General features: G+C 38.8%; 2 protein-coding genes and 1 non-coding gene across 5 annotated transcripts; 1 reads left to right on the forward strand and 2 right to left on the reverse strand.

The window, feature by feature from the left end:
- Positions 1 to 3,474: 3,474 nt before the first annotated feature.
- On the forward strand, positions 3,475 to 44,892 carry RPP30 (ribonuclease P/MRP subunit p30). Of its 3 annotated transcripts, XM_077946747.1 has the most exons (13): positions 3,475 to 3,569; positions 6,361 to 6,416; positions 7,056 to 7,112; positions 7,521 to 7,595; positions 10,575 to 10,646; positions 17,994 to 18,083; positions 27,244 to 27,360; positions 27,934 to 27,963; positions 28,359 to 28,396; positions 28,789 to 28,868; positions 33,048 to 33,146; positions 34,431 to 34,526; positions 35,355 to 44,892. In XM_077946747.1, exons 1-13 carry the CDS (start codon positions 3,488 to 3,490, stop codon positions 35,375 to 35,377), a joined length of 915 nt encoding a protein of 304 aa, XP_077802873.1. In that variant the 5' UTR covers positions 3,475 to 3,487; the 3' UTR covers positions 35,378 to 44,892. The 3 variants fall into 3 exon arrangements, with proteins under 3 accessions (XP_077802873.1, XP_001087609.1, XP_015003154.1); XM_001087609.5 differs by lacking the exons at positions 34,431 to 34,526; positions 35,355 to 44,892 and having other exon boundaries at positions 33,048 to 33,252; XM_015147668.3 differs by lacking the exons at positions 17,994 to 18,083; positions 34,431 to 34,526; positions 35,355 to 44,892 and having other exon boundaries at positions 33,048 to 33,252.
- Positions 44,305 to 53,532, reverse strand: ANKRD1 (ankyrin repeat domain 1). Its single transcript, XM_001087855.5, has 9 exons — positions 53,204 to 53,532; positions 52,366 to 52,545; positions 51,329 to 51,466; positions 51,077 to 51,184; positions 49,940 to 50,038; positions 48,375 to 48,473; positions 47,998 to 48,096; positions 47,759 to 47,857; positions 44,305 to 45,185 (listed from the first exon to the last, which is right to left on the reverse strand). The coding sequence occupies exons 1-9, from the start codon at positions 53,228 to 53,230 to the stop codon at positions 45,075 to 45,077; spliced, it is 960 nt and encodes a 319-aa protein (XP_001087855.1). The 5' UTR covers positions 53,231 to 53,532; the 3' UTR covers positions 44,305 to 45,074.
- Positions 53,533 to 55,030: 1,498 nt separating this feature from the next.
- On the reverse strand, positions 55,031 to 55,132 carry LOC114670184 (U6 spliceosomal RNA). The gene has a single exon (XR_003719668.1). It is a non-coding gene; the product is annotated as a U6 spliceosomal RNA (small nuclear RNA).
- Positions 55,133 to 60,014: the final 4,882 nt, after the last annotated feature.

Genomic DNA, 60,014 nt, shown 5'->3' on the forward strand with positions numbered 1-60,014 from the left:
TGGGAGAAAATTTTTGCAGTCTATTCATCTGACAAAGGTCTGATACCCAGAATCCACAAGGAACTTAAACAAATTTATTAGAAAAAACCCCATTAAAAAGTGAGCAAAGGACATGAACAGACACTTCTCAATAGAAGACATTCATGCAGCCAACAAATGTATGGAAAAAAGTTCAACATCATGGATCATTAGAGAAATGCAAATCAAAACCACAGTGAGATACCATCTCATGACAGTCAGAATGGTAATTACTAAAAAGTCAGGAAACAACAGAGGCTGGTGAGGCTGAGGAGAAATAGGAAGGCTTTTACACTGTTGGTGGAGTGTAAATTAGTTCAACCATTGTGGAAGACAATGTGGCGATTCCTCAAAGACCTAGAAGCAGAAATACCATTTGACCCAGCAATCCCATTACTGGATATAAACCCAAAGGAATATAAATCATTCTGTTATAAAGATACATGCACACAAATGTTCATTGCAGCACTCTTCACAATAGCAAAGCCTGAAATCAACCCAAATGCCCATCAATGATAAACTGGATAAATAAAATGTGGTACATATACACCACAGGATACTATGCAGCCATAAAATGTAATGAGATCATGTTCTTTGCAGGGACATGGATGGAGCTGCAAGCTATTATCCTCAGCAAACTAACACAGGAACAGAAAACTAAATACTGTGTGTTCTCACTTGTAAGTGGGAGCTAAGCAATGATAACACATGGACCAGGGAGGGAAACAACACACACTGGGACCTGTTGGGGTTGCAGGGGGAGGAAGAGCATCAGGATAAATAGCTAATGCATGCTGGGCTTAATACCTAAGTGATGGGTTGATAAGACTTTAATAGGCATTTCTCAAAAGAAGTCATACAAATGGCCAACAGGTATATGAAAAAATCAAAAAATCATCAGCCTCACTAATCATAAAGGAAATGCAAATCAAAACCACAATGAGATACCACCTCACTCCAGTTACAATGACTATTATCAAAACAATAAATGAAAATACGTGGTGGTGAGGATGTAGAGAAAAAGGAACACTTACTGTTGGTGGAAATGTAAACTAGTATAGCCATTATGAAAAACAGTAGATGTTCCTAAAAAAATTAAAAATAGAACTCTCATATAACCTGAAAGTTGCACTACTGGGTGTATAATCCAAAGAGAGTGAAATCAGTATGTCAAAGAGATATCTGCACTCCATGTTTACTGCAACGCTATTCACAATAGCCAATATTTGGAATCAACCTCCATGTCTGACAACGAACGAATGGATAAAGAAAATGTAGTATACACATAATGACATACTATTAAGCCATTTAAAAAGTATGAAATCCTGTCATTTGGGATAACATGGATGATACTATCTTCAGTGAAATAAGCTAGACACAGAAGGACAAATACTGTGTAATCCCACTCGTATGTGAAATCTGAAAAAAAATTAATTTGATAGAAGTCTAGAAAGTAAATAGTAGAACAATGGTTAACAGACTAGGGAGGGATTGGGGGAGGGAGGATGGGGAGAGGTTGCTCAACAGGTACAAAGGTAGATAGGACGAATAAGTTCTGATGTTGTATTGCACAGAAGGTGACAATGGTTAACAGTAAGGTATTGTTTATATATCACAAAACAGCTAGAAGAGAGTTTTTTTAATGTTATCACCAAAAATACATGAGGTGATGACTATGCTAATTACCTTGATTTGTTCATTATACAACATATACATATATCAGAACATGAAATTGTACCCTATAAATACGTATAATTACAATGTATCAACTAAAAATGAAAAAATAATTGAACTATCACCTTATTCACCTTCACCACACATTGGTCATATTTCTGACCAATCTAGATTGTTATGGTCATAGGTGAAGATGCCTGTGTGACCCTGCAAAATTAACATTCGACATTCTCATGAAAAACAAAGGGTTTGTTTCATATGACCTTATTCTATTTGCAGAAGTAATACTCTCTTCTACTCCTACTTAGGAAATATCAAGTACTGGAAAAGGCAAAATATCTCTTCTTTACAAAAGTTAACCAAGAGGAGAATTGCATGCTACTGCATGGAGCAGATCCCTCCTGCCTTCTGAGAACGACAAGAAAATCGCATAAAGGAGTACTAATTAAGGTGTGGTCCATAGACGAGAGACTGTCTGTGAACTGTCTGTGATCAATAAATAGAGAAATTGATGGGTGGGGCACGGGAGTGGGCGCGTGTGAATCACAGCTAGGAGAGAGGACTGCTTGCGTTAGAGTCCATCCTGGTCAATAACGAGGTGCTCTCTCTAAAAACAAAACAAAACAACGAAACGAAAACTCAGCAGGCCACCAACCGGGACACTCCCCAGGTCAAATGACCGAGCCTCTAATTCTGTGATTGTTGTTGCTGTGCTCACGTTATTAAAACAAACAAACAGAAAGTGAAGATGTTTAGAACGTTTACAGTACTTTGGCATTGTCCTGATATCCGAGCTCCTGATCAGCAGACTCTATTCAGCCAGGTATAGGGCAGTTCGAGTGCTGTCAAATTTGTGATTCCCATGAGGCCAGGCTGCTTACCGGTGATGCATAAAGGACCACATCCTGGTTCGTGAAGAATTTGGAGGTAGGGGAGAAGGAGGGAGAAACTGGTCCTTTATCACAGGTGGTTTGAGAGCACTGATGTAAACTATCGTCACACTTTTGTAGTATAATTTGCTATTAATCCTCAATAGATCATTTACACTAAGTCGGAAAAAAGTGGAAACATCAGATATGTGGGATATGCGTCACCTTGTACATTTCTCAGCTGGAAAAGTGTAAAACATCTCAATTTTGCACCTCCCTTTTCAAACGTGTCTTTGGCTAAATCAATGTTGGCTGTAACCGCTCGTCCTCGAGCGAGCCCTGCCATCTTGTGGTTGAAGGTGTTGACTGCAACAGAGATTAGCGGTCTTTGACATCAACAGTTCTGATTGGGTAAAAGTACCCTCGTCTTGGGGTAGTTCTCTTTTGATGTCCTAGAGTCAGTCATACACAAATGCCTTCTTCCCGGAAAGTCCATTGTAAACAACGGAATGGACTTTAGGGAAAGGAAAGGAAAACGTGTTCTTTAGGACTCTTTAAATAGCATTCACCTATTAGAAGAATTCTCTGATTCATGAGCAGCGCTACATAGATACCGTGGGCGTGAATGTTGAACGAATTCATTTCTACACTATTTTATAGGAGTACTGAATAGTGGGGAATTGGAACCCCTCCAGGGGGAACCGAACATTGTCATTCAGAAGAAGACAAAGAGGGACTGAAATGAAGCTGTTGATTTCAACACACAAATTCTGGTGGTAGTTGAAGGCAAAGTAAGTTTCTCCGAATCCCTAGTCAACTGGAGGTAGAGACGGACTGCGCAGGTTAACTACAGCTCCCAGCATGCCTGAGGGGCGGGCTCAGCGGCTGCGCAGACTGGCGCGCGCGGGTGGTCATGGGACTTCAGCATGGCGGTGTTTGCAGACTTGGACGTGCGAGCGGGTTCTGACCTGAAGGCTCTGCGCGGACTTGTGGAGACAGCGGCTCACCGTGAGTTGCCCCGGCTTCGCGGGCCGCAGCGCCTGCCCAACCTCATGCCACCCTGACCATCGGGACCCTCTTGGGAGGAACTGTTTCCTGATGAGTCTCTGTCAGGTCTTCCAGAGTCTCTGGGATGTCCCTGGAATGTCCCTGGAGGCTGATGCCCGCCGAGGTGTAGGTCTGATTCCTGGCGCGGAAAACTGAACAAGGTTGTTACCTTGTTCAGCTCCTTTCCTGCAATGAGGGAACGGAGACACCCAACGAGGGCGAGGGATTCGCGTAGGGACCTACAGCTGATAGATGACTGAAACCGGAGCTGGACTCCAAGTGTACAATCTTCTAAGCTTCTAAGTTACTATCAGCCCTTCCTAACTCTCACGACAGTATCTAAACAAATGCTGGAATTTGGGGCACGGACAGGAAGCGCCGTGGAGGCTCAGAGAAGGAGGAGGATGCGGGAGTGTTGGAACAATATTATCCAGACAGAGAGAGGGTAGGTGGGGACATACACGGTGGAGTGGAGGTGGAGGAGGACAGCATGGCCCGAATCGAAGGGAAGCGAAAGCCTTGAGAGACTAGAACCTGTTTTAACTATTGGAGTTAGTCGTGGGTTCTGTATTCCTTAGACTACTGTAAAGTGTGGGGATAGAGATATTAAAAAGAATCAAGAGGTTCGTGCAGTAACATCTGCTCCTCAGAGACAGTTTTCAGCTCATTGTGAGTTCTGATTACTGATACTGTTCAGAGGTGGTGCTAGAAATGACAACCACTTCTTGGCAAAATGAATCACACCATTTTTTAAATTGTCCTCTTTATGAAGTACCCTTGGCGAAATGACTTTGCCTTTCCACTGCTGCCACTAAATGAATGTTATCTCTGTGGTACTTTGCTCATCAGCACGAAGAGGAAAGTAGACAAGATGATCTGGGCCATTTAGCGCTAATGTTCTTTGCTCCTGTAAAATAAATTTTCCTGGGTGTAGCTCGTCGCAATTATTACCTCCTCAATAGGCTTTTCCTGATGCCATCCCATTTTTAAATAAATCATGAGCTTCTTAAGAGAATTGCCATGTCTTATCCTTTTATTTACTGTGCTTAACATATTCACTTTGCAAGCACTAATGCATGGCAGTTACTCAGTTAATGCTTGTGGAATAAACTGAACACATTAAAAAAAATACAAAAAAGAAAAGTTATAATGATTTCTTTAGAGAATTTCCCACAGTTTAAAATACACTTGAAAGAGATGTGGTAATTATGTACATTGTTAGTGGTTATTTTTTTATAAATTAAATGGAATTCATGGCATATGACAAAGTTGCCTCAACTTACAAGTCAGACAAAGGACTGCTATTTGATGAGTCTGGAAATAAATAGTGGACATTTTCAAAGAATAGGGAAGACAGAGCCCTGGTTCTTAGTTTCTGATGTGATATAAGAAACCAATAATAAGCTTCAGAAATACACTGCGTAAATTAAAATACCTTAAAGCCTGATTAGGGAAGTAAGTACTCCTAAGCTGCCAGATGAGGAGTAGTCTAGGAAAAAGTTTTGTGGAGAAACAGATCCTAGTTGACATTTCTGTAGAATGGTAGGGACATTGTTTAGTAGCCAAAAGGATATCCCAAATGGGTATAACAAGGAAGTTTAGAGCAGATTTGGGAGTGTGGTAAAGAAGAATAGGGAGAAGGTGTGACTGGTTGATTTGACTAACTGGGTGCAAGGTGAAGCCCAAGGTACAGGCATACATGTGATTTTTTTGTTTTTAAGGGTGACTTTCTCCAGGGAGGCTTTGTGACCCCTACACCAGGTTTCATTGTGCTATATACTTCCATAGAAAACTTACTTATAAAAAAATGTATTTATATACAATGACTCGCTTAATTGCCTTATTTGCCTTAGTTCTCCAACAGACTGGGCTGTAAATTTCTTGTGGAGAAGGATTGTATTATTTATCCTGTATGCTCAACACCAGTTTAGGGCTTGTCAAGTAATGGATGCTCAGTAAATACTTGAGGGAGGAAGGGAAGAAGGAAGTTGGACAAACTGTTGAGAGTTTGGCATTGATATGTATTTTAATATTAATATCCTTTCATCCCCATTGGTATTTTTAAAAATTAAAGATGAGAATCATGATTTTTAGATTTTTTTTTGGTAGCCCAAAGGTCCAGAACAGTGCTAACTGATGAGGGTAATAAAGCAAGCCCTTGACCTCAAGGAGCTCCCAGTCTGTCGATGGTGTGCAGCTTCAAACGGGAAGTGGGCGGCAGTGGTGTGAGGGAGTTATCACTCCATTTCTCTCTAGGAAAGGAGTCTCTGAAGGAAGTAAAAGGACAAAAAGCAAAAGAATGAGAATAAAAGTGACAGTGATAAAGTAGGAACTTCATGGGATGAAAATGAATACAGGGACATGAAAGAGAATGACAGTTGAAAAGGAGAAGCACAAAGTTAAGAGTCTTTAGTATCATTTTAATAATAATTCATAATGGTTAAACAAAGACCTATGTGCCAGGCACTGTTCTCAAACACCTCGTGTGTATTATTTAAATTTCATGAGAGGTGTATGAAGTAAGTGTTGTTATTTTCACTATTTGACATATGAAGAACCTGAAACTTCACATTAAGTAACTTATAAGTGGTAGTGCGTAGACTTTAAATCAGGCAGACTGACACTAGAGTTCACATTCATAACCACTCCTTAAATGGCCTCCTACTCTTGACATCTAGACTTAGGATGGACCTGTGTTACAGGAAGGAGAGGTTGTTATATTTAACAAAAGTGTTCAATTTTTCTTTTTCAGTTGGCTATTCAGTTGTTGCTATCAATCATATCGTTGACTTTAAGGAAAAGAAACAGGTAAAGTAATATTTCTGAAGTTAATAAGTTCATAAATAGGTATTTTTAATTCTGTTTATATTGGTAATTTGGAAGCTACAGATTAGAATATTTCTTAAGTGCACTCCTTTGTGCACTATTCCTTTTCTATTTTTATATGTTAACAGTTGAACTGATGCATATTTATATAAACAATGAAGATTTTTGTGAGATACTATGATATAGTGTTCAGGATTCCTAAAGTTGATTTGAAATTAAGTTACTTTCACTGTTCAAAAAGTGCATTGTTATTGGCTGGACTGTACTCAAAATATTTAGTCCTTTTTATTTTATTGTCGTGGACTTATTAACTAATTTCTCTCTTAAACATTACTAGTAAGTATGTATATTTCTCTTCAGGCCAACAACTGTATCCTGTAGATTATTTCAGTCTAAAAATTAGTTTTCATTCTTCCTATTCACTGATGTTTACAGTTGCTTCTCTGTTTAGCTTTCTTTTTAAAAATAATTTTAAAAAGTCTTTTTGAATACCAGAAATCACCTTGCTTTCTTTTAAAAATAAATGCGTATTTTTTTTCTGAGAACCCCTCCTAATTTTTCCATTATGCCTTGTGCTATTGATGTATTCAATCTGCGGTAACTATTTATCATTTGTTGTAGGAAATTGAAAAACCAATAGCTGTTTCTGAACTCTTCACAACTTTACCGATTGTACAGGTAGGTGTTTTGTTGCTTAAGAAACATAGTATCTATTTATTCAGTTAAAAGTTACCTAATTATGTGTGTATTCTCTAACTTGAGCTGCACCTTACTCTGAGTACCAGTCTTACATTTTCCTCAAGGCTCAGCTCTTCAGGAAACATTCTTTTACTATCAGTTCAATACTGCTTTGATGATCTTCTTTCCTGAAGTCCTACAACTTTAAAATTATCTCGTTATGTAGTTTAAGATACATACATCCCTTTCTGTGTCTGTATTGTAAATTCATAGAGAACAAGGACTGGGTTTTACTGATCTTCACTATCCCTTATAGCCAGTACCTTTTAATGAGTACTTTCCACTGGTAAACAGGAAAATCAATCGTTGTCTTTTGTGCTTTTTGACATCATGTTTTTTTTTAAATAGGGAAAATCAAGACCAATTAAAATTTTAACTAGATTGACAATTATTGTCTCGGATCCATCTCACTGCAATGTTTTGGTAAGTTAATTAATTTTCTTCTCTCCTTTTGGCCTTGTAAGTTGTATTGATTAATGTTGAACAATGTTGCACTTTGTCTTCCCCCTTTTACATTTTCCCTCGCCCCCCCTAAACCATGACACCTGCCTGCTCTCCTTGTCCTCAGAATTCACACAGTGTAATATGTCTGTTCTATTTACTCATGGCACATATGTAGTGATACCACAATTAAAGAATCCCTTGGCAACTGTTATTCTGAACTCATGTGCACCAGACTTGAGGTGGGTGCTGGGGGGTATTGCCATGAATAATATGAGCACAATCCTTGAACTTAGAAAGCTTAGAGTTTACTTGGCAAGACAAGCACTGAACAAATAATAATTACAAATGTAAGGAATGTTCCAAGGTAAGGAAGTGGTAAATAAAGGATGCTCCGGGAGTATGTAACCTGAGTAAGTTGATATTCAAGCTGGGAGACGGAAGAGTCAGTAAATGTTATATAGGTGACAAGCAGGGAGCTGGTGTTCCCAGATAGGATGGATTATGCATAGGTCCTGAAGCTAAGGAAAACATGGTATTTTCTGGGAAGTGAAACCAAACAATAGGGCTAAGCCTAGCGAGCCAGTTACATGGGATGAGGTTAGAGATATAAACTTGGGTCAGGATTCCAAGAGCAGTTGGAAGCCCTTGAAGGTGTTAACTAAGGGAGTGAAATTATGAGGTTTGAATTACAGATAATGGATTAGAGAGAGTTAGGGAGGGGACTTAAGAGGCATCCAGAAGGGAGAACTGAAAGGATTTGTTGGTTAATTGGATGTAGGATGATTACTCCCTAGGCCTGAGGGAGTGGCCTGAGCAGCCAGGTAGGTAATGGTACCATTTCCTGAGATGGACCATACAAACAAGCAGGTTTGGGAGCATCCTGATGAGTTACTGTGAGAGTTTCAAAAGAGTCTGTCAAAAAAGATGTGCACGGTGGCTCACGCCCATAATCCCAACATTTTGGGAGGCCTAGGTGGGCAGATCACTTGAGGTCAGGAGTTAAAGACCAGCCTGGCGAACGTGGTGAAACCCCATCTCTACTAAAAATCCAAAAATTAGCAGGGCGTGGTGGTGGGCACCTACAATCCCAGCTACTCCAGAGTCTGAGGCAGGAGAATCGCTTGAGCCAGAGAGGCAGAGGTTGCAGTGAGATCACACCAGTGCACTCTAACCTGGGCAACAGAGCCAGACTTCATTTCAAAAAAAAAGATGTGGCCTTCAGAAGAGTGATCCCAATTAAAGATGGTGCTTTGGAAGTGTTCACCTGCAGTGAGTAATTGAAATCATGGGAATGGATGAGACTTCCTGGCCAACGTGCATTGTGGGAAGAAGAAGTTTAGTACAGAGTCCTAAGGAACTTCACTATTTAATGGTATAAAAGAGGATGAGCTAGAATTGGAGACTGAGAAGAGACTGCCCTAGAAGTAGAAAGACAACAAGCAAAGGGGAAACAGAAAAGGAGGAATGAAAGGTCAGCAGGGTCAGTATACCTGTGTAGTCAAGCAGAAAGGCAAAAAAAAAAAAAAAAAGTCTGTCAGATTTATTGATATGACAGTCCTTTGCTGCCTTAGCAAAAAACATTTCAATGGATATGATAGAGATGTGAGAAAATGCAGACTCTGCTGCTGACTTTGCTTAAGAAATTTGACTCCATAGGAGAATGGGAGGCATAGGGTGGTTGGTGGATAAGAATCTGCTACATAAAGAGATTTTGTTTCTTAAATGAGAGAGGTTTGGGTATGCTTGCTATCAGGGGAGAGAGAAAGTGAGATTTCCTGAGAAGGTGAACTGTTTTATCTTTAGCTGGGATAGATATCTCCATCATAGAATAGAAGTAATTAAGGAAAGACCCCCTTTATAATAGTTACTGTTGCCAAAGAAATTGTGAAAAACCAACTTTTGGTGTCTTATACACCTGCAAGGCAGCATTCTGGTTCCTTAGGCCCAGGTAGACATAAATGGAGCTGACTTTTGATAGATGTAAAGACTTTCATTTACTCTTGTTACCATGAACATCTTGGTTCATGTTCCTTTTTGTATCCTTCACAAGTGGGAGTGGGCAGGTGAAGGAGAGCAAATCCCAGATCCTGGCTATTTCTGAGACCTGGACCCTGCCCTATCTCAGCACAGGTCTGCCTAGCAGGCCCTCTTACCTGCTCAAGCACAGCACCTGCTGCTTCTCTTATACCCTCCTAACTTTTATTATACTTTTTACAAAATAAGAGATTGCAAAATTTTAGAAGATGCCAACAAGCAGAGAAGAAATATGACACTTTATTCCCTAATTCAGAGATTATATGTTTGTGTAGAAATAAATATTTTTTTTCTAGTCTTTTCATATACAGACTCACACAATTTAGGTTTGAAATGAGATTTTCTTCTTTTTTTTTTTTTTTTTTGAGACAGGGTCTCACTTTGTTGTCCAGGCTTGAGTGCAGTGGCATGAATGTGGCTCACTGCAGCCTTAACCTATGGGACTCAAGTGACCCTTCTGCCTCAGGCCCCCCAAGTGTCTAGGACATAAGTGCCTACCACCACACCCAGCTAATTTTGTAATTTTTTTGTAATGATGGGTTCTCACAATGTTTCCCAGGCTAGTCTCAAACTCCTGGGCTCAAGCAGTCCTCCCACATCGGCCTCCCAAAGTGCTGGGTTTACAGGCATAAGCCATCATGCCTAGCCTAATTTGATTTTTACATCTCAAACACAATGTTTGGTACGTGGTTAAAGTATAACCAATGTAGGAAGGAAGGAGGAGAATGATTAGTGAGATGGATATATGTATCTAAATTCTCATGTGCTTAGGTCTTTTCTGCCAACATACACAGCAAAGCAGAAATGTCAGTAGTATATTAGAAGTGTTCCATGATTGAAATATAAGTGTGAGTCAGTCACTAGACAGAATTTCATGTGTACAGATTTTGTTATTGTATGATAACATTCTTTTTGTATTCCTAGAGAGCAACTTCTTCAAGGGCCCGGCTCTATGATGTTGTTGCAGTTTTTCCAAAGACAGAAAAGCTTTTTCATGTGAGTAACGGATAAGTAAAAGAAAGTAGTATTTATGTGTTATGTAAGAAGTCTGATGTTCTGCTTTTGTAGATGACCTGTTTTGACTCATCTGGAAACTTTTAGGATTTGTTATTTATACTTGGAGTTTCTAGAACCCCATAAGGGTATATATAACTGGCATTTGTGTTTTTTGTTTTGTTTTGTTTTATTTATCCTGCTATCATATGATGGGCTCAGTTTGAAAGAGCCCGTTTTGGCCGGGCGCGGTGGCTCAAACCTGTAATCCCAGCACTTTGGGAGGCCGAGACGGGCGGATCACGAGGTCAGGAGATCGAGAGACGATCCCGGCTAACACGGTGAAACCCCGTCTCTACTAAAAAATACAAAAAAAATAGCCGGGCGAGGTGGCGGGCGCCTGTAGTCCCAGCTACTCGGGAGGCTGAGGCAGGAGAATGGCGTAAACCCGGGAGGCGGAGCTTGCAGTGAGCTGAAATCCGGCCACTGCACTCCAGCCTGGGTGACAGAGCAAGACTCCGTCTCAAAAAAAAAAAAAAAAAAAAGAGCCCGTTTTCTTCTGTTTCTTTATCTGCTTCATTCATTCAAAACTTCTCTTAGGTAAGTGTTTCTAAAATCACTTGTTTCTGCCCTTCTTACCATTTGCTGCTCCTTGGGAGGGAAAGGAGCAAGGTTCTATTATGTAGCATAAAAGTTTCCACCTCTGTTTCAGATTCCTCCTTTGCATGCTCTGAGGTATAGCCCATATGCCAGCATGATTGTCTCAGCTTTTAGTCTTTCAGAAATTCTTCAAAATCAGCCATTTGCTAGTATAATCCCTCTTCTCATCTTGAGAGCCTTTATGAATTGAATTTCTTTTGTACTTTTAAAATTGCCATTTCATTGCCTTTGTAGAAGGGAAAGGAGCTTACCATGTATGCTTGTTTGTCACCTTGAGACAGAACACCCTGGGCATTTTAAATGATTACAGTAGGGAAAAAACATAAACTGTAATGCATTTTACTGTGTAAAATGAGGTATAGCTACTTTTAGAAAGTTTGAAAGTTGCCTTTATCTGGGTTCACAAAAGTGTCCATCTGCCAAAAGTATAAAATGAGGTATAGCTACTTTTAGAAACTTCTGAAAGTTGCCTTTTTCTAGGTTCACTAAAGTGTCCATTGCCGAAAATATAACCACCAAAGGTACTACTCTTTGATTTTTTTTTTAAAGACTAATCAAGTGCCCTATTAAGAAGAGGGGAAAGAGTAGAACAGGGAATTCAATTTGTAACTGACTGTGAATAGTCAAGATAACTGACTGTGAACAGTCAATTAAGATAACTGACTACCTTCAGACCAGCCTGGTCTTTGAGATTTTAATGTTACTTCAGTTTTTTTTTTTTTTTTAAGCAAAATTCGTTCTAAAATTGCAGAAAGATGCTTTTGCTAGACGTATCCAGTAGATGGAGCTATTAACTAAGGATGCTAATGTGTGTGGTAAACATTAATAGTTTTCAAGACATGCTATCAATTCTTAATTATTTATATTAACAGAGGGAAACAGCACAAATTATTTATGAATGCCTACTCTTTTTGTTGTTGTTGTTGTTACTTCCTTTAAAAAATGCAACTGTAGCCCGGGCACAGTGGCTCATGCCTGTGATCCTAGCACTTTAGGAGGCCAAGGTGGGTGGATCACTTGAGGTCAGGAGTTCAAGACCAGCCTGGCCAATATGGTGAAACCCCGTCTCTACTAAAAATACAAAAATTATCCAGGCATGGTGGCACGTGCCTGTAATCCCAGTTACTTGGGAGACTGAAGAACAAGAATTGCTTGAACCCAGGAGGCAGAGGTTGCACTGAGCTGAGACTGCACCACTGCACTCCAGCCTGGGCAGAGTAAGACTCTGTCTCAAAAAAAATTTTTTTAATGCAATTATAGATATTCTCAAGAATTTTGTTTTAGTTAAAGGGGTAAGTAGAAGCAAGTGGTTTTTAGTCATAAAATACACCTGTAGAACTTTTTAAAATCAGGCACATTAGTCTTCACCACTGGAGACTCTGGTCCAATAGATTTGGGGTTGATTCTGGGTATTTGTTTTTTCATGTTCTGTAAGAAAGTATAATTCAGTGCTGAAACCACTAGTGTTTAATATAAGGCAGACCATGGTCATTTCCAAATTTGTTAAACAACCAGCAGCAACTTAGTTTTGTTATTAAATAATGGCAACTCAGTTGTGATTTGGAATAAAAGTTGCTGATGTACCAAGCATTTTGTTGTCCATTTGATTTCTGGATTAATTTTGAAGATCGTGCAACTTACATTTCCATATCCCTTTACTGATGATTAGAGAAACAAAAGAAGGTACACATTTGTAAAACCTTTCAAAAGCTTTTACATATTTATTTCCTTTAACTTTTACAACAGTCCTGTAGGATAATTGGGACAGATATTTATTACTATCCCCATTTTATAGAGGAGAAAACTGAGACTCAGGCTGAGTGATTTGCTCTAAATCTCCCAGCAAGTATGTTCTAAAGATAGGACTTTGGGTTTTAGACTATATTGTAATTTCATATAATAGTTTTATTTGTTTATCTTACTGTTTTTCTCAGACTTAAAGTTTGAATTTGCTGAACACATGCTTGATGATAGTAGATGGGCCTGTCAAAAATACTTTGGAAGATGGAAGAAAGCACAAAGTATTGACTTTACACATATACTCAAAAAGTTATATGAAAATGCAGTTTTAAAAATTGGAACATCTTCCTCTTCCCTATCCAAATATTACCCATTCCTTAAGATTAAATTGAAATTAGAGTTCTCCCTGTTTTCTATAGGAAATCAATTTTAACAGACATCTCTTTTAAAGCTTTTATAAGTATATTGTGGTTTGGAATCAGGTCAAATGCCAGCAGTTTGTTTCTTAAGTTACATTCTATAAGTCATTTTATTTGTTTTGTTTGTAAGTTGATTATCTAGAATTCTAACAGCTATCTATCTTTATAGGTATGGTATTCTAAAACTAAGTTAGGTCTCCAAGATGAGTCATCAAGCATACACACACACAGACACACATTTATGTCAATAGTATAAAATCTAACCACATTAAATAGCATCATTTCCATAGGACATAACATAGCATTATATTTTCTACTCAGAGTATCTGGAAGATTTCTCACAGAAACTCCCTCCCCATAATTACTTAAGGAGATAAGGCAGAGGTTAAAGATTTTGAGGGTGTCCATTGGTTAGGGCTCCTTGGACTGTGGGACAGTTGTGGAATATGACACAGAGAGTTGCATAGAAGCTTCAGGAGCATCTGGACCAGTTATTCCCATTTAGGATTTAAAGCAGCTGAGCAGGTTGAGGAGAATTCAGGTTATTTAGTCCAGTGGTCTCTAACCTGCTTTGATTGTGCACCCTATCAGTTTAAAAATTTTTTGAGCCTGCTTCCAAATATATATATGTTTTTTATAAATTATTTGCATCTCTCATTGTACTGGTGTGCCTTACAAAAACTACATAAACACAAAACAAATCTTAAGATAGTGAATTAAAAATTTAGTAAATGGGCCAGGCATGGTGGCTCGCGCCTGTAATCCCACCACTTTGGGAGGCCGAGGCAGGCAGATCATCAGGTCGGGAGATTGAGGCCATCCTGGCTAACACGGTGAAACCCCATCTCCACTAAAAATACAAAAAGTTAGCCAGGCATGGTGGCGGGCGCCTGTAGTCCCAGCTACTCAGGAGGCTGAGACCGGAGAATGATGTGAACCCGGGAGGCGAAGCTTGCAGTGAGCCGAGACTGCGCCACTGCACTCCAACCTGGGCGACAGAGCGAGACTCTGTCTCAAAAAAAAAAAAAAGCAAATGGAGGCTGGATCCAGTGCCTTGTGCCTGTAATCCCAGCACTTTGGGAGGCTGAGGCAGGATGACCACTTAGACCAGGAGTTCGAGACCAGCCTGGGCAACATAGTGAGACCCTGTCTCTATTTTTAAAAAATAAAAGTAAATGGAAATAAAAGTTTTATTTTCTTCCTGCTCCTGAAATTCATGCCTTTCCTTTGCAGAGCACTGTTGTAGAGTATCTTGAGGAAGGGAGTGTCCTGGTGTTTCTTGGAGTATGGTCTGGCTCCACTGGCTTTAGAATTACCTGGGATATGTATTAAAATGCAGATCATTAGGCCATACTTAATGAATCAATGGAGGTAGGGCATGGTTGTCTCCTTCTTTATACATTCTTTAGGGAAGTTTTATACACACTAAAGTTGAGCGCCACTGTTAATGGGCATCTCTCTTTTTCCTTGGTAAGCCTGATTGTCTCTTCACAATTTATCAACCTGATATCTTTGAAAGGGATTCAGGGAGGAATATGAACCCCTGCAGTCCTATTCCTTTTGTGCCATAGAGGCAAAGATGTGTATATACGTGTGCATGTTTATGGGAATACGTTTTCTTTAAATTGTCATGGGAGTCGCTGGCCAAAAAAAAAAAAATGGTTTGGACAACTCATGTAAATTCATATGTAACCTACCAGTTTTCAGAGAAAACCATGATAAGATTCTTAACCTCAAGGCTCTATTGGGCATAATGTAATCTTTTAAAATGATATAGAAAGCATTTCATTGTAGTGTGAACATTAACTTTTATTTTGTGGTTATCTAAAAGTATCAATTAGACATTTTGGTTAATAGAAAACTAAATAACAAAATAATTCAGTTTGGGGCATTCTAAGGTTGAAGTGTCAGAGGGAGCCATGTAGAGCTGTCCCTTGTAATTAAAAGTTTATGTTAGTTCATGTATTTGCACATACTTAAACCAACATAGAGCCATTGTTTAATTGGCCACTCTTATATAGGAGAAGGGAAGAAAGGAACAATATGTATGAAAAAAGTATGTATGAAGCTAAACCTAATTTAGCTTCATTCTGGGGAGAATGTTTAACAGGCTTTTAAAGAATTAATCAGCTTTTTAAACTGAAGAAATAATTTATATTCATGATGACTAATTTAAACATTACAGAGGTACTGAAAAGTACTCCTTACTTCCACCTAAAACTCCCTCCCCATTTTTTCCAGAAGCAACCACTCGTAATAGTTTTTGTGTATCTTTTTAGAAATATTATTTACCTCATCTTTTTTTCCTTTGTTCTCCCCCTTTCTCCTTTCCTCTTTCCTTCCTGCCTAACACCATGCTTCTTTTACCTTACAGTTTCTTAGAGGTTGTTCCATAATATCCACTCGTCATTCCCTTTAACGAGTTGGCATATTCTGTCATATAAAGGGATCATAATTTATTTAAGTAAAATTGAGGGATATTTAATTGTGTCTAGTGTTTCATGATTGGTATTGCAATGACTGTCATTGTACTAATGTCCCCTGAGCCTTTGTAGGGTATATAGCTACATAATATATTTCTAGAGCCTCTACACTTATAGAGACTTCTCTATAGGAGACTTCACTTATACCTACTACATACCTATAAGTAGAATTGCTGGTGTGCGCGTTTAAAATTTTGGTAGCCATTGCTAAAATGTTTTTCAAGACCTTATACTGATTTAAAGACCTTGTGAGTGCCTGTTTATTCATTCTCATGTCAGCAAGGTAGTACTAAACTCTTTTATCTTTGCCGGTATGATAGATAAAAAATGGTGAACAGAACTGAATTTGTTTCAGCTATCATTCAGAGCTTTCCTTCATCCACTCTTATTAAATTTTCAATGACTTTTATGAGTTGGACAGCTGTGGCAGTTGGGATGGGGCAGATTCTTTATGAGCCAATTATTTCTACCAAAACAATATTGCTTCCCAGGCTTACTAAGTTACTATGACTGTTTTAAAGCTAGCCAGCCTCTGATCTCTACTTGCTTCCTAAAGCCCTGGGGTTGGCATAGGAGTGACTGAAGTGGGGATTCTGAAGAAAAAGGGCAAGATACGGTATTCCTGTCATTGCTGAAGGTTGACACCAATCCTACAGGTCATTATTGCTCCCTCTTCTCTGCTCTTCCTTACTCTGCCCTTTCCCCTGGTACGTGCCACTGATGTTGTTTTGTCAGCATAGCCATCCTGGAAGTTTGAATTTGTCTGTCAAGCCTGTACACACTAGCATTGTCAGTAAGCTTTATTTTTAATGTAATGTATAACAGCCAAATATTTTATCACTATAAATCAAATAATGGCAGAATCAGAGCCAGGTATATTTCTTCCAGCAGTGTCTTCTGGCTTGCCCTCTACGCTAGTAACCTTTTCCCAGCTTTATTTTTCTTCCCTGATTTTCCATTTATCCTGATTTTCTTATCTGTTTATTTTATCTTGTATGTGGTTTTTATAAGCAGTTTCCAATCTCTTTGAGAAGAAAATGCAGAGTATTACTCAACAAGTCATAGCAAAAATTAAAACAACGGAAAGGGAAATTAAAAGTTGAGAAAATGCATTCATTATCATTTGACTTGTAATAGCTCTGCTTTAACTATTTATGTAGATTCCTTCTATTAGTTTTTGAACAAATGTCATGAGGTGCTGTGTTCATACTTCTTTTTTTTTTTTTTTTTTTTTTTTTTCTTTTTTTCTTTTTTTTGAGACGGAGTCTCGCTCTGTAGCCCAGGCTGGAGTGCAGTGGCCGGATCTCAGCTCACTGCAAGCTCCGCCTCCCGGGTTCACGCCATTCTCCGGCCTCAGCCTCCCGAGTAGCTGGGACTACAGGCGCCCGCCACCTCGCCCGGCTATTTTTTTGTATTTCTTAGTAGAGACGGGGTTTCACCGTGTTAGCCAGGATGGTCTCGATCTCCTGACCTCGTGATCCGCCCATCTCGGCCTCCCAAAGTGCTGGGATTACAGGCTTGAGCCACCGCGCCCGGCCGTTCATACTTCTTTAGCTGCTCATTAGACTTGATAGGAGCCGCAGCTCTGGGACAATTCTTGGCACAGAGTTGTTCAATAAATAGTTTGTGGGATAAATGGACCATGCATACATTCCATTTGGCTTATTTTTTCCTTGGATTTAGAATAGTCAGTTTCTTCTTTCTGGAACAGTCTGAAGTAATCTTCCAGAAACTGAGCCTCACTCCACAAACCATCCTTCTGTAGCAGACCATATGAGTTAGAGAGTCTCTAGGCTCCATCTTTTGAGAAAGTCTATGGACATAATCCGCTTTTGCTGGATTACAGTTAAACCATTTAAACCCAACCTAAAAGAGTAGCAAAACAGTTGACTTTGTAAAAGGTCAGATGTATTTCAACACAGAACCATCAAAACACCTATGGAGTGAACCATACTTATATTTCATTATATCGGGTTTGACCCTATCTCCCGTTCTTACTTGTGCCAATTTTCCTTTTGGCCTTACCTATTTTTTTTTCTTCTTTATAGATTGCTTGTACACATTTAGATGTGGATTTAGTCTGCATAACTGTAACAGAGAAACTACCATTTTACTTCAAAAGACCTCCTATTAATGTGGTAAGTGTTATACTTTCCATTCTGTATTTGAATCTTAGAAACTTACATAGCAAATTGGAAGCAGAAGAAACCAGTATTCTTAGAAGGAAAAACAAAGGCTAGGGAATAGGAGGCGGTTTTAGAAAAGAGAATTTTAGTTTTGAAAGCTGAACAAAGGGAGAAAGAAAGTTTAAAATTTAAAATATCCAGTTAATTATTAAGATGTTTTTAAAAGGCTGTAGAACCCAAAATTTATGAAGGATATTTCTTGAGAGGATAGCTAATAATCATAGGTACTTATAACTTGAACATTGATTATTAAGGGAACAGACCAGTCAAAAAAGAAGGGGAAGGGAAAAAGTAAAAAGCAGAGGATCCTTTAGGCACCAGCAAGCTAAAGAGAGTGAAGAGGGAACAGAGCATGGCATCACATAGACGTGGTCTATGCAAAATTAAAATGTGTGTTGAAGCATGCTTATTCACAAAGAGCCTAGAGTTATATTAACCTAATAGGATGGCCATGTGTTCAGAGAACTTTTTTGTTTCTCCCTCTGCTATAGAATTTTTCTCATTCCCCTTCTACATAGTTTTCTCTTGTTTTCCCATACCCTTCATCTTCCATCTGCCATGCCTTCTTCTAAGTCTTAATTTCCTCCCATTTCCATCATAAGGTACTATTATTTCACACCAGTAACTATTTTAGTAGCATAAGGTCAGCACAGCTGTTAACTATTTGCTTTGCCAATCAGATCCTAGGAAGAGTTGAGATGCTATTTTAGAATAGTGGCTTCCAAAACCCTACTTAGTCTCCTGTTCTCAAAAACTGGTATCCAGGGAGAAAAAAAGAGTTTAGCAAATACAGTCCAAATTACGTATCCAATCCTTTCAGAGTCAGAAGATTAATTTTTGTAAGAAGTTTTTCAAAGCAGGATAATTCCCCTGCTCTTTTGCCTCTGTAGAATCGTAACTTTCTGAATTTTAATTCTCTTTGGTGCTAAGGCATTGGCTTGAGAATCGGGGGAGACAATAGGAGGAGAAAATGGAAAATTGGTATGGGAAAATTCAATGTGGCAAAAATAATGATTTATTATAATAAATTATATATAAAATTTATATATATAAATTATATATATAAATAATAATAAATTATTATTATTATTATTATTATTATTAGATACAGGGTCTTACTCTGTTGCCCAGGCTAGAGTGCAGTGGCATGATCATAGCTCACTGCAGCCTCAACCTCCTGGGGTCAAGTGATCCTCCTACCTCAGCCTCCTGAGTAATTGGGACTACAGGTGCATGCCACCACACCTGGCTAACTTTTTTATGTTTTGTAAAGTTGGGGTCTCACCGTGTTTCCCAGGCTGGTCTTGAACTCCTGGGCTCAAGCGATCCTCCCACCTCAGCCTCCCAAAGTGCTGAGCTTACAGGCATGAGCCACCACGCCTTACCCACCCAATGTGGAAAAATTTAAGTTAGCTTATGTTCTACCCCTAAAAATATGCTACTCAAACTGAAAATATGTAATCATATATTTCAAGGGACAAACATGAAAGCTCTTGTTGGGTAAATTTTTTTTTGATACAGGGTCTTGCTCTGTCACCCAGGCTAGAGTACAGTGACACAATCTTGGCTCACTGCAACCTCCGCCTCCCGGGTTCAAGCAATTCTCCTGCCCCAGCCTCCCAAGTAGCTGGGATTACAGGTGCATGCCACCATGTCCGGCTAATTTTTGTATTTTTTTTTTTTTTTAGTAGAGATGGGGTTTCACCATGTTGGCCAGGCTGGTCTCAAATTCCTAACCTTATGATCTGCCCGCCTCAGCCTCCCCAAATGCTGGTATTACAGGCATGAGCCACCATGCCTGGCCTAGGGTAAATATTGACAGTACTAGTGAACATAACAATATAGGCTAAGCTCAAATCATTGGTTCCTTGTGTTGTTGCCAGTACTTATAAATAAGTAAACAGTGAAAAACCCCTGAATCACCACATTTTCGACTTGGAAATCTATGTTGTGCAGCAGCTCATTTGTCAAATGTGGGGAAATGAAAAACTGCAAGAAGTCATTCAGCTCTTTAGTCACACAGGATTAGGAAAGTTGTGATTGGTTGTCTGTCAGGATCTCTGATGTGCCCCAGGTACCTATGATAAAAGTCACAAATTAATACAGTACTCAAGGTTATGACAATCTTGTTGGCCTCACATATTGTTTCTCTCCGGAGGTAGCAATCTCTGTCTTTAGAAGTTTGCCTAACCTTTTTACAAGCCTCAAACTGCCAATACAGTTTCTATGGAAGTAGCACCCCCAGAGTTGGGCAATATAGCCACTCAGCAAATTGCTAGTGAACTTACAAGTTTTTCACCTTTGTCTTCACCTTAATGAACTAGGAAGGTCATTTTCTAGACGGCTTTGCCTGAATAAGCCCACATACGATACTGTGACCTTGGTTGGGAGGAGCTAGCATGTGATGCTAAGCCAAGTCCATGGATTGGACAGCAGTGCACAGCACATAATTCCTCATGTCTCACGACAATGGTAAGATTCCCAGTGGCTACTTCGGTGAGAGCTTTTAATTGGGGTTCTTAGGAACTTGTATTATTGTTTAAACCAGAGTGTGAGCTTCTAGAGAGCACTAGCTGTGTCATGGTCCTTTTTTAAGTACTCCACTGTCTTGCCCATAATGAGTCCTCCTTACAGTTTGTTGAGTGAATAAGTACATGTTGAGCTTAGCATCTCAGGGTACAGCATAGGGGATGTGACCAAATTCTCGTTGTTGGTCGCTAGCTGGATGTCCGCATTCAGCAGGAAGTATATACAGTGAGAGAAATGGGGCAGCAGGGCAACATGAGGAGGACAGTGGCATTCAAGACAATGACACCAGGACACCCCACCCCCGATTCCATTGGGAAGTTCAGGAAAGCTACTTTTGTTTGATGGGCATTTTTGGCTTAATTCCTACATTTTTCAATTTAAGAATTCTGAAAAGTAAAAAATTTTGTCAAGTTAGAGGGATACGCAGTTTAACACAGTGTCTGCTTTTAAAAAAATCTGGTGTGAACATTTTACATATGTTGTTTAATAAAAACTAGATGATGGAGTGGAAAGAAAGGCTGCACAAGATTATTTTTAGTCTTCATCTAGTAGAGGAGTAGGCTGCACTGTGAATTGGTCAAGAAGCAGAAGCGTCCCTGTTAATTTATTCACCTATTTTTTATTAAAGAGAGAAAGTTGGAAACATACAGGGTCCAGCTTGTTGGATAATAGTTGTGGTATAGGTATGTGTGTATTATTTATAACATAATATCCAATCTGGCTGTGGAGCTATTTGTCTACACAAAGGGTGGAAATGTATACATTGTGAGAGCACAGAACATGTAGTAAGTAGGTATGGATAATAGTTCAGTCTTCAGTCTTGGTCCTTGCGTGTTCCCTTGGCTTTGAGGATAAACCTGTTTTTGGCCTTGAGAAGTTCATAGATTGGCTTTAAAAGGATCACTTTATAAGGATTACTTTTTTTGTTTTTTTTTTTTTTTTTTGGAGACGGAGTCTTGCTCTGTCACCCAGGATGGAGTGCAGTAGTGTGATCTCGGCTCACTACAGCCGCCGCCTCCTCAGTTCAAGCGATTCTCCTGTCTCAGCCTCCCAAGTATCTGGGATTACAGACGTCTGCCACCATACCTGACTAATTTTTTTGTATTTTTAGTAAAGATGGGGTTTCATCATATTGGCCAGGCTGGTTCTGAACTTCTGACCTCAAGTGATCCACCTGCCTTGGCCAGGGTTACTTTAAATTAAGCACAGATCTTAATTTTGTTACAATTTGGGCCCTTTTCTTTGGTTGTGGTGAAAAGCAGTGTTAAGAAAGGTAAGTCGTTCATATTTTACCAATAGGCCAGACGCCATGTGAGGATCTTCAGCTTGGAAGGTTGGGATTGTGAAGGAGGGCCCAGGAGCTCTAGAGCATACCAGACACTCCATTTGTGTACTTTGCAGCTCATCTCCCCTTTGTCATCTTCACTGCATACTTAGGGCACCATGATTTCAATTATGCAATTTCCTCTAAAATCTCCCACAAACCTCTTCTGGAGTCTAAGTAACTTGTCATTGCAACTCTATCATGTGATAGATGTGTTTCTAAAAAATTGGATTCCACTCCTCTTCTTGGATAATCACATGACTTCAGGTTATTTAGCATTTTATGACGAGCAGTTTGATACCTGCTGTGGCCCAGCAGCTTTGGGATGGGGTAGATATTAATTATCTCCATATGCAGGTAATACAGTCTTTCTCAGGTAGTTCATGGTTCACACAGTTAAATGACTCTCTCAAGGGGTTGACTAGGGTTTTGTACTCAAGCTTTGATTCCAAATCTGTCATTTCCTACTGGGAAATGCTATTTAAAGTTACTTTACAGCAGTACTCTTTGTTAAGCAGAGTCATTTCATATTTTAAAACATGAGCTTTATGAATTCAGGTTGTGAGAAGAAGGATGTTCTTAAAGCCGCATGTATCTCTTTACTTTCCCTTTGATTTTTTTACAATGTTATTTCCATTTCAATGTTATTGTCATTTAACAGTGACTTCAAGCTTATTGAGTTATTTTAAGGGATCTTATATGTTTTACACTCTGTTTTCCCCTCAGCCCTTCCTTTAACCCTAATCCATTTCTGTCTTTGTGGTCCAATTACTCCCCACTGAGAGATGTTTAGTAAGTAGTATCTAAAGCAGTGAGGTAGTTCCATGAATCCCGCTATAAATACTTGATTTGGATGTGAGTGTTCTGTAAACTTTGTTTTATCACACATGAATCTAATGTGTTAAGTACTGTGTCCATTCAGTGCCAGTATTAAAAATTTTTGTGGCAAAAACAACAACAACAGCAAACAACTCCAGAAACAAAGTTAAAAGACAGATGACAAACTGATGGAAAATTTTCACTCATGTCCTAGACAAAAAGCTTACTTCCTTAACACAGAAAGACCAAAGAGTGCTTAGAAATTAATAAGTTAAAAAAAAAAAGATGAACAATACAAAAAAATGGATTAAGAATATGAAAAAGGCATTTCACATTAAAGGAAATGCAAACAGGCCTTAGACATATGAAAAGATGATTAAATTTATCATAGTAAGAGATTTCACATTAAAATCACCTGTGTGATTAGAGATACACTCTGTTGTAAGGCTGCAGGAAAGCACTCATTCTCATACTTTGCGTGTAACAGTGTAAATTGGAACAATCCCTACGTGGAGGGCGTGTAATTTGGCAACAACTCTTCAAATTACAAATACATTTACTGATTTAAACAACAGTTTTAAACTGTATGATCTCACAGTTCTGAAGCCTGGAAGTCTGAAATCAAGGTGTCAGCATGGACTTGTTCCCTCTGAAATCTGTGAGACCGCCTTCTTTGCCTCTTTTTAGCTTTTGGTGATTTTCTGGCAATCTTTGGTAATCCTGGGCTTGCAGCTACATAACTCCAATCTCTGCCTTTGTCTTCAGTGTGTTCTCCCTGTTTGTCTCTGTGTCTTCACATGGCCATCATCTTACAAGAACACCAGTCATATTGGGTTAGGGGCCTACCCTATTCCATTCTGACTTCATCTTAACTCATTACATCTACAGTGACCCTATTTCCAAATATAAGATTACATTCTGAGGTACTGAGGTTTAGGGCTTCAACATATCTTTTGTGGATGAGGACATGATTCAACCCATTATGACTAGCAATCCCACTTTAGTGTTATTCTACAGATACACTGAAACCACCCAAAGGCTATCAGTAGAGATTTGGTTAAATACATGATATACCTCTACAATATAATACTGTGCAACTGTAAAACAGAGAAAGTTATGAGCTGACTTGGAAAAGCTTTCATGTCAGGACAAGAATGTAGCAGACTACCTTTTGTATAAGAAAGAAAAATAGTATCCATATTTGCTTATAGTTGTATGAAGAAACTCTGGAAGAAGACACAAGAAATTAATAAAAGTGATTATTGGAGTAAGGGATAGGGCAGATAGGATCGGAGATGCAAGTAGTACTTTTTATTGTTTTCTTATGTTGCTTTGTGAGTCATGTGGACAGATTACCTGTCTTAAACACTGAAAGGGTGTCATTCATTTGAATGAATAAAGAACTAATTTTTATGACATTAACAGGGAATCAGTATATTGTCCCAGTAATCAGCTCCTTATTTTCTTCTGTCTTTCTCTAAGGCTTTGCTTAATACTTGGAATTTTAGTGCCAGTGTGTCTTGATTCAACTGTCACACACCTGTCCTTAGTAGCATCTTTATAACCATTATTTCTCATTAGTAAAAAAATCTGATCACCCACCCATGCCAGAACCTTTGGTCAGACATGAGAACAAAAGCTAATCAGGCAGGCACTGTTAAGAAGAGGCTGTTATGAACAATCATTTGATGAGCTTTAGTCAATTTGCATTAAAATGATCTTACAGCAAGATCCCAGGTAATGAGTCTGTATTTTATCCATCTAAAAATTTAAAATGAGATATTGTGAAAGAAATATTCACAACCTTCAATAGCGCATTATTTTTAATTTTTCTTTTTCAAGAATTCCTATAGCAGTTTTAAAGTAAATTTGATTCATGTACCAAGATGAAAATCAGAACTTTTTTCTTAAAAAATAATTGTGCTGATAATATCCTTTTTTTCTCCCCTTCCCCCTACAAAAGTTGTTTTTATTTTGATTTGGTCCCCACAAGGGTCTAGAAATTTAGATTCAGTCAATTAGGAATATTTTGAGATCTAGCCATCCAACTCTATGTATCATTCATCTCTTTCATTTGTTTCCCCTCTTCATCATCCTATTGCCTTGTAATATAGTTCCACAACTAGAAGGATAAGGAAAAGAAATACAGGTCAGCCTCTTCAGCTAATTAATAGTTTTGGCAAAATATATAGCCAAGGAGATGGCTGATAATATGGCTAAAAGGGATGTTTCTGTTTATCTGTGGCTTTTGGTTAGCCAGGTGCATCGAGGTTCCTTTGATGATGGATCGTCTATAATGAACAACATTATTACAGGACATCTTCTCCATAAGCTACTATTTATTCACTCAAAATATAAATACACACTTTTTATGTAAAAGGCAGTCTAGCTCTCAAGAAGTGTACAAGCTTGGCAGAGAAAATGAGATACACGTTCAACTATGACAGAAATATTATCTTAACAAATGTCATTCCTAGAAATAATCAACACAGGTAAAGAATTAGAGATGGGGAAAAGTCAAAAAATGAGAGAGGGGAAGGTTGCAGTGTGGAAAATAGCATTTAAATTCTAACCAAACTAGAATCAGACAGACAGGAAAATCTAAAATAAAATCTGGGAGCCTTGAAGCCAGAGGAAGAATTAAGGAAATCTGTGTTCAGGAAGGAAAAGTAGAAGGGGCCTTGAAGTGCAAGTGAATTAAATCAAGAGAGACTGCCAGTTCTAGAAAAAGGCAAGTTTCTCCATTCCCTGTAAATGCTCAGGAGTAAACCCTAGGAGTCACAGCTGGGCCAGTCTCAACTCGTACTCTGGGCAATCGAAACTCATTTGCCAAGCAGAGACTTGGATCATACTGCCTAGAACATGCCTACCATTCTTTATTCATTGGAAAGAGTACTGCCACCCAAGTGACTTTTGCAATTGGATAAGAAAGAAAAATAGTATCTATTCATATTTGCTTATAGTTGTATGAAGAAACTCTGGAAGAAGACACAAGAAATTAATAAAAGTGATTATTGGAGGAGGGGATAGGGCAGATAGGATCAGAGATGCAAACAGTACTTTTTATTGTTTTCTTATGTTGCTTTGTGAGTCATGTGGACAAATTACTATCTTAAACACTGAAAGGGTGAGAATCTGATTATCCTCTCTATGCTGAAAATCCTTCAGATGTTTTCTTCATTAGGAATAATCCTCGTCATCAGCTCTAAAGGCCTGCACAGTTGGCCTTTCCCGTCCTCTTTAGCCTGTCTTCCTCATTATTTTTCTCCAGCATTTGACCTTCCCTACATACTGCCATGCTGCAACCTTGGAGACTTTGCCAATGCAAAAGTCTGACCTCCCTATGAAAATGCACCTTCCTCTGCTAATTAACTACTTAATTTCTTCCTTACCCCCATCCAATCTTCTCCTTGATAGCACTTAACACGGTTGAAGTTTTATATTTTTGTGTGGTTATTGATCGTCTGTCTCCCCCACTAAAATGTGAACTTTTAGAAGGGAGGAACCATCTCAGCTTTTGCACGTAGTGGGCTTAAAACATATCTTCTGTGAATGGATGAAGACATTTAGGTGCTCATTAGGAAAGCTGAATAGTATGGTGGTTAATTTCAATCTCATTTCCACTCATCTACTTACCTGTGGATCCCTGTGTAGTAAGAGTACATTAAATAAAGAAGTTTCTTTTTCTCATGAAAAAAGCCAGGCTTGTATGGTGAGCTGGGCAAAATCTTCACGGGCACTTCCTTCTTTTTTGTTGTGCAGCTATAAGCCCAGTGAAAAACCAGGGCCTTTATTACTAAAGAAAAAGGAGAGGACAGATATCCGGGCAATTAGCAGTCTTTGCAGTAATGCTTTATAAAGATATTATAGTAAGGATTAAATGTTACATATAAGACTCTCTTAGCATATAGTCAGCACTCAATTAACTATGGCTGTTATTCTCTCTTCAACATATAGGTAATAAATTACTTACCTGAAAGACCTACCCACCCTTGGTTCTTTGGGCTTTTTTCAGCTCTTCATTTCTTTGTCTCTTTGTGCATTCGTAGGTCAGATTACTTGGTTTACTATGTTTGCATACAGTTTACTCTAAATGTAGGGAGTACACTTCTGTTTTCCTTTTGATAGTGCATAGAGTAATAGCCCCTCTCTCACCCCATTGGGACTTTGTTCTTCTTAGCCTCTTCGTAATTCCTGTTTATGTAAAGTCAGCTTCCCCACAGCCAAGATAAACTCTTTTGATCAAGTAGAGCCACAGATTTATTTTCTTCTCCTTGTGGGTGGTGCCATTTGAGTGTTAATCTGTCTTTCATAAAGCTGTACCTTGACATGTAAGGGATGAGTGGTAGGGAGTGAGGAAGGAGGTGAAGAGAGAATCTGTGAAAATGAAGTAGGCCAGTGCATGTTTATCTCTGACAGTTTTCTTTATTTCCTGTGAAGGCAATTGACCGAGGCCTGGCTTTTGAACTTGTCTATAGCCCTGCTATCAAAGACTCCACAATGAGAAGGTATACAATTTCCAATGCTCTCAATTTGATGCAAATCTGCAAAGGAAAGGTATGGTTCTATAATTAATTTTAGGATGTTTTTCGCATCTGGCAGTTTATTATTAGTGGTACACTGGAATTGTCAAACTGACTCCTTTTCCTTAATGCAGAATGTTCTCAAAGCATAGGAACAAATTCTCCCATTTCAGTGAGCTCTGCTAGTTTTAAAGGAAAGAAAAATACCAAGGGAAGAATAATATAAGGGAGAAAAAGATGTGTTGGAAGCCATATCTTTTGATAAAAATTTGCAGTTTACATACTGTGAAAGAAAAGTCTAGAATAACAATTGTCCTCACTGAGTTGAATTAAGATTATGTGACTTTTTCATCTTGTTTTTTAAACTTAATTCATCTGTACTAAGATCTGTTAGGAAAACATATTTTGTTTTTTATTACAGATTGCCTTTAGTTTGAAATGAAATCTTTCATTTTTTTCACCTTAATCATTTACCTTATCTTTAAAAGAAGATGGTATTTGAGCCTTAAATGTTAAAATGTGATTACTGGCTATTTATATTATGAAACTCTCCTTTTTTTTTTTTGCATTTATCTAAGATTAATATTAATCACTTTCTATTTTGTAGAATGTAATTATATCTAGTGCTGCAGAAAGGGTAAGTCTAGCATGAAGTACTTTATTTTCATCTTTCAGGTTATAAAACTTTGCAGTTTCTAGGAGATAAATTAAAATAGTAAATGAATATTTGTTGCATTTTTTTCTATTTTAACTGCATTTGCTCATTGTAATTGCTAAACAGTAAAATTTATCCCCATTTTCTTTAGGCTTCAACTTTTGTTTATATAATTAGTTTTTCTTTTATACTTTTACAGAATGCTTTTCAAGCTTCTCTTATATTTTCAAAAACTATAAAACCCATCAATATTATAAGGACTTAAATTTATGTAATTTTTTATTTTTGGATACTTAAATATTCTATTAATTTGCTATAAGTTATTGAAATGTTATAAAAAATTTTCTCATATCTACTCTTTGTTCATTTTATTTCAGCCTTTAGAAATAAGAGGGCCATATGACGTGGCAAACCTGTATCCTTTTCTGAGTAAAAGTGGTTGACATTGTCTTCAGGAAATTTTGAATTCAAAGCTGTATTATAGTTGAACGTGGTATTTTTCTCAACCTTTTACTGTAAGTTTACCAATTAATAACTTCAAAAATAAATTGTATAACCTTATAGAGATCTTTACGTTTGTTTTTTAATTAATCCTGAGATAGAAAAGAGGAAACGGGGGACTTCATATGATAAAAGCTTAGAGTTAAATGAGTCTTTTCTCAGATGCATGTTCCAGTTGGACTAAGAACTGCTGTCGAATTAATTAACCTCTCAACACGACCAGGTTAGCTGGCACTTTCTGTTATGTTTGTGTTAGTCTCGTGTCCTTGGCTGACTCCGGGTTGAAATCTTTAATGCTCCCCCAAGAGGCTTGCTGTTTGGGCTCTCTGAAAGTGATGCCAAGGCTGCGGTATCCACCAACTGCCGAGCAGCACTTCTCCACGGAGGTAAGCAAGTTCTTCCAGTACAAACTGAATGGTCATGTTAGAAGCAAGTCATTTTTACAGCCTATTTTTATTGCCCTATCCTCCTGAGTTCCTTTGGGGTCATCTTTTCTCAACCTGTTCTAACCATAGCCATCAGTGTTTTCTCACCCTCACTTCAGGCTTTACTTTCTAAAGTTTGTAGAATGAGTATAGTTTTCATTACAGAAAGAGTATTGAATAGTTCCTCCAGCTATACATGTGTGCTCCTGCCCACATCTTGATAGACTTCTAATCTCCCTTCTTCTCCCTCACCAGAGGGCCAGGCTTTCCCTGTTGAAAATCTGTTTTAGAGAACTGATATATTAAAAATATACATTAAACTATTTATTAGGAAAACAAAAACAGCAAATACATTTTAAAAATCCAACTAACAAAACATAGACTGTAACTTTTACATTTATTATAACTCAGAATGTTTCTTTTCCCATGTTTGCTTACCATGGTCAAGTTGTGTCCAGACTGTACTGTTTTTGTTGTTGTTGTTGTTGTTGTTTTCTGTTTTTAAATAGAGACAGGGTCTCACTATGTTAGCCAGGCTGATCTTGAACTCCTGGGCTCAAGCAATCCTCCTGCCTCAGCCTCCCAAAGTGTAGGATTACAGATATGAGCTACCATGCCTGGCCAGACTGTACATTTTTTACTTACGTTTTGTATACGTACCTTTTCACTGACTGAATTTCCTATTCATCAGATGTTAAAAATTGAAAGTATGCTGAAACTTTGGAAAATGAAAATGAAATTTTATTAAAACAACTTAAGCTTTTGATCACTGTTTTGTCTTCATTATCTTTATAATCCTTAGGACTAGTTGTAGTGGTTAAGAAGCAATTTCATTGATATCACCCAAATGAATTTTAAACTTTAAAGTAGATCGCTACATATAGACTAAGTTATTTGTCATATGAATAGCTAGGTTATTGAGGGCTTGTGTGTTGGGCTTTATTGATCTGATTTCCACTTGAGAGAGCTGCTTACTGTATTGGCTTGCCATAAATTAGATGATTTTTGCTTTTAGTTTCAACATTTTTAGTTTGAGATTTTTGTGTTATGTAGCCTAAAACTCATCACATAAGCTTTAGGAGTGATCAAATTAATTGAGATTTTTTATGATGATTTTCTTGAAATTAGGGAACAGTTGGTTCACACTTTCGTAGTTCTGTCATTATTTTGATCTATTTTAAATAAACAATCATCAAGATTTTGAGTAACAGGGTTCCAAAATGGACTAAACAAGAAACAGTAACTAAAATACAAATACATATATAATTTTATATATAGGAAAATAGGAAGTCCTGCATTTGACTTTAAGAACTCAACTGTTCAGCATACAATATATAATATGTAATGTATTTTTTTTTTAGAATTTCTTTTTGTGGGTACATAATATGTGTATATATTTATGGGGTACTGAGATATTTTGATATAGGCATGCAATGCATAATAATCACATCATGGAAAATGGGGTGTCCATCCCCTCAAACATTTGTCTTGTGTTATAAAAATCCAATTATGCTTTTTAAATTATTTTTAAATATACAATTAAGTTACATTGACAATGGTCACCCTATTGTGCTGTCATATACTAGGTCTTGTTCATTCTATTTTTTTTGTACACATTAACCATCTTCACCTCCCCCTCAGCCCCCCACTACCCTTCCCAGCCTCTGGCAACCATCCTTCTACTTTCTGTCTCCAGGAGTTCAGTTGCTTTGTTTTTTAGATTGCACGAACGAGTGAGAACATGTGATGTTTGTCTTTCTGTGTCTAAAATCAGGCTTTTATAGGAGCTAAACTTAAAGAAGACTTGTGAACTTCAGGTGGCATTACCATTCACCCCAGTGTACCCAGGACAGTTCTAGTTTATGCCTGCTGTTTCTGTGACCTTATTAGCACTTCTGTTCCCTGAAGAGTGTCCTAAATAGATGATAAAATATGGTTACCCTGGTTTTCGTTGCCATTGGGATCAGTATGAGACGGTAGTGTGATGTGTTCTTAAGATTGCTAATTCAGCTTAGGTAATATTAGAAATAAAGGATTCTGAGGCAAGGAAATGCAAAGCCTCATTATTATACTCTTACTTATGAAATCTCAGCCAGCATCTGTATCATTCTGAGTGCCACATTTAAGAAGGACAGCAGTGCACTGAAACACTATTGGAAAATGTCTACTCGGTCCTTAAAGGGTCTGGAAACCTCATGATGAGAGGAATCATGACAGTGGTGCAGGCATGGATACCTGGCAAGCAGAAGACTTTGGACACATAGTAGTTGGCTTTCAACTTGGAAGGCTTGCCACAGGAAATCAGAATTAGGTTCCTTGGGGGTCCAGAAATCCAGAAACTAATGAATAGCAATTCTGAGGAGGTTGCATGGAAAGGATAGAGGAAAGAGGCCCAAGGTCAGAGTCTTTGGCCTGTGATTGACAAAGTTCATGCTGTCAGTCAGCCCCTGGACCAAAATGAACCTGTTGGGGACACCTGCCTTAGCCCCTTGTGAACAAAATTATTCACTTGTAAATAATCCTTTAGCTTTTCCTTGGCAAGATGATTAAAGGAAATACTATATGTGAAAACATTTTGTAAACTAAAGCATACCCAAATGTAACTTCTCGCTGTTACAGAAATGCATTTATTTTTAAAAGACACTAAAGAAATTAATGCATTTTGTTTAAAAGTGCTGATTTTCACAATGTTTTATTTCAGGTGATTTTTAGACTAGACTATATGGGTAGAGAATCAGTGATATAAATTAATAGCTATTAAGTGTGACGTTTTTCATTTGGTGAAATGGAAATAATTGACAGTTTTTATTTTGAGGTTCTCATTATATTGACATTTTAATGACTTTGAGAGCAGTTTTATCCCTTTTATAAATAAAAGTGTTTTAAAATAATTGGCAAAGCAGATTTACTAAGTTAATCTTGATAAATGGGAAAATAATGCTTAACACTTTATAGTTGACTTTATTTTTATTACTTGAAAGAAGAAATAATTCATAGCTAAATTTCTGGTCAAGTTGTTTTGATTCTGCCACCTTTGTAGCTAATGGGTATCTCTCTCCTTCTCCATAATCCCTTTCCCTTTCTAAGAACAGAGTTGGAGTCTATTTTCATGACACTATGGCCTTTCATAAGCTACCCTTCTGGCCTCGTTTTCTCCTAATTTTTTCATATTCCTCCTTCACATCAGCCATATATTGTCCTCTAAACTGTCTTACCTAGGTTCTTCTTACCTTTCTCTCCATGGCTTTGTAAAGGAATACTTCTCTTTTTCTTATTCCATTTACCCTATTCAGAGTAGTGTCACCTTTATATAATACCTCATTGCTTTATCCAGCAGTTAATTCTTGTGGATGCCTCCACTCCTATTATATTTGCTCTTATTGTGCTTCTCACATGCATGTATTATGGGGAAAAGCACGGACTGTTAGGCATCTTAATACCCTCTGTATACGGACACAGTGCCTAGCCTATTAGTAGGTTTCTAGGAGAAATTGGTTAAATTTAAGTTGAACTCTGCTGCCAACCTAATCTAAGCATTTAATAATTTCTATTAATTCTTTGTTCATTGTCACCAGTTAAAGAGATCAATAAATTTATGAGTTTGATTTTATTCATTAACTCAACTAGTATTTATTGAACACATTTTGCATAGCCAAGCCATTGTTGAGTGTTGGCAATATAATACAATTGATTCTTCAGAGGTACCTTGATGTTCTAATGAGAGAGATAGGGTACATGCTGTAAAATGAGGTACACATGTGCTCCACTTGGGAGCTGTACACTCGATTGCTGTGTTTGCTCTCTTGATTTGTCTGTCTCTCATATATAAAGTATCTGCTACACCAATGTCTATGACGGGGTTCTGGCTACATAAGATGCCATGGACAGACCACTGGAGATAACACTGTCCTGCAGTTTTACCCATGAGGTAATCTTCAGGAATGAATTAGATGTTAATAATATACTGATATTTGTGTATGTTGGGAAAAAAGATAATGACAGTAAATGGCACTAGCACCCGTAGCAGTTCATTATGGCTTATCATTTACTAGTGCTGTAAGCCAAAGTAATATGTTAAACCACCTCATTTTAAATTATGTCTTAACTTCAAGCACAATGGTTTCCCTGTTTGTTTTATAGAAACTAGAAAGACTGCTTTTGGAATTATTTCTACAGTGAAGAAACCTCGCCCATCAGAAGGGGATGAAGATTGTCTTCCAGCTTCTAAGAAAGCCAAGTGTGAGAGCTGAAAAGAATGCCCCAGTCTCTGTCAGCACTCCCTCTTCCCTTTTATAGTTCATCAGCCACAACAGAAATAAAACCTTTGTGTGATTTACTGTTTTCATTTGGAGCTAGAAATCAATAGCCTATAAAAACAGTTTTACTTCCAATCCATTAAAACAACAAATGAAACCTAGTGAAGCATTTTTTTAATAGGCTGCCAGCTTAATGAATTTAGATGTACTTTAAGAGAGAAAGACTATTTATTTCTCCTTTGTGTAAGTGATAAATAACAGCAGATATACTTGAATAGGATGTTTCAGGTATTTTTGTTTTGTTTTGTTTTTGAGATAGGGTCTTGCTTTGTTGCTCAGGCTGGAGTACAGTGGCATAATCACAGCTCACTGCAACCTCAATCCTGGGCCCCCTTCAGCCTCTCAAGCAGCTGGAACTACAGGTGTGCACTACCAGGCCTGGCTATTTTTGTTGTTTTTTTTTCCCTTGTAGAGACATGGTCTCACTATGTTGCCGAGGCTGGTCTCAAACTTCCAGGATCAAGCCATTCTCCTGCTTTGGCCTCCTCAAGTGCTGGGATTACATGAGCCACCACATGCAGCCAGATGTTTGAATATTTTAAGAGCTGCTTTCGAAAGTTTCTTGTTCATACTCAAATAGTAGTTATTTTGAAGGTATTCAAACTTACATTGAAGAAGTGACTTAGTTGATCTTGTTTTAAGCTTCTTCCATGTATTCATCAAATCAGCATTTTTTTCTAAAAGAATTGCTATAGAATTTGTGGAACGAGAGAGGATACACATGTGAAATTACACCTGGCCTCTTCCTTCACTGCTTCATACCTATGAGAGGTCTTTGAAATAGGATTCCTTACTTTTAGTTAGAAACCCCTAAAAACCTAATATTGATTTTCCTAATAGCTGTATTAAAAATAGCAAAGCATCGGACTCAGCCAATTTTGGAAATAATTTATTTTTATAATGGGATCATATTAAGTAGAAGTAGCTTTTTACGCAAATATGTACATTTATGCAATATTAATGTAAGGGCTCTAAAACACGATGGAGTGGAGCCAGAGGTATAACTAAATAAGAATTTTTTTTTAAAAAAAAGAGAAAACTGTTCTATGGGTTGGATAAAATACAATTTTAAAAAGAGAAAGCTTTATAACCTCACCAATGAATATAAATGTTTAAATAAAATATTGATTTAAAAAAACCATTAAAACAAAGTACATCATGACCAGGTGAAATTTATTCTTTTTTTTTTTTTTTTTTTTTGGGACAGGGTCTCATTCTGTTGCCCAAGCTGGATTGCAGTGGCACAATCTCAGCTCACTGCAGCCTTTGCCTCTTGGGCCATCCTCCCACCTCAGCCTCCCGAGTAAGTGGGACCACAAGCCTGCACCACCACATCCCGGCTAATTTTTGTATTTTTTTTGTAGAGATGGTGTTTCACCATGTCCAGGCTGGTTTCAAACTCCTGGATTCAAGCAGTCTGTTCGCCTCAGCCTCCCAAAGTGCTGGGATTACAGGCACAGGCATGAGCCACCATACCCGGCCTTCCAGTTCTTTTTAATGCAGTATCCTTTATCATATTCATAGGTCAAAGAGAAAAATCAGAATATTTTTAACAGATGCCAAAAAGACATTTAATAAAGTTTAAAATCTCCTGATTTTTAAAATGACAACAATAAAAACCCATGGCAAAATTAAAGTAGACAAATATTTTATGTGTACATATATATGTTCGTATGTGTCTAATTTTTGTGTATATTAAACATGATGGCTCCAAAAGCATTTTTGACTACCACTTGGCCAATTTGATGGATTAACCTACCCATTCCTTCTGTAAAACAGGCCAGTGCTGCTGAGCCCACACACCAAAAGTCTGCCACTTCCTTCTGTGCAGTTTGCTTTTGTCTTCACCCCACTTAAGTTTAGTCAGCTGTGTTTATTCACAAATCTGTTTATGCCAGCTGTATTTAGCATTTTATGTAAATTAATTTTTTAAATATGAAAATTGATGAACTATTGGGGGGCAAATGAAGAATTCCCAGGAAAACTAAGTCAACACTTTGGAAAAGTTTGGAAAAGAGTCACTACAAAGAACTGCTGTCAAATTAGGTGTGAGAAAGATAACAAATTTGGGGGTGATCAGTAAAAACATTGGATTGCTTCGCTAATGTCAAGTTCGTTTTCTGCTTTAAAGGGACTAGAATTCAAAAAAGATAACTTTGGATCTCTCGTCAATGTATCCATACTCCCAAGAACAGGCTTTGACCCTTCTTTAAAATTGGTACCCAAGTATACATTTATCTATTTTAAACTCAAAATGCTTAACAGGATGTATGTTCAATTTTTTGCGATGTCCCACCTTAATTTATGAATTAGTGACATACCAGCTACAGTTACCAGATACAGTAAGATTTTCATGTTACAGAAAGGAGGTAAAATTATTTGCAGATATGACTGTCTTGGAAAACTTGTGAAGTAAATGGGAAAAAAATAGAAATAAGGTGCCTTTCAGCTTATGTCCATGTACTACACATTTGTGTAGTATGTGTTTGCAGTTGTGCCTGCTTTCTATTCATACACGTTTATGCCATTGTTCACAATAGTAGGGCATGATGGCTGATCACCAGTGAATAGCAGAGGCAGGTTTCCTTCTAATATTTACTTTTGTTAAAATGAACCACTGATTTAATTGCTGCAAGATGACGATACCTCTGCCAAACCAAGATGAAGTTTGGCAGAGTGGCCAATTATGTATAAATACGCAAAAAACAGTTTTGATTAGTAACCTGTTATATAATTTTAAAAGATGACACTATTCACAAAGATGTAAATTACCAAGAAATGTGTAGGGCCTCTATAAAGAAAACTTAATGAAAGTAATAATAAAGGGAAAATAAAGAATACATGGAGAGAGACATTCTGTTTTCTTGAATGAGACAAATTGCAAATCAAATTCTCCCCCAAATTATGCATTTAACAAAATTTAAAATCAAAATGCCTATAAGTATTTTTTGTTTTCTTGTTTATGTATTTGGTCTTTGGACTTGGTATTCTGAAAGAGTAAATATGAGAACTGGAAATTTCAGAGAAAAATCTAATGGGAGGGACTTACAATGCTGAATATTACAGAGTATAACAAAACTAGTACTGTAATTAGAACTAATTGGTGCAGAAATTCAGAACAGTGAAAAGAGCAGGAAGTCCAAGATCACACTTAAGATATAAGAAGAAATGATGGATTGATTGTTCAGTTAGTGATACTGAAATGATTGGTTATCTATTTGGGAGAGGCAGTACAGCATACCAGTTAAGTGCATAGGGGAAAGAAAAACTAAATTCATTAAAAACCCAACTTGCTAGTACTCATTAGCTATGACCTTGGGCAAATTATGTAACCTCTCTGTGCCCCACTTCATCTGTTCTCCCTACCTGTGACATTATTGCAAAGGTTAAATAGGTTAATATTTGTAGAAGGCTTACTTTGGACAGGGCCTATCATATAAAATGTACCAACTATGGCCAGGTGCCGTGGCTTACCCTTGTAATCCCAGCCCTTCGGGAGGCCAAAGAGGGCAGATCACTTGAGGTCAAGAGTTCAAAACCAGCCTGGCCAACGTGACAAAACCTCGTCTCTACTAAAAATATAAAATTAGCCAGGTGTGGTGGCACACACCTGTAATTCCTGGTACTCGGGAGGCTGAGGCAGGAAAATTGCTTGAGCCGGGGAAGTGGAGGTTGCAGTGAGCCTAGATCGTGCCACTGCACTCCAGCCTGGGCGACAGAGTGAGACTCTGTCTAAAAAAGAGAAAGTATCAACTATTTTATTATTTATTACTTGGTTATATGAATTTAAATATTGAAGTGTCAGCTATTATTTAGGAAAAAACTAAGTCAAATCTCTATCTCACACCCAATACATACCCATAGTGAATCCAGGTAGATTAAAATTTTAAATTCTTTTAAAAACTTGTAAAATACTAGAGGAAAATATAAGTTAATTAAAAAAATGATAATCTTGGGTTGGAATACACCTGCTAAACATGGTCATCAAAGCCAGAAAACAAAGTTTGATTGATTTATCTCTACATAACAACAACTGGGAAAGTACATTTACAATGCATATTCCAGGAATGTTTAATATGCTTAGCTTTTAAGAATTTTTTTTTCTTTTTTTAAAATACCCGGCATGACATGCTGTTAGCATCCACACAGATCCCCGTTCCCAGGGTGGTGTACCTATTTTGCTGGTGCTTCAGACATTGGATACTAATGACTTCTCTTCACCCTTTTCCAGAGGATTGTCCTGGGCTGATGAGAGTCACTTTACCTGGAGATACCTGGGAAGTTTTGTCTCCTCTGAGGTTGGCCCATGGCCAGTGACTGATGCAGGGCATTACAGCCCAGCCCACTGGCCTCGGTGGTGGTACAATTTATGCTCCTGAGCACCCCATGGGATTACGCTGAGTGTGGATTTCTCCTGAAACCACATATTTGCCTCTTTTGCCCTGTTCTGTTTTTTCTCATTCCCTTGCAGAGGACTCTCAGTAAGTCACTTGCACAAGAATCCTAATTTGAAACACTGCTTCCGGGAGACTTGACTTAGAAAATTGGACAAATAAAGTTGATTTTTTTTTAATGTCCAGTAACATGACGATGCTGAACTTTCCTAGTCACTTAAGGGAAAATCACCACAAATATATCTGGCTGATCAGGTTGAAAGTTAAAAGAAAAGAAGATTTATAAAGTGGGTATTTTCAAGGTTGAGGGGAAAGGCAATAACATTGTGGAGGGAGATATAATTTGATGCAAGTCTTATACTTTTTATGTCAATTTATTCAGAAATAAATGGTTAATTATAAAGGGTGGATGGATAAGGATATTCACTGCAACAATGTCTAAAATAATGTGAAAATGGAAACAACCTAAATACCCAATAATAACAGGATTAAATAATCCATTGTACATTAAAACAAAAGAATACTGTCTATAAAGACGTCTAGAATAAGTTGTTCGGTTGAAAAAGATGTAAAGCTAAATACACAATAGCCATAATGTGCACAGAAATAATCAGAATGTCATGAAACCAGGATTATTGGTGATGTGTTGCTTCCTTTGTTGTTCATTTCTGTATTGGCATAATCAGTATTGGGTGTTCAAGAGTAGAGGGAAGGCAGTATGACAGATGTTATGACATGGGGAAAAAGCAAAGTACAACCAGAAGACACCTAGGGGAAACTAATAGAATCTAAGGACTCAAGGTTGGCTTCCTGGAGGAAATACAGCTAGACCAAAGGGGAGGAATGAGGAGAAGTGATGCGATGGGGCGGAGTGGGCTGTAGTGGGAAGAAGAGACTTCCAGGGAGCTGGCACAGTATGTGAAAACAGTAAAGCAAGTGCCTGGATTTTTTAAGGAACTGAAAATTTAGTTGAGTTGAAATTTAGAGTTTGGCTAGGAAAGTAATGAGAGATAAGAATAAAGAGTTAACAGCAGCCAGATTTTAAGGATTTTATAAGACATTTTTAGGAGTTTGTATTTCATCCTGAGGGAAATGTGAAGCCATCGAAGGGTTGAAAGAGGAGAGTGAGTTGATCAGCATTGCATTTTAGAAAAATCACTCTGGCTGCAACTTGAAAAACGTTCTGGAGGTAAGCAAGCCTGGAGGCCAGGAGCTTGGGAGGACTGTTTGAGTGATCCAGATGAGAAGTAATGGTGACCTGAACTAGGGCAGAGGCACCTAGGATTGGAAGACACAGACAGATCACAGCACTACTTACGTAGTATACTTGGTAAGACCTGGTGGTTGATTGAAAGAGAATGGTGAGGGAAAGAAGGTCAAAAACAACTAGGACTCTCCATTGGCCAGTGTGATGTGCCCTTCACTGGAGAGCAAACACAAAATGAAAGATTGTGGACAAAGAAAGAGTTGAGTCAGTGGGAAGGCAAGGAGAGAACCTTAATTTAAAAAGAAAAAACGACTGTGATTAAAAACGTGAATATTTCCCCCAACGTCTTTATCTTTTCCATTAGCAGAGATAACTAAGAGTTGGTCTTACTCTAATGGGATTTATTCCGTATTGTCCCTCATGCCCTCTAACTAGTTATTAGTGCAAATAGTTATATGTGGCAACACAAAAAAATAACTCTTTATTCTCTTCTCTCATGTACCTTCCATGAGGTACTCTTTAGCGGAGTGGATTTGAGGCAGATACCATAAAGAAAAGTTGGTCACATGGTGGTAACACATTGAAGTTATGCCACATCAGCACTAGCAGGAGAAATGTCTGTATTGTAGGTGCTTCACTTGGAAGAAATTGGAGGACCTTGAGCCTTAAAAGTCTGACAAACTTAAGCCAGGACCCCTGTGGGGAAGGTAGATGGGTGGACAAACAGGATTGGGAGTCAAAGAGATAACAATGAAATCCCCACTGCCTGCAGGAGGTGGACTCCCTGGATTGGTAAAACACTAGATAGAAAAGTCACAAAAATATTTCAAACCATTCTCACAACTCTGTATGTGTCTATGACCGGACACCTGAAAGACCTTCTGGTTATGGACTGTGCATATACACTCTTCCAGATGGTTAGAGGCATATCTAAGAGGTTAACATATATGATCTTGTCCAAAATGGGTCTCTTGGTTCTAGTGTTTCACATCAGACTTCATTGGCTTTCATGTATTTCCACAAGGGCCAAACATTTCTCATATATTTGCTGTATTCCAGAAAGCCGTGTTCCTGCTACCTGGAACACTTGTTGCTTGAATAACTTCTGTTTATCTTTCAGACAAACCCTAAAGGTTACCACCTCAAAGAAGTCTTTATGGAAGCCTCATCATCTTATTGACAGTCACAGCACTCTGTATTGTTTCCTTCATCGTATTTACTACAGATGGATACTATGCACTTATGCCTCACTTAACAACAGGGATACATTCTGAAAGGTGCATTATTAGATGGTTTTGTTGTGTGAACATCACAGAGTGTTACTTACAGAAGTCTAAATGATACGGCCTACTACATACCTAGGCTATATGAGCAATACAGCCTATTGCCCCTAGGCTACAAACTTGTACAACACGTGACTGTACTGAATACTGCGGGCAACTATAACACAATGGCAAGTGTTTTGTGTCTCTAAACAAACAGAAAAGGTAATGCACTGTACTATGATGTTACAGCAGCTAGGATGTCGCTATCAATAGAAATTTTTCAGCTTCATTTTAATTTTATGGGACCACCCTTGTATATGTGGTCCATTGTTGACGAAACATCATTCTGTGTCACATGACTATATATTTATTCCTTATTATTCCTTTAATATTAATCTCTTCCAGGAGGGCATGTCAGGGACAATCTCTTTTTCTCACCACAGGTCTTAGGACCTGGCCTAGCACCTGGCCAAGAACTACTGGCATACTTTCTTTTATTGTGCTTCAATTTATTGTGCTTTGCAAATATCGAATTTTTTACAAGTTGAAGATTTGTGCCACCTCTGTAAACAGCAAGTCTATTGGTGCCATTTTTTCAGTCATGTGCCTGTTTTCTGTCTCTCTCATGTTGCATTTTGGTAATTTTCACAATATTAAAAACTTTTTCATTATTATTATATGTGTTTTGTTGGTTAGTGTTCTTTGATTTTACTATTATAACTTTTAGGTAGCCACAAATTGCACTCATATCGGACAGTGAACTTAATCCATGAATGTTGTGCGTGTTCTGACTCCTCCACCGACCAGCTTTCCCCATTTCCCTCCCTCTCTCCAGGCCTCCCCATTCCTTGAAACAAGGCAATATTGAAATTAGGCCAATTAATAACCCTACAATGGCCTCTAAGTGTTCAAGTGAAAGGAAGAGCCACACATCTCTCACTCTCAATCAAAAGCTAGAAATGATTAACCTTATTGAGAAAAGCATGTAGAAAGCCAAGATAGGCTGAAAACTATGTCTCTCAAGTTGTGAATGCAAAGGAAAAGTTCTTGAAGGAAATTAAAGCTGCTACTCCAGTGAACACACAAATGATAACAAAGCAAAACAGCCCTATTGCTGAATGGAGAAAGTTTTTGTGGTCTGGATAGAACACCAAACCAGTTATAATAATGCCTTAATCCAAAGCCTAATCCAGAGCAAGGCCCTAACTCTTCAATGCTATGAACGCTGAGAAGTGAGGAAGCTGCTGAAAAACAGTTGGAGAACTGCAGTGGAAGTTGGTTCATGAGATTTGAGGAAAAAAGTCATTTCTGTAACATAAAAGTGCAAGGTGAAGCACAAGTGCTGATAGAGAAGCTACAGCAAATTATCCAGAAGATCTAGCTAAAATAACTGATTAACATGGCTACACTAAGCAACAGATTTTCAATGTAGATGAAACAGCCTTCTATGGGAAGACGCCCTATAGGACTTTGATAGCTACAGAGGAGAAGTCAGTGCCTGGCTTCAAAGCTTCAGAGCTTTGACTCCCTTGTTAGTGGGTGATTTTAAGTTGAAACCAATGCTTATTGACCATTCTGAAAATCCTAGGATTGTTAAGAATTATGCTAAATCTACTTTGCCTGTGCTCTATAAATTGGACCACAAAGCCTTGGTGATAGCACATCTTTTTACATCATGATTTATTGAGTATTTTAAGCCCATCATTGAAACCTACTGTACAGGAAAAAAAAAATATTGCTTTCACAACATTACTGCTCATTGAAAATGCACCTGGTCACCCACGATTTCTGATGGAGATGTGCATCTGATGAGGATGTACAAGGAGATGAATGTTATTCTCATACCTGCTTACACAACATCCATTCTGTAGCCCATGGATCAAGGAGTCATTTTGAATCAAGTCTTATTAAGAAACACATTTCATAAGGCTGTATGCCATAGATAACGATTCCTTTGATGGATCTGATCAAAGTAAATTCAAAACTTTCTGGAAAGGATTCACCATGCTAGATGCCACTAAGAACATTCGTGGGTCATTGGAGGAAGTAAAAATATCATTAACTGGAATTTGGAAGAAGTTAATTCCAAACTGTGTGGATGACTTGGAGGAGTTCAAGACTTCAGTGGAGTAAGTAACTGTCGATGTGGTGGAAATAGCAAGAAAACTAGAAATGGAGCCTGAACATGTGACTGAATTGTTACAATCTTGTGATAAAACTTGAACAGCTGAGGAGTTGCTTCCTATGGAAGAGCAAAGAAAGTGGTTTCTTGAGATAGAATCTACTCCTAGTGAAGATGCTGTCAACATTGCTGAAATGACCAAAAAAAAGGATTTTGAATATTACATCAACTTAGTTGATAAAGCAGTAACAGGGTTTGAGAGGATGTACTCAACTTTGAAAGATGTTCTATTGATAGTAACATGCTATCAAATAGCATCAGATGCTACAGATAAATCTTTTATGAAAGAGTTAATTGATGTGGTAAGCTCATTGTTGTCTTCTTTTAATAAATTGACGCAGCCACCCGAATCTTCATCAACTACCACCCTCATCAGTCAGCAGCCATCTACATGGAGGGAAGACCCTCCACCAGTAAAAAGATTATGACTCACTGAAGGCTCGGATGATCGATAGCATTTTTTTTAGCAATAAAGTATTTTTAAATTAAGGTATGTGCAATGTTTTTTAGATATCGTGCTATAGCACAATTATTAAATCACAGAATAAAGTAAACATGACTTTTGTATGCACTAGAAAACCAGAAAAATTGTGACTCACTTTATTGTGATATTAGTTTTATTGTGGTGGTCTGCAGGTCAAAAATCATGGACCTGCATGTTCTCTCCTGGGAGGTCTTTGACATTGCCAGCCCCTGTCCACAAGAATTGTTAAATCTCTAGTTAATTTGCATTTTTCTAATGATCAGTGATCTTGAGCTTTCTTCTCCAGATGTTTGTTGGCCGCATGAATGTCTTCTTTTGAGAAGTGTCTGTTCATGTCCTTTGCCCACTTTTTTGATGGGGTTGTTTTTTCTTGTAAATTTAAGTTCCTTGTAGATTCTGGATATTAAAGCTACGTCAGACGGATAGGGTCTGAATGGCAATTATTAAAAAGTCAAGAAATAACAGATGCTGGCAAGATTACAGAAAAATAGGAACACTTTTATACTGTTGATGGGAATGTAAATTAGTTCATCCATTGTGGAAAATGGTGTGGTGATTCCTCAAAGATCTAGAACCAGAAATACCATTTGACCTAGCAATCCCATTATTGGGTATATAACCAAAGGAATATAAATAATTCTATTACAAAGATACATGCATGCATATGTTTATTGCAGCACTATTCACAATTGCAAAGACATGGAACCAACCCAAATGCCCATCAATAATAGACTGCATAAAGAAAATGTGGTAGATATACACCTTGGAATACTATGCAGCCATAAAAAGAATGAGATCATGTCCTTTGCAGGGACATGGATGGAGCTAGAGGCCATTATTCTTAGCAAATTAACACAGGAGCAGAAAACCAAACACCACATGTTCTCACTTATAAGTGGGAGCTGAACAATGAGAACACATGGACACAGGGAGGGGAACAAAACACACTGGGACCTGTAGAGGGGTGGGGTGGGAGGAGGGAGAGCATTAGGGAAAATAGCTAATGCATGCTGGGCTTAATACCTAAGTGATGGGTTGACAGGTGCAGCAAACCACCTTGGCACACGTTTACCTATGTAACACCCCTGCACATACTGCACATGTACCCCAGAACTTAAAATTTAAATTAAAAAAAAAAATCACTCGTTAAGCCCTGATGGGAACTTCTTAAGGAATGCGGGTTTACCATGCAGAAATCATTCTGACCACCAGGGGTCTCTTTCTACACATGACTGGGACTGAAGGCTCGCTAGAATTCCTTTGTGTCTTTACAGCTCTCAGCCTAGTTGCTGAGTGTGGTGGTGCCATTTCGTGGCCTGTCACCTGGGAGCTTATCAGAAAAGCAGAATCTCAGGCCCCACCTGAGACCAACTGAATCAGAAATCTGCATTTTAACCAGATCCCCAGGTGATCTGTATGCATATTAAATACTGGGAGTGCTGTTGTATGGGACATTTCTAATCCACAAAACTTGGAAAACAATGGGAGAAAACCCCTCCTATAGAGCTTGTTTTTCACATAGGACATTTCCACCACACTTATAGACAGGTTTAGAGGTTTAGAGTTTGCTTGCTTTTATTATGAATATAAAATGTACATACAATACAATATACATTTACACATTTACAGTTTGCATTTCCTTTCATCTTTTTTGAGCAAATTCAATTTTGCATGTCCCAGTTTGCCGCTCCTTCCACTGCCTTGCACTTACACTCATGACGTTCTCTTCACCTGGGTACTCTGTGTACTTGGTTAAAAAAAAAAAAAAAAAAAAAAAAGTCCTGCCTGGGGGTAAAATAGCTGGCTTCACTGTCCTTTTCACAGAATCACTTTCCTTCCATTGTTTCCTTTCCTGTCCCTACATGCCTTCCCTTGCTTCATTCAAACTTCTGCATTAAAAATTCAGGAGAAAAGAGGGCTGCAATAATCAGCCCTCTCTTAAAAACTCTTACATAAGCGAATGACACGTAAGTAGGCACTTGAACTTTGCTCTTTCACCTGGTTTAAGAACTACCTATGGGAGGGCTCTGAAAGTGTTATATACAAATGAAGCTCTGGTCACCAAATGGATTATCATGAAGGTCTGAATATCAGTAGCGTGGTAGTAAATAAATAAACAGAAATACATAAAAATAAACAGAGTTTCACTAAAGGAAATTTAAACACATATAACCCTGTGCTTTCTCAAAACTTCATTAGGTACATCTTCACAACACGTTGATAAATAGAAACTAGATTTTATGGCTAGTGTCTCTTCTCTTGGGCCATGCCTTCAAAATACCAGTAAACATTTACTGATCAAAGAGTCTGTCGTTTCCCTCAGAATGTAGCTATGCGAGAGGTCTTGTAGGAGTTCTCTTTGAGGCTATCGAATATTGCTTTGGTTCCATTCTGCCAGTGTAGCACCAGATCCATTGGCGTCTTCCCAGCCTAATCAAATGAGACAAGGAAACTTGACTTTCAGGTGGGTGACATCTGTAAATTCACATTCTCTGTGTGTGTTTCATGAGGTAAGGATTAGGTATATAACAGTGTTTTACAGTTTCCACTAGTGATCTGCAGTTTGTACTCAAACCAACCCTTCACTGTTTCTCAGAGGGATGCTTTTCCCATTTTAAGAGTAGAAATCTTTTTCACGTGGGACCATTCCAGGTATTGGTAAAATCCATTGTCCCTAGATACTAAGTGTCAAGAGCACCTCAAGTCATTTTGAAATTCATAAAATGCCTCCATACATCTTCCAGTATCCTGTGGAATGGGTTCCCGGAGGTGGCAGCATCCCTCTTGGACCAAGAATCAATGCCTATCCATTTGAACGATAGTTCTTTGATTGATAAGAAATGGTAGTAAATGAGCTGCATCAATAACTTGGCTTAAGTACTCAGGTACTGCTTGGGTACTATTACTGTTCCTGGGAACAGATTTTTCAGAACTTGTCAGAATTTTCAATGAACTCTCCCAGGAAATTTGTTTTTCTTGGAGTTGATGGCAATGACATGTGTGAACAAATCATTTTTGAGACGAAATTTTGATTTCCCTTATGCACATGTCTCAAGATTTAAAAATATTAAAACCATATCATCTCTCAATTCTTATCTATAGATCTGAGAAGTCCTAATTTTTTCCATCTCTATTCATTGAGAAGTTTCTTTTTAACCCAGTGACTGCAAATTGGCAGCTTTGAGATGCAAACCAGAATAGAGACTTGTTTTGTTTTGACCCAAAGAGAACTTAGATTTTTGTTAAGATTAGTATGAATTGGCAACAATTGGAAACCAAGAGATTTCCCAACTGGATTTGTGACTTCTATGAAAAAATCAGAAGAGTTAACAACATGGTACCCATGGTTCTACAGAGCAACATAGACTGGGTTGGGGAAGGGCCACCTTTAAAAGAGTTATGTGCACAGACCCTGACAACCACACATTGAAGTCACTTATGCCATTTGCCCGGCACAGTGAGGTCAGCCTGCAGTCAGATTACGCGATCTGTAGGTATTTAAATTAGTGGCCCTATAACTTTCATTTTGGAACTTCCCCACCTTTGTAGTGTCTTTCTCTAGGAACAGTCATCAGTAGACATGAATATAGAGTTTTGGATAATGAGAAAATATTGTATGCTGCTCCCGATCTCCTTTACATGGTATCAATAGGTTATTGATCTTTGGGGAAAACATCAATCCATTGGGTCAATGACATTAATAGTTCCATAAACCTGATGCTAAGATCTAACTGATAATTCAGAGCCCTATTTGTATATTCTGGGCTACTCTTCCAAAAATTCCTTGCACTTCTCTCCATTGAAATTTATATCGTGATTTTTCTGGCTACTTACACAGTCTCCCTAAAGCTGTATGCTGCCATTTGTCTCTGCTGGGAGTGTCTGACTGCCTGAAAAAAACTCTTCACATTTTCTGCAGCTTTCAAGATTTCATTGAACCTGCTCTTTTTCTGAGAGTTTTAAAAAATTACTAGATAAGATCAATTCCAATATCTAGACTGAGGGAGCCCTACTGTTAACACTTTCCCACTCCAAGCAATCTTCATTTATCACCATTCTTTGTTCCTGTCACCAAGCCAGATTTTTTTTAAACGGTAAAATATTCTTCTCAGTCTTTGCAACACAAATAAGGGGAGAAAATTATTTGCATTTATATGATGACTGAGTTTCCCTCCCCACCCCCTCCTCTTTTTTGTAAAGTGATTCTTCAAAAGCTTCTTTAAATTTATTTCTTCAGAAATTTATACCTGTTCCTCTGGGCAATATTTTTTAAGCTTATATTAGATGGTGTTTGTCTGGAAATTGAGACCATGAGGAAACGTTGGTTATGTTCCCTGCTTACAGATGAAGTTAAATTAATATGTACTTATACAAGAATTTTCAGGGCCTAAATATAGGAAATTATTTTGAGAGATGTGAAGACAAATCCAAGTGGAGAATGGATAGAAATTATCTGAAAAAAAATACAGGCAAAAGCACAGCTACCCCTGGAAGAAAATGATGACATTTCACATTGCTGTAAGGAGGAAAGGGACTTTCTGAATTACTCAGATTGGATATTGATTAACCTTAGTTCACTGCCTGCACTGACCCTTGTGGAATTTTAGGACATTTTGGAAATGGTGGATGCCTTTATTTCTAACTTCCTCAGCCCTTGCACAGACAGAAATGGCCAAGGCAGATTGGACTTCTAGGTGTTTGTGGGGATGAGCAAATTTTGACTATCTTTCATTTCCAAGACCAAATTGTAAAAGAATTATTATGCACTGTATCAGGCACTGAGGTCACTGAGGTCATAGAAGTATCTATGGCTTCCCCCATCTCTGGCCGTGTGACCTGAGTCCTAACCAAGATAAACACCATCCTTGGGGAAATGGGCAGGGGCATTTAGACCATCGAAGACCCCTCAAATGCTGCCACTGTGGGAGTCGTTTCACCTATTTAAGAAATGCTCCTGGAAATTGGAAAGCTTGCAAGCGGTGTTTCTTGTTTCCAGTACTTACACAGTTCTTGATGTTGAGATCCGCGCCATACATAATCAGGAGTCTGATCATCTTATAGCGGTTCAGTCTCACCGCATCATGCAACGGGGTATCTCCTTCCTAGAGAAGCAGAGTCAACAGGTTCAAGCTGGGTCTGAGGCCAGGAAGTGGGTCCTGCAAGGGCACCCAGGCTTGGGAGAGTGATTCCCAATACAAAAGCAGTGAAGCTTTGGGAAACCCGAGCGTGTCCAGCTACTCACTCTGTCTTTGGCGTTGAGGTCTGCCTCACAGGCGATAAGATGCTCCGCGCACTCATAGTGGCCAGTCCTCACCGCCACATGCAGCGCTGTGCTGAGCAACTGGAAAATTGGAAAACGCTGCTGATTCGCTAGGAATGAGGACAGAGGCTGTCCCAGACCCCAAGACATGTGCGAGGGGGAGAAGTGGTCACTAGGGTGCCTGCGCACAGCATGGGCCTCCAGATGACTTTAATGGAGAGGCAAGGTTAGGAGATGAAGGAGTAGGGGAGGAGGACGGGCGAGTAGGGGAGAGGGAGGCGGGGGGAAGAATGTGAGAAGTGGAGAAGGGGAGGCAGGGAGGGGGAAGGGATGAATGAAGGGAGAAGAAGAAGAAATACCTTATCTCGGGCGCTAATTTTTGCTCCTTTGTTCAGCAACAATTTTAAAACATCCAGGTTTCCTCCACGGCTTGCCCAGTGGATGGCTGTGGATTCAAGCTACACCGGGACGGAAAAAGACCCAACAATGTGAAGGAGAATGTGGTCTGGGGAATTAGAATCTGGTTGCTAGGGGCATCCGTGATAATACTGAGTTGTCCCCATCTAGATCGCCAATTCTAACTGGAGTCAAAGGTTCTTACCAAATGTGTTAGCTAAATTACGTGTGTGTGTGTGCATACGTGTGTCTTATTAGGAGGCTCTTAATAAATCTAATAATGTTTTAAAAGAATAAGAGCGACCATTTATTGAGACAGTTCTCATGCCAACATGGTGCTACACTCTAGACACCTTGATTCTTCCAGCAACATTTTGAGGTAGATGTTACTATGCACATTTTGCAGATAAGAAAAACCAGGTTCCAAAAAGTTCAAGTTTCTAGCCCAAGGAAACACAATTAATAAGAGGCAGAATACATAGTCCAACCCCCATCTGCCTGGAACTTCTAACTACTTTTGTCAAATGTACTCAAAAGTTCTAAACACATGTATTTAAAAATTCTAGCAGAATAAAAGTTGTCCCTTCCAAAATATTTTAATCTGGATCTGTCACCTCATCTAGGGTCCCTGTCGCTCTTTCTCTATCTCTGTGGGTTTTCTGCTCTCATTTTTGCTAGCACAGCCTCTGTACCTCAACTATAGTCACTTGTGTCTACAGTTGTAACGTGTATAGTTACACCTGGGAGACCCTCTCCTCACTGATCTATGTGGTTGATATGCCCCTGGCCTTAATCTCACACTCAAGATTTTTAGTTTCCATGCAAACTTCATATTTTGTTTCTTTATTTTTTTTTTTCAATGTGTTTATGTTTTGGATTCAATTTTGGCCAAGTCCTTTGGATTTCTTTGATATCCCGTTTCTGCTTTGCTATAAAGTCAAAATGAGCTGCATTTAAGTACATAAAGAATTTTCCCAGCTCAATCTGCAGTTCATAAATTATGCTGCATACTGGTCTTTGTAAAAATCACAGTGATTGAATTATTGAGGTCTGAATAGCAGCTACTTTCCATAGATGCAACTCATTTCATATTCAGTCTAGCCCTAAATCTCATTGGTAACAATTGGCATCTATAATATAAAGTGTACAGCTAGAGAATTCATATATGTTGCTGGCAGCCAAGGGACCATGAGCAGGCTGCCCTGTGAACAATGGAGGGACAAGGCTGTTGAAAGGCAAGTGTCGAAAATGAATGACTAACTCACTGATGAGGATATTGAATTCAGTTGAACAGCTTTCACTTCCTTCTTTTCCCTAAAATATTCCTCTATTTTCAGTATGTATGGAAAATATTTTCACATGACCTACTCTCATCTCCCAACTTTTCTTTATTTGGAGAAATGAGCTTTTGCCTAGTTCTCTCAGATCAATTTTCAGTCCAATCAGTCCGGTTTTGCATTGGAGGTTTTCCGGAGCTTCATATAGTCTACTTCTTTTGGCTCATTCCCAAGCAAAGAAATATATTTACCATATCACGGAATTCGATCTGGGCTCCAGCTTCCATTAACTTCTCCACAATTGCCAAATGTCCTTCCAAGCATGCTCTATGAAGAGCTGTCCGTTTATACTGTCAGAACAGAGATTTTAAAAAGAGATAGCAATAAATATAAAAATGTGCATAAACCCTTTTAAGAGCTATGAAGCTGGAGATTCTGATGACCTAACTGATAGAAACTCAAGTGCTTCTTTATGAATAGAAATGTCAAAGTTAACTAAAGTTGCAGAATCAGAACAATTATCCTGCAACTAATATTTGAGCTTCCTTCAACATACATTTCTAAGGGCTCAAAGGCCTACGTTGAGGAATGTGAACTTAAAGGCTCAAAACTGTCTAAATGCTGACGTCTCCCTTTCTTGTATCTTGCACCTTCCTTGTTCATGTAACATTACCATGCAGATCAGACAGTTTTCTTGTATCTAGGACTGTTGCTAGACTGACTATCAAAAAGTTTCCATTCATTTTTAGGAGAATGGGAGACACGTTTTTAGTTCAACTTTAGAAGCGATCCCCAATTTCACTTCATGGGGGAAAGAATACAAAAGGATTAGTGATTTCTGATAAATTGGCTTTATCTGAATGGGCGAATGGACTATTAGAGCTGGAACAACTTTAGGCATTATTTCACTCCAATGCCCCATGTTTACAGATAAGGAAACCACAGCCCAGAGGATGCAAATTAGCTGCTCAAAACCAAATAGCCAAGTAGTGGTACAACTGGCCCCTGAACTCCAGTCTCCAGATTTCCTATCTAGTGTTGACATGTTTGGTTTTAATCCAAGATGATGCTAATTATCTCTCTCTAAAGGTGACTCTTTGGCCCACATTAAAATCTTATCACAAGGATCTAAGAAGTTAAAAAAAAAACTGAAAAATCAGCCAGATGTATATGAGTGCAAAAGACAATACAATCCGTAGCACTGATCCAATATATATTTATTTTTTGGACCACTGAACTCTCCTATTAGGCTCCTGGCACACACAGCAACAGCTGGGGAAACTGTTTCAGGTGGAAGGACTTTGGCATTATATTAGCAAGACTGCAGTAAAGCATAAGAAACATAAAATTAATGTGCTGGATTTTGCAGTGCTTTGCATGAGTCTTACCTCATCACAAACATCTGGGTTGTTCTTGTCTGACAAGAATTTTTCTACTACTGGCAGTTTATTCTCCAGAGCAGCCTTCAGAAACGTAGGCACATCCACAGGTTCCGTCTAAAGCCAAAAAATATAGATATATATACATAGCATGAGAGTTACCGTGAGCTTGCCAACATTCAATCAAACCCTCCACAGATATTTGCTCCCCTGTAGCACAATACTGGACACGTATTACTGAAAACCAAAAAAAGTCCTTACAATGATTTCAGGTTCTGGTTCCTTTACAATGGGAACTTTAGTTTTCCTGTATTTTTTCCTTTTCTTCAGTTGAATGATTATTTCAAGGTCTTCTAAATTTTCAAGCTTTGATCTTTGTTCTAGTTTTTTCTTTTTGAGCTAAAAAGAAATTCGTATTTCAAAAATATGGTGAGTTCTACTGACAAGCATTCTGGTTGTGTCTAAACTAAATCTGCAAGGTCTGAGATAAACATGTGAACAGTTTGAGCAAAAACATTTTTTAAAAATTATATAAATCTTTGACTTCATTTTAGGGATTTCTTATTCAGATATTTATCTGGGAGTCTAATTTTCAGCTAATTGCCATCATCTTTACTTCTGTTGCTTGTAGAATCAGCCCTTGCCTAACTGAGGACACAATCTGGTCTCTAAGTGATGACTTTGTAATTAATGCCGTAAACAAGCTCTAGATTTTTGAAGGATTTTTAAAATTATGCTCAAAACTTGGTTTAATTTTTGAGCATGATAAAAAAGAATCTAACAATAAATGTTAAGCTCTGAAATATCAATGTCATTCTCTTTCACTAGGCAGAGCCTTCTAAAACAGACTGTCCAGGTACCACAGCTAACTAAAGCAACTTTTATCTGTGTTAGTAATTAAGGAAAATTCACCCAGAAACACAGATTGTGTCAACACAGACAGCAGACAGTTAAACAATGATCCAAGGACCACAGACCATGTTATTGAGAAAAAGAGATCTCCCTTGCTTGGGATTAACTACATGGTGTGTAACATCAGGAATTCACTGGACATGTGTATCTTTCAATCAAAACATGGTCACAGCACATTTATTCATTGATTCAGAATTCAGAGGTCATAGTCTTGTCAAAGAATTATTCCCAAAACCTGTTCCATACAAGTTGCCTCTTTATGGGTTAGAATCTGGTAAAGAAACATCTTAATGATTGGGTTTGCTTCTCTCTTCTCCTTCCCTGGCATTTCCAATCCCTGCTCCAGCCCCAACATCCTACTAGTGGATTCCACAGATGGCTCTCACCTCTGCCTCTCGTTGTTTCTCGCTTTTCCACTGTTGCTCCCCCAGGGTCACAGGGTGGGCTGGAAGTGTCTTCAGATCCTCCTGCTTCTCTAAAGTAACAGCAGCCTCATACTCTCCATCTCTGAAATCCTCAGGAAGGAATTCCCCTGCCTCCCCGTTGCCATTCTTCTTCCCAGTGACCTATGAGGGAAGAAGATGGCAGCGTCAGAAGCAGCAGCCTTGTCCTGGGTCCTTCTTCACAGACAATGCTGCAGGAGGCTCTGGGTCCTTCTTCCCTGGGAACAGCCACCTTTGAGCAGTGCACTCGCAGATCTCAAGCTGCGACACACGCACGCTGCTACAAATGTCTCAGAATTAACTTCAGGTGCTTGTCCTACTCTCTTGGTTAAATCAAAGCTTGGGTTAGGTTGACATATTTACATCTACTTTTAATCTGCTTAATCACATTTCTTTTAGGAAAGTCACAAACCTTCTCTACTTAATTAAAACTCAACTTTAAGTACTTTTGTTGACGCTTCACCTTGTTGTAAAGTTTCCAGACTTACATTCTTGCAAGAAAACTTCTTGCCTAAGACATTTTGATAACTACATGTGATTCCACACCGTAGTAATAAAACCAAAGGAGAAGATATTAAATAGGAAATATGCAGAGAATTCATTGCTGGTAGCTCCATTTTTTTTTTCCAATTTTACTTGTTTCATCACGTCAACCTTTTTCCACATATGACATTTTCAGAGTTCCCTTGCATTATGCCTGAAAGCAAAGGGCATTTCCATTTTCAAACAAAAACCAAGATGAACCAGTTGTCAATTTATTAAATTAATGTATCTTACATACCAGTTCCTCTACTTTCAGTACCATCATGTTGGCTGAAGGAGTCTTGTATGTTTTTCTGTCGTGGAAGGAATCCCTGGAGTTGGCCCTGCTGGGCCCCTCCACACCGGTCAGCTTATATAGCTGGGGCCGGGTGAGATAATCTTCCAACCTGGGAACCCTAGTAACACCCCCGCCCCTACTAGGAGCCAACTCAGAGGCAGGTGAATTTTCATTCCAGACTCAGTGTCTGGGAAGCTGAAGAGGGAGGGGAGGACAAGCTAACCCCGCTGAATATGTGAATCAGGAAGAAATGTGAGAGGGCCATTCCTTTGGTGGTGATCACACCGCTCAGCAATGCAAGTCATCCTATTTGTCAAGAGGCAGGGGACAGCTGTCTGTTGACATTGCACCACATCACTGCCCTTTTTTTTCTTTGTCAGCTTTCATATGACTACCTATCAAGAAAATGTAGATGCCCTACATATCACACCCCAGTAATATCTTTCTGATAAGCAGACTTATCAACACTTCACTTAGGGGAAACTTGCCTCAGGACATCCTATTCCCCGGGTAAACAGCCTAAGGGGAAGGGATCTGGGCCCTAAGGGCACTTGTCTATATCTGTTTGGAATTCTTTGGAGTGATGTCTGGGGCTAAATAGGCCCCATGACATGCCACCTTACCATCATTATAAGAAATTGAAAGCATTCAGTAATGCACTTGTCTTTTATGATGTCACTGGCCATAATTAGCACATGACATGCTTACCGTGTTCTTAAACAGCATAATAATTGCAGCATTTTTTCTTCAAAATGGATCAGAGAGGTCAAGAAATAGAGTATATGAAACCAGCTATTGGCCAGGCACAGTGGCTCACACCTGTTATCCCAACACTTTGGGAGGCAGAGACAGGCAGATCGCTTGAGCTTAGGAGTTCAGTACTAGCCTGGGCAACATGGCAAAATTCCATCTCTACTAAAAATACTACATATATATATATGCACACACATACACACATACACACACACGCACACACACACATATGTGAAAAAAAAAGGGACCATTTATTAGCAATGGCAGGACTCTGATTAGGTCATTGGGCTGAAGTTCTCAAATGCTATGGGGAAAGGAATCACCTGTGGGAGCTTGTCAGAAATACAGATCCCTGGGCCCCACTCCAGGGAATTCTGAGTCCATTTATGGTATTTATGGTAACTTGCAGGAATCATCTTGAATTCCAAAGCACCCAGATGATTCTGATGCATCAAGATTTGAGACATGTGGCCAGAGGGATGATGCACTTTGCTTCAGGAAGGGTTGAAAAAGGTCTCTATTTCTGGTTTCTAATCTTTGAGGTATAAATTATGTAAAAATACTGGGGTCTTTTTATAGTTTCAGGAAAAACTGGGTTTACTATCCTTAAGTTGTTTAAAATCTTACCTTTTTTGTTTTTTCAGTAAAAGAGAGAAGAATGGGAGAAGGGAATTGTGAATGGAGAGGAGGGTTAATTAGGAAGTTATGTTTGATCTTTGTGTGTCTATTTCTCCCCAGACTCATCCAATCAACAAATGTGGCTGCCATTCTCCTCTTCCCTCTTGAATGCTCAGCCAGTTGATGGTGTTTCTGGAACTTTCAAAAGACATCGACTCCCCACCCCAAGACAAAACACTGACAAAGAGGGACCCACCCCCCCAGTACCTTCTGCATCATATGTTCTGGTCTCCTAATGTTCTATCTTAAAAGGGGGTTAATTAAAGGAAATCTCCTGGGCTTTTCTTTGAGAGGGACACAGCTATCACTATTTTCTTTTTAATTTTTTTTCTTTTTTCTTTATTATTTATTTATTTTTAGTATATGGAATGTTTCACAAATTTGTGTGTCATTCTTGCACAGGGGCCATGCTAATCTTTGTATAGCTCTTATTTTAGTATATGCCCTGCTGAAGCAAGCAGAGTCATTACTATTTTCATTGGTCTCTTCATCTAAGTCAGAAGTAGTCATGGACACTTTTTCTACCATTTCTTATGCCTTTTTGTTCCAGGCCTGACCCAGACTGGGGGAAGTATTAGGAGGAGAAGTCTTTAGGGGAAGGACTGTGGGATGTTTAAGGTTCTTGGATATGAAATCCTAGAGCTGTCCGTGCCCTCAAAGTTGGAGCAAGACTAATGCTCTCATTTTACAGAGAGGATGCTGAGGCACAGAAACGTTAAGTAACTTGCTGCAGATGCATAGCTAGTTGGTGAATGCTAGGTTGAAGACTTTTTATTCCATGGAACGAAGCACACAATCATTGAGCCCAACAGATTTCCAAGGGCAAGTCTCACTTAGACCCACTCAGGATGCAACCAAAACTGATAAAAAGGCTCTTTACTGTTTCAATCACCTCAAAGAATGCAAGTGAAAGTGGGCAGGGAGGCTTACCAAGCCCTTTTCTTTCTCCAGTCATTTAATTATCCCTTGAAACCTAGCTGATTCTATAGAGCGGCTCCAGGAAGTCTTGAAGAAAACTTCGCACAGGATGACACTTGAAGATGACTTGACGGAATGAGCTGAACTTAAAGGAGCACGCTGGTGGATGCAAGGATGTCAGGGCTGGTGAAATCACTGCCAGTTCAACCTTTTCCCATGTTGATTCAGTTTGTCATAAAACATGAGAGGTACAGCTTGAGGATAAGTGGTCAGAAGATATAAAAAGAATATGACAACAAATAAAGAAAAAAACATGAGAGAATCTGCTTTTTGAAAAGAGATTCTGGGCACCTTTAGCTCTCTAACAAAACAAAAACAACAACCATTGTATTTTCAAATCATTCGTATTTATCAAAGTGGAGAACAAAATTCCCCTGCCGGAGAGTTTTCTGTCATTTGTTTTTCAGGAGTATCCTTCCCATAAAAGTTCACCCAGTGGTGTAAATTCTGACATTTGTGTATTTGGCTTTATCATAGCCTCGATCCGGACATCATCTATCCTTACTCAGATGAATTAAAACAATAAAGGTCCTAGTCAGTTCTACAATCATGAAGCAACTTGGCATCACCCATCTCCAACCAGAAAGAGGAAAGAAAGCACCCCTGAGCTTCTCCAGTGTCACCCCATGAGCCTTTTCCCACTCCCCTCGGGATCACGTGGGTGAAATGACATGTGACTAGACTATGACCATGGTTATAGTTGGAGAAAGTGAGAAGCAGAGAAGTAGCACCTAAAGTGCTTACTGCTGTCACCTAGGGATTAAAAGAGGTGCTTCGACCCCACCCAGATCCATGTGCCATAGCTCAGCTCCAAGTCCAAGGGCAGTTTTATCTTTCTGTATAAAATATGAAGTTCAAGACATTCTACTTCTACTCCAACTTTTCATTCTTATATTTTAACTATATAATAGACACATTATTGTTAAAAATAGCACAGAGAATGTTACCTAGTTGAGATCTCACTGTTGATTTGATACTTGATTATTTTTCACCCAGTAACCGTGTCTTGGAGATTGTCTCCTATCAGCACAAACAAATCTATCTTTGCTATTTTAAACAACTGCATGAATTTCCATGTATGGACGTACCATTTCTTATTTAACCACTTTCTTATTTGTGGACATGTGGGCTGTTTTTTTATAATGGGCATTTTTATTTTTTAAAAAGGCATTTTATAGCACATAAAACTGTATTGTTATTAACACTCCTTGTCCTTAGAACACCCACCTTGATACTAAAAGGAAGTGCTCCAAGGGCTGTAGCCAGATTCTGACTTGGAAACCACCTTGTTCTACTGTTGTACTTACAATTGCTCATTTTGCCATCCCTTTTAATAGCCTTCCCAGACCCAGCTGTTACTCACCTTCCTTGGCCCAGAGAAGTGGCTGACTTAGCCTGACCGGCAAGCCATGGCTCAGTTACATGTTTGAAAATGCCAAAGGAAGGTCACAAAAGTGAAGCAAATAAGGTTCAGTGTTGGAATGGAATAACCTGTATTTGAAAAGCAGAAAAGTACTGGAGACATTTTCAACAGGATTGTGGCACCTGCCTTCATCTCCTCTGGAAAGGCAAAGTCAAGACTAAAGTCCTTCTGCCCAGGACTCTGGATAAAAAGAGCACAAACTGCCCTAACACAGTTGGGCTGCCCACAGTAGGTTACTTTTTGCGGATATCGGTGGCCTCCTAACGTTAGAGGTAGGTGAAGGCTGTTAGGTCTCACCTCCACACCTTACAGCACGTGCCTTGTTACAGTAAATGATGTATCTCAGTGCAAATTCTGCCGCACATAAGAACTCACGTCAGCCAACAGGCACAAAAGGCCACATGGACTATTCAGTAAACTCATGAAGCCCAACCCTTTGTCCATTTAGGCCCTTGGACAGTGTCCAGCACAAAAGATTCACTTGGCTAGGCACAGTGGCTCATGCTTGTAACCTCAGCACTTTGGGAGGCCAAGGCAGGAGGATCACTTGACCCTAGGAGTTTGAGACCAGCCTGGGCAACATAGCGAGATCCTGGCTGTATGTTTTTTATTTGAAAAAAGAAAAGAAAAAGTTTCACTTGAAGCAAATGAAACCACCACCACATTCTAGCAGCATATTTCAGCTAATTTTCTAGTCTACTCAAGATGACTACAGACTCCTCCACATACCGCCTACCACAAAATATGGACTCCTAGCACTCACTGTAGGCCTAGGATTCCAAGGACATAGAAAAGTGCCTGACACATAATGGGGCTAAATAAATATTTACCTGAGACCCAGCAGGACTCATATTCTTTTCTAACCAAACCACATATTTCAAATTCTCCTTTCAATGAGAAATAATTGGTAACATTTCTAATGCTAATTAACCATTAATCCTTCAATACTACTCAAAGGTAAAGATAGGTAAAGTGCTTGGGATTACCTCCACTGGAGTGGGAGCAGCTCATTAGCGTCTTTCAAATGCTAACTAACCCCAACAGTTGTAATCACAGAGTTAAGGCTTCTCAGGTGTGAACTAACATTTCTTGGAGTGGTTCTCTAAGCTGGGTGCATCTTAGAATCCTCTGTGAAGCATTTTAAAAAATGCTGATGCTCAGGCACATGAAATCCAAATCTCTGCTCTAGGGTCCAAGGAATTGGTATTTTTTAAAGTTTTCCAGCTGATTCTAATTTCCACCCAGCGTTGAGAATACTGCTCGAGGGTGTAGAATTAAACGAATATGTATCTAAATACACTTGTATTTTCTCGAAGTTGTAGTGGACAGTCAAGCTATTGTTATTCTGGCCTCAGAATTCTGATTGCTGAAGACTCTGCCTATGCTAAGACCATGGGAAACACACACATACAATTTACCCATTTAGTATTCATTTTTATTTTATTTTATTTATTTGAGACAGAGTCTTGCTCTGTTGTCCAGGCTGGAGTGCAGTGGCACGATCTCGGCTCACTGCAACCTCTGTCTCACGGGTTCAAGCAATTCTCCTGCCTCAGCCTCCTGAGCAGCTGGGACTATAAGCGCACGCCACCGTGCCCAGCTAATTTTTGTATTTTTAGTAGAGATGTGGTTTTGCCATGTTGGCCAGGCTGGTCTTGAACTCCTGGCCTCAAGTGATCCTCCCGCCATGGCCTCCCAAAGTGCTGGGATTACAGGCATGAGTCACTGTGCCTGGACTACTCATTTAATATGTATTTAGCTCTACTTTGTGTCAGGCACTTTTCCAGAGCTGAGGTATACTTATGCTCTCAAGAGACAAATGCCTCTGCCCTCATGGCATGCACACAGTTTTACTGAAGTATTTAACAAAAACTACAGACAATATAACATGCTGCTTCTGCCACAAACCAAGAAGAGTAAGGTGAGCCAGTAGTTTTGTGGGTCTGGTGGACATGAGATGAGGAATCGGGAGGCTTGCCTCTAAATCCTGGCTTTGCCCTGTGTTCCCTTGAGCAAGTCCTCTCACCTCTTACCATTTCAAATCCTGAAGTTATAAAAGGAGAGCTGTGAACAAAATGATTTCTAGGGCCCTAAAGTTTTATTGAGGTCTCAAAATCACTGAATCAAAAGGTAGAAATAAACATTCATAACTGCAGCATCACTGCAGACAGTGAAGTTGATTCTCCAATGCCTCTAAAAGAGGAAATGGTCCATAAAGCTTTCGCTAGCCCAGAGTATTTCCACTATCTTTAAGACATTCTCCCATTTGATAAACATAAAAATTTCACACTCTCTGTTACATGGATAGAAATTTCAAGAAGATCAACTTGGGGTCAAAATGAAATAAAAGTAATGGCAATTTTGATTATGCCTCTTCAAACCTTCCAAGACCACAGAGATTTTTATAAGGCCTCATCCCCTTTCTTCCCCTTCTGAGAATCCCTGCCCAGGCTCTTGCCTAGGCTGGCATCTGTCCCCATAGAAAAGGTAGTGATAAGTGGCCAGGAAGGGTTGTCAGTGACTTTCTATCACATTCTTTTTTTTTTTTTTTTTTTTTTTTTTTTGAGACGGAGTCTCGCTTTGTCGCCCAGGCTGGAGTGCAGTGGCTGGATCTCAGCTCACTGCAAGCTCCGCCTCCCGGGTTTACGCCATTCTCCTGCCTCAGCCTCCCGAGTAGCTGGGACTACAGGCGCCCACCACCTCGCCCGGCTAGTTTTTTGTATTTTTAGTAGAGACGGGGTTTCACCATATTAGCCAGGATGGTCTCGATCTCCTGACCTCGTGATCCGCACGTTCTATCACATTCTTATTTCCCCAAATAATGGGTTCTTGTTTAGGCCCCTTACACTGATTCCCAGAACATTAGGAAGGCAGAGCCTCTAACAATCAACATTCTGGGACTGTGATAAGGACAACTGGCCCGTCTATTACAACCTCAAG

This window comes from Macaca mulatta, chromosome 9 (assembly GCF_049350105.2).
Source record: "Macaca mulatta isolate MMU2019108-1 chromosome 9, T2T-MMU8v2.0, whole genome shotgun sequence".
Classification (NCBI taxonomy): Eukaryota; Metazoa; Chordata; class Mammalia; order Primates; family Cercopithecidae; genus Macaca; species Macaca mulatta.

Coding starts and splice junctions, on each gene's coding strand:
- RPP30 (XM_077946747.1), top strand. CDS start 3,488: ATGGCGGTGTTTGCAGACTTGGACGTGCGAGCGGGTTCTGACCTGAAG. Junction 27,964..28,358: donor TATCTAGTGCTGCAGAAAGG/GTAAGTCTAGCA, acceptor ATTTTATTTCAG/CCTTTAGAAATAAGAGGGCC. Junction 34,527..35,354: donor CTCCCACCTCAGCCTCCCGA/GTAAGTGGGACC, acceptor TCTGCTTTAAAG/GGACTAGAATTCAAAAAAGA.
- ANKRD1 (XM_001087855.5), bottom strand. CDS start 53,230: ATGATGGTACTGAAAGTAGAGGAACTG. Junction 51,467..52,365: donor AGAAACAACGAGAGGCAGAG/GTGAGAGCCATC, acceptor ATTTCTTTTTAG/CTCAAAAAGAAAAAACTAGA. Junction 47,858..47,997: donor ACCTCAACGCCAAAGACAGA/GTGAGTAGCTGG, acceptor CTGCTTCTCTAG/GAAGGAGATACCCCGTTGCA.